The sequence below is a fragment of the Aquarana catesbeiana genome, linkage group LG06, assembly GCF_042186555.1.
Source record: "Aquarana catesbeiana isolate 2022-GZ linkage group LG06, ASM4218655v1, whole genome shotgun sequence".
Taxonomy (NCBI): Eukaryota; Metazoa; Chordata; class Amphibia; order Anura; family Ranidae; genus Aquarana; species Aquarana catesbeiana.
Window position 1 is genome coordinate 87,462,842 of NC_133329.1, and position 72,089 is coordinate 87,534,930.

Below are 72,089 nucleotides of genomic sequence, written 5' to 3' on the forward strand. Positions count from 1 at the left end.
CATCACTGCCGCCTATCTGTGCGCACCAGTGCCGCCTATCTGTGCCCAGTGCCGCCTATCAGTGCTCATCAGTGCCCATAAGTGTGGCATATTCGTGCCTCCTCATCAGTGCCACCTAATCAGTGCCCATAAGTGCCGCCTCATCAGTGCCCACCAGTGCCGCCTATCTGTGCCCACCAGTGCCGCCTATCTGTGCCCAGCAGTGCAACCCATCAGTGCTCATCAGTGCCGCATATCAGTGCCCATAAGTGCGGCATATTCGTGCCGCCTCATCAGTGCCACCTAATCAGTGCCCACCAGTGCCGCCTCATCAGTGCCCACCAGTGCCGCCTATCTGTGCCCACCAGTGCTGCCTATCTGTGCCCAGCAGTGCAACCCATCAGTGCTCATCAGTGCCACATATCAGTGCCCATAAGTGCGGCATATTCGTGCCTCCTCATCAGTGTCACCTAATCAGTGCGAATCAGTGACACCTCATCAGTGCCCATCGGTGAAGGAGAAAAATTACTTATTCACAAAATTTACTGACAGAAACTAAGAAAAACTTTTTTTTTTATTCAAAATTTTTGGTCTTTTTTTCCCAAAAAAAAAAAAAGATTAAATACCACCAAAAGAAAGCTCTATTTGTGTGAAGAAAATGATAACGATTTCATATGTTTACAGTGTAGCATGACCGCGCAATTGTCATTCAAAGTGTGACAGCGCTGAAAGCTGACAAACGACCTGGGCAGGCAGGGGGAGAAAGTGCCCGGTATTGAGGTGGTTAAATAATGATGCCTTTCTTCTCCGCTGGGCAATCATATCATGCACCCACCACACACACTGCTGCATCAGCGACGTCCGTCACTCGGTAGCGATACGCGGGGAGTGTGCGTGTGAGAGGAGCTTTTCGTTTTTTTTTCCGTGTGGCTGCAGGGCTGTGCGCCCTCATTGGCTGCCTGGCTCTCCCACCGCACAGGATAACTGAGATTCTCCTTGGTGTGCTCAGTCCTTGTCGTGATTGGAAGGGGCCGCCACATTCATTCAAAGAGCAGGCAGCATCATCCGCACACAAGATGAATTCTGAGCTTGAGTTTACTTTGCTGCGTCCTTTCATCAATAGAGGAGAAAGAGGATGTAGACGGGAGCAGCGCCTGGATGTCTCAGGTCTAAAATTTTCAGAGTCCTCTGCCTGCTAAGGATCAGATACTGAAATTCAATTTCATGTCCCTGTGCTAAAAAAAAAAAAAAAAAAAGCGCCCAGCTACGGTAAAGGTTTGGGAGCTGCGTGAAGATCGAAGGGGGATCTGGCTCTCCAGCAAACGGGGGGTTAAAGGCGATCGGATTCAGAGATTACTAATGAACGGCAAGAGCTGTGTTCATCAACAAAAAGAACGACTGAGGGACCGGAGGTAGGCTGTGGCTGTGGGTGACTGCAATCCTGTTTTTCGGGGATGCAAACTTCAACTGACTTGTACAGGTATTTATATAATAAAAATGATGCAGATCTAAATCAAATCACTAAAACTTCATGTTATCTTCATTTCAAAAGTTATTTTGCATTTTTTTTTTTTTTTTGTTTAAATATCTGCAGCTTTTATTAAAATAATCCCTGCCACAAGGTTCCTTGTTCAGGCACTTCCTGTTTCAGGGTGACAACGCTCTGTCCCCGTCTCCCAATTGTACTCCTGTGTTGTCAGCTTGTCACGCGCTCTCATGGGCATGGGCTAGGAAGCTGCCCCTGAGCAATGATATGCATAATCCAGCTGGTTTGTCCCATTTTTTTTTTTTGCTGTGGCTTGTATCTGTTGGACTTTTTCCAAATAAAGGCTATATTCCGGAGTGCGGCTGTCCAGAACTTCCTTTGTGCCCCCTGAGCAATGATGTACAGTGCATGAAGGCAGGAAGCTGTTGAAAAGAGGCTGCGAGAGATCAGCAGCACCGAGATGCAAAACAAAAACCTAGCTCCCAACTTTCCCTGATTTCAAGGGACTGTCCCTGATTTGGAGCAATGCCCCTCCTCATTTGTCCCTCATTTTGGTCTGATCTATATAGACAGGGGTGGACTGATAACTCATGGGGCCCCCGGACAATAGGAGATTATGGGGCCCCCAGGCAATCAGAGATTATGGGGCCACACAGTATACACACACACATTTATACAATCACACAGTATACACATACATGTACACACAGTATACACAGACAGATGTAAAAAAAACACAGATTTTTACATACTGTCCCTGGTTTTACTGACGCTGGCAACCCTGATGGGGCCCCCTAGTGGCCCAGGGCCCTTGGGCAGTGCCCGAGTGGCTCAATGGTCAGTCCGCCCCTGTATATAGATGTATATAAAATGCACTTTTTATCTATCAAAAAGTGTTGTTCAGCACTAAACCTTTCATCTGATGTTCTAAATTGCTGCGTTTGTAAATTCCAAAAGTCAGTGGTGTAGTGGGTAGCACTCTCACCTAGCAATAAAAAGGGTCGCTGATTCAAATCCCAACCACGACACTACCTGCCTGGAGTTTGCATGTTCTCCCTGTGCCTGTGTGGGTTTCCTCCGGGTACTCCGGTTTCCTCCCACATTCCAAAGACATGCTGGTAGGTTAATTGGCTTCTGTCTAAATTGGCCCTAATATGTATGAATGTGAGTTAGGGACCTTGGATTGTAAGCTCCTTGAGGGTAGGGACAAATGTACAATGTACAGTAAAACCTTGGTTTGCGAGCTTAATTCATTCCAGAAACATGCTTGTAATCCAAAGCACTTGTATATCAAAGCATTTTTTTTACAGGGTATAAAAGAGAAGAGAGGCACCTCTAAGGGTCCTTTCACACTGGGGCAGACGGCAGCGTCGGCGGTAAAGCGCCGCTATTGTAAGCGGCGCTTTACCGTCGGTATGCGGCCGCTAGCAGGGCGGTTTTACCCCCGGCTAGCGGCCGAGAAATGGTTAAAAAACACCGCAAAGCGCCTCTGCAGAGGCGCTTTGCCGGCGTTATAGCCGTCCCATTGATTTCAATGGGCAGGAGCAGTGAAGGAGCGGTATACACTCCGCTCCTTCACTGCTCCGAAGATGCTGCTAGCAGGACTTTTTTTACCGTCCTGCCAGCGCATCGCTCCAGTGTGAAAGCCCTCAGGGCTTTCACACTGGAATGAAAGCAGCGGCACTTTCGGGTCAGTTTGCAGGCGCTATTATTAGCGCAATAGCGCCTGCAAACCCCCCCCAGTGTGAAAGGACCCTTAGTGTAGCAATAAGTTGCTAAATGTTGTACCTTCATTGAATGTAACCATATTGCTACACTTAGAGGCTCCTCTCTTCTTTTTTATACTCAGCTGTGACATGACGCTACTCTTATATCAAGACATCGCTTGTATATCAAGGCAAAATTTATTAAAACATTTTGCTTGTCCTGCAAAACGCTCTCAAACCAAGCTTTTACTGTATATGTAAAGCGCTGTGTAAATTGACGGCGCTATAAAAGTACCTTAAATAATAATAATCTTGTTTTTTTGTACAAGTCTCCTTTAAGGGGGCGTGGTAAGGGGTGTGTCCTATGCCTGAATACTTTTGCTGATAGGTGTCCCTCGTTCCCATCTCAAAAAGTTCGGAGGTGTGCAAAAAGGATGGAGAAAGGTTAAAACAGTATTTTATTTAAAAAAAAAAAAAAAAAGACAATTGGTTTTTGACACAGTGCTTTAGTAAATAAATGTCATCTAGTTGGGCTTTAGATCTATCTATAAGCCCAGGTTCACACTGAGCTGCAGGAATGAAGCCGTGCGATTTCAGTGGAACTCGCACGATTTCACTCCCGCGTGGCAGTCCCGATTTCGGCGGCGATTTCACAGACATTAGTAAGGGGTTTCTTTCAATGGAAATTGCACCCCGAAATTCCAAAAAGTATTACAGAAATGACTTTTTAAATGCAAATGCAGCGTTGCACCGATTAGGACGGTGCCATTGCCGGCAATTTCCGCCAATTTGACATGTCAAAATGCACCAATGTAAACCAGGGCTCAAGCAGTGAATGTGACTTTCCCCAAAAGTTCCATGGTGGAGAACCAATCACTGTCATTTAAATCATAGGCAGCCTGAAGATACACCTGCAAAGATTGTTTGTTGAATTTCAGATTCGTTGCTTTATAAATATGCTTCGTAAGCCCCATACACACTATTAGATTTTCTTCAGATTTTTGTCTTCAGATTTACCAAAACCATGTAGTGCAAGCGCCTGCCTGATTGCATACAAATTGAAACTCTTAAGGTTTGACCTCATATTATATGGTTTTGGTAAATCTGAAGACAAAATTCTGCAGAAAATCTAATAGTGTGTATGGGGCTTAAGTGTCATTTCTCGGGATTGAGGGAGATTTACTAAAACTGGTGAACGCAGAATCTGGTGCAGCTGTGCATAGAAACCAATCAGCTTCCAGGTTTTTATTGTCAAAGCTTAATTGAATAAGCTGAAGTCAGAAGCTGATTGGTTCCTATGCACAGCTGCACCAGATTCTGTGTGAAGCAGTTTTAGTAAATCTCCCCCATACTGTGAAGCAGGGTGGTGAAATATTGAGCTCTGTAAATACTAGTTCACTTTATTTATTTAGCTTTAATATTAAACGTGTTCTGTATGAGATATATATATATATATATATATATATATATATATATATATATATATATATAGTTTATATAGTATGTGTATATATATATATATATATATATATATAATTAGGGCTGCAATGATTTTATCGGCGAGTACAAGTACTGATACTTTCCTTCAAGTACCCGCCGATACAGAGTACCACAAATTTGTGGTGCGATATGCGTCAATAAAAAAAAATTGGTGCAAATCGCACTGCAAAGAATCGCATGCAATTTCCGTGGGTGCATAGAAGCGCCATCTAGTGGGCAGTTTAGAACTCACAAAATTCAGCAGAGGGAACGCTGTTCTAGTAAGTAGGTAGAGACAGATTAGAAGTTCAAAGCAGCAATCATTTATTGGAAAACTGAACAGACTGATGACATTAGGTAAATCGATCATAAGCCCGTGCAGGGAGATGGTAGTGTGCCAGTGAGGCACTGTGACTCGCGGGTTTCGTAGTTGACTCTGCTGAGCCTGGTGGAATGAGTGGCTGCCTCTAACCCTGGAGTACCTGGGGGCGGGCGGTGAGCCAAATAGATACTGGATCGATGGACAGAGCTGGCAACAGCCGGCTCACCCGGGAAAGACAGCTGCCATCGGGGCTCGTCACCACCGGCCGGGGGAAATGCCAGGAGTGGGCGGAAGTGCTCCACTATGGAAACAGTACTGTGCGGGCAACCAATGAGGACGTCCATCGATCCGGAAGTATCTGTTTCGGTATCGGGAGCATTTGGGCGAGTACCGATACTTGCTCAAATGCCTGGTATTGGCACCGATACCAGTATCATTATCGTTGCATCCCTAAAATATATATTTATTATACAGTATACAGGATTTATATAGCGCAACAGTTTGTGCAGTGGTTTGCAGCAGGAGGGCAGGCAGTAGTTACAATACAGAAGGAATCGGAGGGCCCTGCTCCTTCAAGCTGTTATTTATATATATATATATATATATATATATATATATATATATATATATATATATATATATATATATATATATAGATATACCTCCCAACTTTTTGAGATGGGAATGAGGGACACCTATTAGCAAAAGTATGCAGGCATAGGACACACCCCTTGCCACGCCCCCTTAAAGGAGAATTGTACAAAAAAACAAGATTGGTTAAACCCACAAGTCCTTTTTTTACCACTACTATTCCTTTATATTGGCTTTTGGAATTTACAAATGCAGCAATTTAGAAATCAGATGAAAGGTTTAGTGCTGGAAAACACTTTTTGATAGATAAAAAGTGCATTTTATATACATCTATATAGATCAGATCAAAAATGAGGGACAAATGAGGAGGAAAGAGGGACAGAGGGACATTGCTCCAAATCAGGGACAGTCCCTCGAAATCAGGGACAGTTGGGAGCTATATCTATCTATCTATCTATCTATCTATCTATCTATCTATCTATCTATCTATCTATCTATCTATCTATCTATCTCATGACCTCATGAGCACGGCCCTCCGATATGCATACAGATTTTTTTCCTTATTGGGGTCCTCTTCTGAAAAGGTCAAACTGTGCTCGTTGCCATGTAGACATATAGAATGCTGTGTCTAAATCAACACTGCAATGTCAAACATAGAGAACTCAGCTGCGGGCAAGCAGCAAAGTACAAGGAAAATCTGAACCTTTCCCTCTGGTCATAATAGACATCCACAGATGTAGCACAGCAATCATTGTTACCCTCCGTTTTGTACTAGTTGAGTCACTGTAGTGTGTGTCTCAATGCTTCACTGGCTACATGCTTGCTTTAAATCGGTGATTCACCAACTAAAAAAAAAAGTCAATATCTAGAAGTCAGGCAAAGAAATTGGACCATGTAAAACAAGTCAGCAGTTGTGGCTCGTATACTTGTAGCACGTTAGGTTCAGCATAAGAAATGCAAGGTTTTTGATCAATGTTGCCAGAAAATGGAGAAAATGGAGAAGTGGAATTGTTCCACTATCTGGCAGTGCTTTGTGTGTATGGGGGGGGGGGGGGGGGTACCTAATCTTCTCAGTAAAGTTAGTAATTAGTATTTACGGAATAAGTGTTTGTGAAAAATTCAATACAAGGGGGAATTCAAAATTCAAATGCACCAATTTGCTAAGTCAATGATTAACTGCATTAAACATTTTGTGGCGCTTCTGATTTTTGGTGCATTGGCAGCCCATTGATTTGAAAGCACCATAACACACATGCATAAAAGTGGTTGTAAACCTCTTACATGAAATGTGAACAAAACATATCCCTCTATACTTGTCTCAATCCAATGTACTATGCATCATTTTTGTCTGCTGCCTCCTCTCTCTGCTATCTGTACGAGTCACTGTCAGTCACCGGCTCTCTGCTCTGCCCCCCCCCCCCTCGCTCACTGGAGTGCTGGATTATGGAGCGGCTGGCTCAGGCTCTCAGCGGCTTGCTGAGAGGCTGAGCCTGGTGACGGTTCAGACATGTAGGCGGATCCCGACTTCATCGTCATCATCTTGCCTGAACCTGGACCGGCTCTGTGACATCAGCCGACAGTGGGCTTCAGCCCGCTGTCTGTAGAACAGAGGTCACAGGAGTGCAGAACGATTCAAGCGCCCGGCCCCTTTTTCGGGCGTCAAGCGCTTGAATTACAGCAGCGGGGTATTTTTTTTAAGCATCTGATTAGAGCCATAGGTGTCAAAGAAGGTGAACAGCGAGCGCCATGGTGGGCGCTCATAGTTCACTCAACTGTGTGATGAATATTCGCTTTCCTAACACTGAACCGCCTCTCCGCCAATCAGGTGCTCGGGTCTGGTACCTGTCACCTGATTGGTTGAAATGACAGGTGCTGTGATTGGACGCCTATCAGACGCCCCATCATAGCAGAGGACGGGAAGAGGACGGGAGAAGACATCGAGGAGCGTGGAGGACACCGCCACCATGACCCGCTGCCCCACCGAGACAGGGTAAATGCCGGGGGCGGGGGCACACTGGCATTTGATGGGTACAGTGATGGCAATTGATGGGCACAGTGGCAGTGTTTGATGGGTACAGTGGCTGCGTTTGATGGCACAGTGGCAGTGTTTGATGGGCACAGTAGCTGAAACTGATGGGCACAGTGGCTGCGTTTGATGGCACAGTGGCAGCAATTGATGGGCACAGTAGCTGCTTTTGATGGGCACAGTGGCTGCACAGTGGCTGCATTTGATGGGCACAGTGGCTGCGTTTGATGGGCACAGTGGCTGCGTTTGATGGGCACAGTGGCAGCAATTGATAGGCAAAGTAGCTGCGTTTGATAGGTACAGTGGCTGCGTCTGGCACAGTGGCTACATTTGATGGCACAGTGGCAGCAATTAATGGGCACAGTAGCTGCGTTTGATGGCACAGTGGCTGCGTTTGATGGCACAGTGGCAGCAATTGATGTGCACAGTGGCTGTGTTTGATGGGCACAGTGGCTGCGTTTGAAGGGCACAGTGGCTGCGCTTGATGGGCACAGTGGTGGCAATTGATGGGTACAGTAGCTGCATTTGATGGCGCAGTGGCTGCATTTGATGGGCACAGTGGCGACAATTGATGGGTACAGTAGCTGCATTTGATGGGCACAGTGGCTGCAATTGATGTTTTTTTTTCAGAATTTTTCAGTTTGTTTGCGCCCCCCCCCCCCCCCCCAAAAGGTTTGAGCACCAGCCGCCACTGTGTTTTGTAGTCCAGCAAACAGGGCTGACAATGCTGCAGTGTCATCAGTTCACTACACAAAGATAGGAGCTCATTGGATTTCTGGCAGATCAACAGGAAGAAATCAGTTTTTTTTGCCAATATACTGTATTGTACTGTAAGAAAAAAATGGAAACCAACAAATCCAATTTCTTGCTGTAACTGATATGATGCTTATTACCAAATACAGTCTGGCCATACTAATATGGACATTTCTTTTCCGCCAGGGCTCCAAGAACATGGCAGAGATTGACAACAGGATGCGTTTGGGCCTCTGTGATTGTAATGACTCCAATCTGACTGGTACCGGGTCTCCTTCTGCAGGTACCTTGCAATAAAAACTTTGTTTAATTTCTTTATTTATTATAGTAAGGAATAAAATAACATCAAAAAGTAAAGTTTTTAGTTATTGAAATCTGAAATATAACATTTGACTATTTCACATTTTTATTCCAAGACAGCAGGTAAGACATTAACCTCATTTTTTCAACAACAAAAAAAATGGTTACAGAGTTCAATAGCTCAACAGACATTTACATACATTTGAATGAGTCAGAGCAGTAACTCTTCCCCCTTCCTTGCCTGCTCTGTTTAGGTGGTCTCGGGGGAGTTTCATTCAGAGAGAGAGAGAGAGAGAGAGAGAGGAACTGAAAGCAAACAAGCTTCTACTGTACTCTGTCCCGGAGGCAGTGGCCCTTTGCATCACCAGACAAATGTAGGCTCTAAAGAGAGACAAGGAACCCAAAAAGCTGCCCAGGATTTACCAGGATACATGCACTTTGCTGTGGACAACTCCAAGGTTACGACCTTCAAAAACACCTAGACTGGCAACATCTGACAGCAAAGTAATGAGATACAAAATCTAAACAAAAGATCTTGGTCTAGACAGGCAAGAGGTCTGGGCTGCCGGTAGTGACTCCTTCCCCTAACTGGCCATGCTCTGTTTAGGAAAGCTTACAGTGGGGGTTTAATAAAATAGAAAGAGTCTGAAAGCAGTTTTCTAAGTCAATTGTCCGGTTCAATAGAAACCGGCAGCCGGTGTGACAGAAGCCAGCCGAATGTCCGAAGGGGCATGACCAAAAAAGGTCTGCCGATCGGCATCCGGTGTGTTCTGGTGGCCCCTGTCAGAACACAATAGCTCAGCGGGGAGATCACTGTACTAACATCAGATTGTTAGTACAGGATCTCCTCCCAAGCTCTTCAGTTTTTTTTCATTCAGCCTTCTGAGTTGAATGAAAAAAAAAACTGATAGAGCGTACTAGGTTTAAATTGAACTTAGTAGGTGTTTGTGTGTACTGTATATGCATGTGAGATAGGCTGCCTAAATTGTAAGCTCCTTGAGGGCAGGGATCAAGGCGAATGTACAGTATGAAAAGTGCTTCATGAATTGTCAGCCCTATGTGACTGCTTGTAATAAATAAGATTGTTTTTTCCTAACAATAAAAGGTCTGTTTATGATATTATACTGTTGCATTTTAAGAGCTTATTTGGGGAGACTTGGCATGTTACTAACAGGCCACCTAAATTTTATTGCTGGGGCTTTATTTAAACAATAAGACTTTATTCATTTTCAAACAACTGACAGACAAGACAAGAAAAAAAGCCTAATCAAGGTGGTTCCAGAGAAAAATAAAAGAGTAGTACAATAGTTATTGTACGAATCCAGTCCAAAGTAGCCTGGGGACTTACATACAAAAGAGCCACCAAAGAAAAACAACTACAGGCAAAAAGTACATGTAACAATATATGTGAACCAAAATAATATAAAAAAAACAGGAAACATATTATAGCCATACAGTCTGCTTCATAATTGGAGGTCAGAAACCAAGTAGGATGGTAAGTGTTGTCAGTAGGAGGTCACGGAGGTCCCAGCAAGGGTCAGCAAGCAGCAGCCAGTATTGACTGTAGTCTGTAAATGAAAAAGACGGTTCTCCCGGAAAAAACAAAATACAAAAATAAAAAAACGAGAACCAAAAGGGAAATGTTACTTTGAGGCTTTGAGGCAGAGAGGTGATAAACCCTCAACACCCCCAGGAGGACAGTGGTAGGTGTTGTCAGTAGGTGTGTCACGGAGGTCTCAGCAAGGGTCAGCACTTGGCAAGCATCAGCTGGTATGGACTGTAAATGAAAAAGATAGTTCTGGAAAAAACAAAATCACAAAAATGAAAAAAGGAGAATTTAAAAAGGGAAAGGCTACTTCGAGGGGGAGAGGTGATAAACCCTCAAAACCCCCAGGAGGACAGTGGACCGCAAATTAAATAAGCACCTGTCCTCAAGAGGCTAAGGAGGAGAAAGGGAGAGAAGAGAGAGAGAGCAAAAGGAAGGGCAGAATAATGCCGCATACACACGAGTGGACTTTACGGCAGACTTTGCCCGGCGGACGGGATTTGGTCGGACAATTCGATCGTGTGTGGGCTCCAGCGGACTTTGTTTTCTCAAAAGTTGGACGGACTTAGATTTGAAACGTGTTTTAAATTAATCCGTCGAAATCGAGTCCGGTCGAAAAGTCCGCTCGTCTGTATGCTAGTTCGACGGACAAAAAGCCACGCTAGGGCAGCTATTGGCTACTGGCTATGAACTTCCTTGTTTTAGTCCGGTCGTACATCATCACGTACGAATTCGACAGACTTTGGTGGATTGTGTGTAGGCAAGTCCGTTCATTCAGAAAGTCCGTCGTGAAGTCCGTCGAAAAGTCTGCCGAGCAAAGTCTGCCGTAAAGTCCGCTCGTGTGTATGCGGCATAAGTTGTGAGAAAAGCAAAAAAAGTGATGGGGTGCGGGCAAGGGGATCACAATCACAGCCTCAAACCTAAAAGGTCCAGAATCAAGAGAAGACGGTATGAAAACGGGGAGAGTCTGAAAAGGAAATCCAGATAGATCACATGGCCATATAAGCAGAGTATTTATCTTGATGTTGTGCTACCAGTTCCGCCAAACATTGAATGTAAGTTCAGCCATCCATTCTACAGTCGTAGGAGCATCTACAGACTTCCATTGTCTGGCATTCAGATTCCTGGCTACAATGAGGAAGAAGTGCAGGACAGAGAACCGGGAAGTAGCGAGGGAAGAGCTAGGGAGATAGGAGTATGAGCATCCACCACAGCACCATAGATGCGAAAAATGCATTCCCAAAAACCTTGGTGCACATTCCCACCAGGTGTGGAGCATGGAGCCCAATGGGTGGTACAGGAACTTTGTTTGGCTTCCAGGAACGGTTCCTAGAAAGTTCTGTCCCTGAGTCAGTCTGTTTTCTATTTTTATTAAAGAGGATCTTCACCCTAGGAAGAAAAAAATAAAAGTAAAAAATGCTGACTTTTAAGAAAAGGGCACCTGTCCAAGGATCCAGCGCTGTCCTCACCCACTCTTCAGGTCCCAGGTGCCAGCATATATAGTGTGGGAAACCGGCTGTGACTTCTTGTGGTTTCACAGCTGGCTTCCCACTGTGCATGTGCAAGCTGCGCTATGGTTTGTGAATGGTCCTGCAGCGTTCTGGGACATATAACTGGTCCCAGAAGGCCGCCAGCAAAGAGGGTAGGCTGAACTTTCCCTCAGATCCGAGCAGAAGTGAGAGCGGGTACCTGTCAAAACCAATGGAAAAGATGTAGCAGCGCTGAAAACGTGAATGAATAAGACAAATATTGACTAAGTGTAAACCAGAATGGAAGTGGTATTGCTATTCAACCCAAAACCAAACAGTGATTATTGAATAGCGAATAATGATTATTAGGATAGCTAAAACATATTAGCGTATAGGATAGCACAAGTAAGTATGGGATATTGTTCATCCGTGGTATAACTGTCCATCAAAAACAGAACTGTACATAACACAAAATACATAAACCAAGGGTTCCACTTTAAGGCCTCATTCACAGAGTTTGAAAAAAACACATTTACAACCGGTTTTTATTTACAGATTTGAATGCAGCTGCATTGTTTTCAATGGAGAAATTCACACAGCTGCGTCAACATGCACCGCGTTCACATCAATAACACAAAATCCAAAAATCTGCATCTGAAGACATGCGTATACACATATACCATTGAGAAAAATACAAATAGGAATATTTTTACGCATTAAAAATGGATCTATTTACTGATCATTTATGCAGGAACTTTTGTCTCTTGCCTAATGACCAGTAACATTTTTATGACAGTGTTACGGCCATGCGAACGAGGCCTAAATTCCTCCTTTTATGAATTTAAGCTTCAATCTTTTATTTCCGGAGAGTTTTTTTAAAGTTAACATTGAAAGAAGAGAGACATTGTAAAGGAATAAAGACTTAATTCCAGTGACAAGATATAGTGGGGACTGCAGCTCTGGGAGTCTTTAAGGCAATTTCGTATCAGACTAGCTGAGACTTAGACCCCTTTCACACTGGGGCGGTTTGCAGGCGGTATTGCGCTAAAAATACCGCCTGCAAACCGCCCCTAAACAGCCTCCGCTGTTTGTTCAGTGTGAAAGCCCGAGGGCTTTCACACTGAAGCGGTGCGCAGGCAGGGCGGTGAAAAAAGTCCTGCAAACCGCTTTTTTGGAGCGGTGAAGGAGCGGTGTATTCACCGCTCCTTCACCGCTCCTGCCCATTGAAATCAATGTGACAGCGCGGCTATACTGCGGCAATACTGCGGCTATAGCCACGCTGTACGAGGGATTTTAACCCTTTTTCGGCCGCCATCGGGGGTTAAAACGCTAGCGGCCGAATACCGCTGCAAGAACGACGGTACAGCAGCGCTAAAAATAGCGCTGTTGTACCGCCGACGCCCCCACCGCCCCAGTGTGAAAGGGGCCTTACAGTGGGGCAAAAAAGTATTTAGTCAGCCACCAATTGTGCAAGTTTTCCCACTTAAAAAGATGAGAGAGGCCTGTAATTGTCATCATAGGTATACCTCAACTATGAGAGACAAAATGTGGAAACAAATCCAGACAATCACATTGTCTGATTTTTTGAAAGAATTTATTTGTAAATTATGGTGGAAAATAAGTATTTGGTCAATATCAAAAGATCATCTCAATACTTTGTTATATATCCTTTGTTGGCAATGACAGAGGTCAAACGTTTTCTGTAATGCCACGTACACACGAGCGGACTTTACGGCAGACTTTACCCGGCGGACTGGATTTCGTCAGACAATTCGATCCTGTGTGGGCTCCAGCGGACTTTGTTTTCTCAAAAGTTGGACGGACTTAGATTTGAAACATGTTTTAAATCAATCCGTCGAAATCGAGTCCGGTCAAAAAGTCCGCTCGTCTGTATGCTAGTTCGACGGACAAAAAGCCAGGCTAGGGCAGCTATTGGCTACTGGCTATGAACTTCCTTGTTTTAGTCCGGTCGTACGTCATCACGTACGAATTCGGCGGACTTTGGTGGATTGTGTGTAGGCAAGTCCGTTCATTCAGAAAGTCCGTCATAAAGTCCGTCAAAAAGTCCGCCGGGCAAAGTCTGCCGTAAAGTCCGCTCGTGTGTACGCGGCATTAGTCTTCACAAGGTTGTCACACACTGTTGCTGGTATGTTGGCCCATTCCTCCATGCAGATCTCCTCTAGAGCAGTAGATGTAGAAACTGCAGAACACCCAGAAAAGTAGATGATGGGGTATACTACGGGTAGGTTGTGATGGTATTTTATTTGGAAGTCATTCCCGTTGGTGGCAGCAGACATATTGGTTCATTAAGCACTGCTTGTTTTACCGTTTATATGTCTCCAGGCTCTTGTCCTCGGCCCCCATTGCAGTTTTGTAGCGTGCGTTTAGCATCTAGTATCCTGGGGAGATTAAAGCTCCTCATCCAGGCTTACGTGCAACTGCTGCCGCCATCTAATTTCAGTCTCTTCTCTTCTGACCGAACCCTTCCCAGTAATAACATCTGCAATTCTAATTAACAGTCTGATAATTAATTGGCATCGCTGCAGAATAGACGCAGAGAGTAATTCGACCTAAACACAGCAGTAATGGAAACGGCCCAGATGTGGGGTGACGGGACTGGCGAGGCTTGTAGAAGGAGATGTACAAATGCTGGAGAATTGTTTGTGGTAATAGTAAATGGCCAATTATAAGCTTAAAGCGGAGTTCCAACTGTATGCAATTTTTTTTTTCTAAGATTAATATCTTTGGATTAGAACTAATATATATAATATATATAACTCACGTTTTTATGATCTTTTGCGGCTCCATTGCCGATTTGCAATCAAAAGATATCTTTTATTATTGTCTCCTGGCATTTTCCATTTTGCTTGTGAGAATGTGAAGCCCACAAGCACTATCTTCCGGGATTGGGTGCAGCTGAGCGACCAGCATGCACCGAACGTTCTCGCACATGCGCAGGAGGTACGGCTGGCAGCGACCGTCCACTTCTGACATTGCCATCAAAACGGACGGCGGAAGTGCCGCCCCGTTGTGATGGCAACGAAGCCCTCGCCGCTGCCTACTGACTCCTGGGAAATGATGACAAGCATCTCCCAGGAGCACTAGCGAGCACAGGCGCCGAGGGAAATGATGTCAGGCGCCGTGGAGAAGAAGTGGCAGAATACAAACGACGCCATAGCAACAGTGATGAAGGGGTGAGTAAAAAAAAAAAACATTTCCAAATGTTTTTCCTGATGCATAATGCTGTTGATTTCTGCAAAGTTTATTTTTTGGGTGGAACTCCGCTTTAATATAAGGTTAGGGCTTGGCAAATACCTGGGAGGTTGGCAAGAAATAGGGAGGAATAGGGAAATAGGGAGAAAGCAAATCACAAAATACACTGCTTGCTTTTTAGTTTTTATGTTGTTTTTTTGTCTTCTTTGACCACCCGGGATTCACCTGGGATTCATGTGGGTTCATCAAGCATCAGAATAGAAGGTGTACAGACCTACATGACTATGTGAATGTACAATGTATATTTAAAGTGCTGCATTAATTGACGGTGCTATATACAGTAAGTACCTGATATAAATAATACAAATACTGAGGATTAAAAGAAGAAAAATGTCCATCCAATGCATTTGTTAAAATGTATCTGACATGAAAACAAAAGGACACATATGGGTGGAAAGAGACCGAAATCAATCAAACCATAAGATGAAAGTTAATACAAATTCAGGAGCAAGTTGGAATCTCAAGGGGTGCTGACTTTAGACGGATGCGGGCTCAGAAATAAGCTAGAAGGGGCTTTGTGAAGATGCAAAGAAAAAAAGGAGCAGCGCCATCTAAGTGCATCAATATAGTAGCATTTATTCCAGAAATGACAAGTAAACAGAGTGTGGGTTAATTGTTAGCGGTTACCATGGTAGCGTGTCGATATGTCTGGCCACTTAGACTCTCTACTTATACCTGTTCCAATATGGCCACTTCTATTGCCTGATAAAGAAGCATGCATGCTCCGAACGTGTGCACCTCCCCACTCCTCTCTCCATCTTTTTTGATTTCAGCTGGTGAAGGATAACTCACTATTGATATCATTTAGAAGATTTTCCAGCTCAGAAGAGTCACATTTGTTAGGACTTTGATTATCAAATCATTGTGATCTTCACATTGTTTTACCCAATTTTTTTTTTCAAGTCACCTTTATATTTATAGGGAAGAAAAGATATCACCGCTCCAGGAGGACAAACAAGTAGTAAGCCTCTTCACCAGCCTAGAAGCCACGGGTGCTGGCAATTGCAGGTAGCAATAAATAGGAAGTGGTTCTGGACAGCCGCACTCTGAAGAAAATGCCTTATTATTCAAAAAATTAAATCAAAGATACATGCCATAGCAGACAAAATAACTGACGTGTTTCGCACTAACAGTAGTGTTTACTCATGAGCTCATGAGTAAGCACTACTGTTAGTGCGAAACGCGTCAGCTATTTTGTCTGCTTGTTTCTGAGCCCGCATCCGTCTAAAGTCAGCACCCCTTGAGATTCCAACTTGCTCCTGAATTTGTATTAACTTTCATCTTATGGTTTGATTGAGCTATGAGTAAGCACTACTGTTAGTGCGAAAGGCGTCAGTTATTTTGTCTGCTGTGGCATGTATCTTTGATTTTGATTTCATTTTTGAATAAAAAGGCATTTTCTTCAGAGTGCGGCTGTCCAGAGCCACCACCTTTTATATTTATGCTGTAATGTCACTTTGCACTTTTACTATGAGTATCTAAGTGTGGTTTCTTAGGTACCTGTTTCACTTTATTGCACAGTTGAATTGTATTTGCTAGTTGAGCGCCCCCTACATTTATACTCATGATGAAGAAGCATGCATGCTCCAAACGTGTGCACCCCCCCCCCACACTCCTCTCTCCATCCAGATGTGACGTCAGCGACTGCAACCAAGCTTATCTGAGTTCCTGGAAGCGCTGAGAGTCACCAGCGCAGCCGGTGTTTCATCAGATTAGGCGACCCGACAGAATTTGTAACGGAAGTGGCGTTCTGTCGCCGCCATCTTGCTACACCCTGCACTTGTACACAGTAAGGATACAGTGAGAAGGCGGCAAGTGGACATCTTGTTACACCTACCAGAGTTTTGCATTTCACACTTATTTTTAACAGTAAAAGGAGCTTATAAGGTGAAATACAGTATTTAGAAATCCGACGGACTGAACCACCATACAAATGCTACTATATTGCTGCACTTAGATGGCGCTGCTCTCTTTTTGTCGTTAAAATGTATCTACAGACAATTTTTTTTTCAGATTAGAATAGAGTAAGGAATTGTAAGAACCACTGTCTGTTTTATTTTGGGCTGCCTTTGTCCTCACAGTAAAGTGGGCCATACATGGATTGAAATTCAACTGGTTCAGCAGTGACTGGCCCAGATTGGATCCATGTATGGGCAGGCTGATTGTACCCAAGTCAATCCATTGATCGACAACAAGCCTGTTAGATTTCTTACATTTGATTACTGCTGGTGGCTTGGCCCCGCCCCCTCCATCTTCTGATTGGGTAACTGGATGTAACTGAGAGCCCATGGCTCCCGCTGCTGCCAAAAGCCAATCCATAGTGCGAGTATCCGGAGAGGCAAAGCTTTCCTGAACTTCTCTGGATCGAGAGGGGGCTCAAATAAGTATTAGGGGGGGCTGATGCACACAGTAGGTTTTTTACCTTCATGCATAGAATGCATGAAGGTAAAAAAGCTTGTGCTTTTACAATCACTTAAGTAAGAGGACATATCCCCAAAGTGAGGGGAATTTTCTTCTTAAGCTGGCCAAAGATGGGTAGAATTTCGAATGGAAACTCTTGGGAAAAGAAGGTTCCAAGATTCCTTATCATTAGCGGGTGAAATCAATGTTCGTTTTCGACCGCAGTGACAGGAAAATTTCGAAGGAGCAGGAAGATCTTTCTGTCAAACTCTCTGAGAATTTTTGTATGAATTTACTTAAGGCTTTTCCTAAGAATTATTATTTGGAATTTTATCCATCTATGGCCAGTTTGATGGCTGGTACACATGGTAATATTTTTTTTTGTTCAACCCAGTGGGCTGAAAGAAAAAAACTGAGGAGCTCACAAGAAGCTTGCTGTACTAACTATGGGATGTTAGTACAGCAATCTCCCCACTGTACTATTGTGTTCTGACAAGGCCCCCCACCCCACCCCCCACCCCCACCCACCTGCTTGCCAGAATACACCAGTCAGTGTTCGTAGCCATTGGCTGCAAGCGCAAATAGTCTCTGTGGCTATTGGAGGGAAGGCCTTTGGAGTCAGCCATATACAAGACTTTTCTTTTTTTTAACTGCTTATAAGCTCATATTGCTTCATGTTCATCGATGTTTATTGTTGTCCTATAGTTATCCTTTACATAGACTATATAGGCTAATAATTACCCATTCTCCCTGGTGAAACTCCATGTGGTATTTTGATTGCTCCTACTACTGTGCATGGCTACACTACACTGATGTTGCATATCAGTGTATCGGTACCCCCCGTAGGGGCTGCTGAGTGTTGTGGTTCATCCGTCACCCTGCCCAGCCAGGCACACAATTCTCATTTACCCTCAGGCAAAAAAACAGTCCTTGAACTTTGTTTTTGTATTTTTATTGAGGGGATTTAACTTGGATAGGGATAGGATATTCATGAGATGCCCAACTGATTGCAGAAAGGTATGTGGGACAACTACATAAACCTCCGGTATATAAAACTTCTTTAGTTCCAACTCCAGCACTTCACTTGCTTCTACAGAACATCTTCTCCAGAAGCAGTTAGCACTGATATGCAGGCCTGACACTGACTCAGTCAGGCCTAAAGCCAATGCCCTTTGCAGGCAGGGACCGCAGGTCCCTATGGTGTAGCAAAAATATATTGATAGTCACAGTGCTAGCTTTCCACATGGCCACTGAGCCCAGTACCACATCTTCAGGCCCTCCTGGCTGCCGCTGCCTCTCTCTCTCCACTGTCCGTGCCACCACAGTCCACTCCACTGGCTCTGCACCCATGCCAGACTGCTTGCTCCCAGTCCTCTCAGGCGTGTCTCCCAGACCTCCTGAATGTATGACACTCACCAGTCCTCCTGCCTGCGACTTGTAGTTCCTTCTGGAGACTTGCCTGGCAGTGCTCTCCTGCTGTGCTCTCCTGTTCTCTCCTTGCTCCCATGTCTCCTCTCCTGGACCCCTCCACGTGTTCTTAGAGGGTCCCGTCCCAGGCCCAAGGTCACCCCCCCAGACTGGGGAGCTCCCTCAAAGGCCCTGACCGCCTAGCACTCCGTCTCCAGCTTCCACCCGATCACCAACTCCTCCCCAGCTGGGCTGACCCTGCGTATTTAAGGAGGCCTGCCCCCTGCCAATCTAAGTTGGGGATTGGTCAGGGCTCCTCAGAATACCCCAGGCAGCTCCACCTTTCCTCTCCTCCTTCCTTTCCAGAAGATACCAGAATATTCTGGAAAGAAATGGGAGGTCTTGGTGATGCTTCCTGTGAGTCACCAGCTCCGCCTGAGTCACTCAACCCTGACCCAGAAGAAAAACACACAGGTTTGGCTGCCAGGCAAGCCTTACAATTTACCTACACTACCAAAAAAATGCTATCTCTCTAGCACACTAACTTTAGTGTGCTACATTGGTAATGGACAGAAAACAAACTGCACTCCAATTTTAGGGGTCATTTACATTATTAGTTAGGAGGGGGAGGGGGGTCAGAGGTAAAAGGTTGTACTATGTACTGCCCCTCAACCACCCCCCTTTAGCTGGAAAGGCAGCAGACAGTGGTGTACACAGGCCATGGTCGCAGCAGGATATGTACCCCCTGTCGAGCTCAACGGGCACTACTGCCGACCAAGCGCAACCTATTCAATAGGGCAGCGCAATTGCCCCACACAACGCACATGGTTGTATTGCAGTAGCCTGGTCACTTAGGAGGTTAAAGAAGGAGGTGAGGAAGCAATATCTCACTCCTCACCAGCTCTCAAATGTTCTCTGAAGAGCAACCTAATTGCACAGCAAAGCAAGTATAAACAAAGCCTTAATCCCACACTCCAAAGACATGCTGGTAGGTTAATTGGATCCTGTCTAAATTGGCCCTAGTATGTATGAATGTGAGTTAGGGACCTTAGATTGTAAGCTCCTTGAGGGTGTAGGGACTGATGTGAATGTATAATGTATATGTAAAGCGCTGCGTAAACTGACGGCGCTATATAAGTACCTGAAATAAATAATGATGCCTGTGTTTCATTTTCCTATTCATTTTCCTATTCTTAAAGCAAAACTCCAAGCGAACAGCTAGATACACAAATGAAATACATCTATGGGGGCTGGTATACCTGCTAAAAGAACCTGAACTTATGTATATCCAGTTCTGACATTTACACAGCTCTGTCACACAGCACAGCAAACAGCCCTGCTTTTCTGCTGTAGTTACTTTACACTTGTAGATCTTATCCCTCTGCCAGTCTGTGATTTGGACAGTGAAAAGGGAAGCAGCGGGTAGGTGAGCTCATCCCTCTGTCACTCTGTTCTCTTCTCCTATCAGCATGCTCCTTGCACTTCACTCCTTGAGCTGCCCCTCCTTCTTCCAGTTTGATCTCTACTGTATATGGGACTGGAAGAGGCAGATATTATAGTCATATTCAAGTACTTACACTACTTGGGTTAAAAAGAAAAACATGTTATGATAAATAAAGCTCTGTATCTGCATTCATTTGTGACTTTTATATCTGCCTGGATTTCAGCTTTAACCTGCTTCTCAGTTTGGCACTATGAATAAGTAATTCACATTTCTTTAAAACTAATTATAAAACTAATTTTACACACACGATGGTTGGGTTCTATGATGAGGCTGGTGATTCACATCTATTCCATCAGAAATGACAGCAGACTTTGAATATTCTTTTTGTAAGGAACTATAATGGTCTTTGACTTTCAGAGGGAAAGAAAAAAAAAAAAATATATATATATATAAATTTCTATCGGTTCAAATCCCAACCACGACACTACCTGCCTGGAGTTTGCATGTTCTCCCTGTGCCTGCGTGGATTTCCTCCGGGTACTCCGGTTTCCTCCCACACTCCAAAGACATGGTAGGGTAATTGGCTCCTGTCTAAATTGGACCTAGTAAGTGCATTAGGTCGTTAACTAGTATCGGTATCGGTGCCAATACCAAGCATTTGCCCGAGTACTCGGGCAAATGCTCCAATGCTTAATCCGATACCTGGACAGTCAAGGATGGTCGGTGCGGCGCTGGGGAGGAGTTACAATCACTGATCTCCCTGTATACATTTCAATAAAGCAGCTGACAGACGCTTCTCCTCCTCTCCCTCCCGTGGCTTTCAGCTGCTTTATTGAAAGCTATACAGGGAAATCGGTGATTGTAACTCTTCCCTAGTGCCTCACCAATAACCCCTGACTGTCCCCCATATTCTCCTCCAGTCCCCCTTCATGTCCAGTGCCCCTCGTTCCCCTCCATGCTCCTCGGTCCCCCTCTGTCCTCAATCTGTCAGGATGGAGAGCGGAGGAAGGAGCCGGTAAATATGTAATTTACCAGCTCCTTCCTTTTCCGAATGCACAGAGTCAGTGATCGCTGACTCTGTTCTTTCATAACTGTCACTGAGCATCCTCAGTCTCTTTCCCTGTCTCAAAAGGGAGATGTCAGGGGTCTTTTAAGACCCCTGATATCTCACCAAAGCCACCCCCCCAACAGGGCTAATAAAAAAAAAAAAGAAATAAAAAAAAGAATTGTAATAAACCTTGTAATAAATAAATATTGAAAAGGTTAAATTGTAAAAATAATAAAAAATAAAACAAAAAACATACTGACACCGTTCCCACCCCCCCACCCCCCCAAAAAAAGAAAGCATTTAAAAAAATAAATAAATAAAACATTTTTTTAAATAATTAAAAAATATTATAAAAAATAAAATTGTAAAAAAAACAAAACACAAAAAATAAAAACTACTGACACAGTGTCATCAGTGCTGCATATTAGTGCCACTGTCACATGACATTAAAAAAAAAGTATCTGTAATCAGTATCGGCAAGTACTTGAAAAAAAAGTATCGATACTTGTATTCGGTCTTAAAAAAGTGGTATCTGGACAACCCTAATGTGTATGTATGATAGTCAGATAGGAACCTTAGTTTGTAAGCTCCTTGAGGGCAGGGACTGATGTGAATGTACAATATATATGTAAAGTGCTGTGTGAATAGATGGCACTATGTAAGTGTCTGTAATACATAAATACATTTTGAAATAGATCTGTTGCAGATCTATTCCAATATTGAATTGTACTGCCTCTGCAGTTTAAATGTAGTACTGCCATGGCCACTTGCGTTATACATAAATATGAATATATATAATATATATATATATATATATATATATATATATATATATATATATATATATATATATACACAGCGATACCTCGGTTCACGAACAGGTTAGTGAACAATAGAGTTTAGAAAAATTTGCTTCGGTACGCGAACTCCCTTTCAGTTCACGAACGCAAGCCGCGGCCACCTTCCCTGCTCTGACACGTTTATATTGAGAAGAGCAGTGCGAGATGAGAGTCTTAGGAGAACCTGTCCACTCAGACTACCATGAGGGTGGGCTCACTTGATTGGAAATCATACAAAAACAGTTCATATGAATTCCAAAACTTTATCATGCCCTCAGATGATCTTTTGCTGGATGCACAGTGCTGTTTTCTGGCCCCTAGGTTAGTCATTTAAATTGGGGTTTGGGATTGTTTCAAACAAGGATTAAAGTGATTGTAAACCCTAGGACAAAAAAAAACAAAAAAAAACCCCTGCGAGACAAAGGCATAATGAGCTAGTATGCTATGCATACTAGCTCATTATGAATTATCTGAGATCGAAGCTCCTGCAGCCGTCCTCGTACACCACTCCAGCGGCCGACATCGCTCCCAGAGTTACTTCCTGTTTTCGCAGGCTCCGGCACTGCGATTGGCCGGAGCCACGATGATGTCACTCCCGAGCATTTGCGTGGGAGCCGCCGGTAACGGCACTATCACATACGTGCCGTTGCTTCGGTTTGCTTCAGTGCGCATGTGCCGATGACGTCGGCACATGCAAATACAGGGGATATCTCCTAAACCCTTCAGGTTTAGGAGATATCCAGGGTAGCTACAGATAAGCCTAATTATAGGCTTTCCTGTAGCAAAAAGTGTGTTTGTAAGGGTATACAACCACTTTAAAGAGGAGCTATAGTTTTTTATTTTTCTTTGTAGATGTACACATGAAAGAGGTCAGCTTAATGTAAAAGACTGTATGTAATATATGTTTAAAATCCTTTTTTTTTTACTGTACATACATTTCATAATTTTATATATAAGCAAAAAAAAGTTCAGAAGGGATTAACCTGATTTACATGGAACCCTATGGGAAAATTTGCCTCGGTTCGCAACCAATTCGGTTTGCGACCAGAGTCGTTCCGCAAATTAGGTTCGTGAACCGAGATATCACTGTATATATCTCCTCCATGCATATATATATATCTGCCCCCCATGTCTGCTCTGTTTCTCTCTCTATCTACATATCCCCTCTCACATACAGGGCAGGGCAGGACTTAGGGTGGTGGGGGCCCCTGGGCTTGAGTCACTTTCGGGCCCTACCTTCTATACATTACTTACTTACTTTAAACCTTTAGTTTTCTTTTAAGCGCGCCACTCTGATACCGTTTGTCCGCCATTACATCACTGTCTAATGCAGACAGGTTTTCTCAACGGCAGTAAACGAGGCACTACGTAACTGCCAATAACCAATCAGCAAACCTCAAGATAAGACTTTAAGGAATTTTAAGGAAAAAACTATTTAAGGAAAAAAACTTACATTTAAATGCTCATCAATGCAGCCTTGCACAGCGTCCCTCTGCATGCTTGTCCAGTGTCATTTGCAGCCTTGTCAGTATCATTTGCAGCCTTGCAGCCTCCATCTGCAGCCTTGTCCGTGTCATTTGCAGCCTTGCCCAGGCTGCAGTTAAGCTGCAGTGACTTGTCAGTGTCACTGCAGTTTAAATATGGCCCCGCCGAGATACACAGAGCCGGTCCTGTGTATCTCGGCTCCTGTCAGCTTTTTGTGGCTCCTCTCGCAGTCCCGCCCATGATGGACATAACACAGGTCCAATGGCGGGACTAGGCGTGACTGTGAGCGGAGCCGAGCGCCGCCGATATACATACATAGCCGAGTGTACGCGGCTAGCTCCGCTCACAGTCACGCCCAGTCCCTGTGTTATGTCCATCATAGGGCGGGACTAGGCGTGTGACTGTGAGCAGAACTAGCCAAGTACAGTTGGGCTTGTCCGATATATATATATATATATATATATATATATATATATATATATATATACAGGGGTGTTGCTAGGTCTACAAAAGATCTGGGGCTAGAGTCCATAGCAGCGTAGTAAAGAAAGTCATATGCTTGGGCGGGCATACACATGTATATAATATACGTGTGTGTGTATCCCCAGAGAGCCCCCCCTTACATCAGGGTCCCCAGAGAGCCCCCCCCCACTTACATCAGGGTTCCCAGAGAGCCCCCCCTTACATTAGGGTCGACAGAGAGCCCCCCTTACATTAGGGTCCCCAGAGAGCCTCCCTCTTAAATCAGGGTCCCCAGAGAGCCTCTCCCTTAAATCAGGGTCCCGAAAGAGCCTCCCCCTTAAATTAGGGTCCCCAGAAAGCCTCCCCTCTGCATCAGGGTCCCCAGAGAGCACCCCACTTACATCAGGGTCCCCAGAGAGCTTCCCCTCCCCTTGGGGACCCCTGCAGAGACTCTGGGCTATGATCCCCAGATTCGGGGCTATAGCCCCAAAACTGTATATATATATATATACCTGTGTGTGTGTGTATATATAGTAACAGGAGAAAACCGTGTTGGTGTCGCTTTAACAAATCCGCCTGTCTCCTGACTCTTGCAAGAAACAGGGATTACTAATTCATCTCACTATCATAAGCCTTCTTGACTTTTTCTTGCTGTAGCAATATAGAATTCTGTGACTGGTGTTTTGGAGTGCGTTTCGAAGACTGGCTGGAGGGGCTGATGGCTTCAGAAGTATATGTGTTCAAAAGAGAGCCACCACACTGTGTGCCCTCCTGCAGAGTCAGGGCTATCCATAGCGCTGTATGTAAAGCATATGGTGGCTGTACACACAAGTCGTGTCATTGCTATGCATCCAGAGGGAACGGTGTGGGAACTATGTCACTGAACAGAAAAATGTCTGTGAATACCAAGGTGGTTGATTTGTTATAATGGTTTTAAAGATCAGATTACCCAACGTGATATTTCAGTTTTTGGAAAGGTCAGAGACCCACCACCTGACCACCTGACATTGTATTCTGATTGGGGGGACAGATATATAAAAGCATGGAGGAGGTTGAGAGTGAGAGGGGATATGTAGATAGAGAGAGAAACAGAGCAGACATGGGGGGCAGATATATATGCATGGAGGAGATGATGAGAAGAAAGGAGAAAAGAGACTGAGAGGGAGAGGGTAGACATAGAGATAAAGAGTGAAAGATAAGGAGATAGGGGAGACAGGTATGTATGTATATGTGTGTGTGTGTGTGTGTATATATATATATATATATATATATATATATATATATATATATATATATGTGTGTGTGTGTGTGTGTGTGTGTGTGTGTGTGTGTGTATGTATGTATGAACAGGGAGATGAGAGGGGACACATGGGGGTATATAGTCAAAGTTAGGGGGATGGATATACAAGGGGAAAAGGGGCTGAGATGGTGAGGGGACACATAGAAATATTGAGTAAAAAGTGGGGGAGAGATCTACAATATATGAGAAGAGGGGACTGACTGAGAAGGAGAGCGCACTGTCAGTCACACGCTGTCTACATTCGGATGTCTAATTGGGAGCAGCCGCTGTGTCCCAACTGAAATGAATAGGACTGCCTGCACATCAAGGGGCGGATATACATGGGAAGAGTGGGCTGAGAGAGAGAAGGAACAGGTGAAGATATAGAGTAAAAGGTGGGGAAAGAGAGATAGGGGCAGGGTTGCCAACCTCCTGCAGCATTTTTTACTGACAAAACATTGGAAATTTACTGACGGAGCTTTTTTTTTTTTTTTTTTTACTGACAACCTGAAAAATTACAGAACTCCTATTGAAAACTAACACAGTGAATATTTGAACAGTATAAACATGATATGGAAACACTGACAGTACCTATAGCAAAGTAATTTGCCTGATTACACTTAAAAAGTCAACACAGCATGAAATTATCAGCCCCTGATATTTACTGACAGTTGTAAAAAAAAATCACAGATTTTTACAATCTGTCAGTAAATTTACTGGCGGTTGGCAACCCTGGATAGGGGACACAAGAAAATATAGAGTAAAAGGTTGGGGGTGGATATATAAGGGAAGAGGGGGGCTGAGATATAGAGGGTACACTTGGAGATAAAGATTGAAAGGGGGGGGGGACAGATATCTATAGGAACAGGGGGTTGAGAGGAGATGCATGGAGGTACAGAGTGAAAAGTACAGGGATGGAAATACAGTATATGGGAAGTGAGGGATGAGAGGGAGCGGGTACACATGGAGGTATAGAGTGAAAAGTACGGGAAAGGAAATATGTGGGAAGACGGGATTGAGACCCTTGGGTATATTGAGTGAGAGGTGTGGGGACAGATATATATGAGAAGAGGGGGTGGAGAGGGGACACATGGAGAAATAGAGTCAAAGGTGGGAGGATGGCTACATATGGGAACAGGGGGTTAATAGGGGACATATGGAGAAACAGAATGAAATGATAGGGAAACAGATACAGTATATTGGGAAGAGGGGGTTGAGAGGGGACACATGGAGGTATGTGGAGTGAAAAGTGCAGGGATGGATATTTATATATGGGAAGACAGAGCTGAGACATAGAGGGAACACATGGCGATATAGAGCGAAAGGTGGGATGATAGATATTTTGGGAAGTGGGGGCTGAGAGGGAGAGGGGACACATGAAACGCGTAGGGATGGTACTATATGGCAAAATGGATCTGAGACATAAAAGGAACACATGGAGATATTGAGTGAAAGGAGGTAGGATGGATATATATGGGAACTAGGGGTTGAGAGGGGACACATGGAGGTATAGAGTGAAAGGTTGGGGGGGGGGGGACAGGTATATATGGGAAGAAGGGGGTGAGAAGGGACACATGGAGCTATAGAGTGAAACGTGTGAGGTTGGATATATGTATGGGAAAAAAGAGCTAAGACATCGAGGGAACATGTGGAGATCTAGAGTGAAAGGTGGGGGGGGGGTTGATGGATATGGGGAGCAGAGGCTGAAGGGGATAGGGGACACATGGAGGTATGGAGTGAAAAGTGTAGGGAAGGAGATATATGGGAAGGTGAGGCTGAGACATAGAAGGGGCTGGGAGCGAGAGGGGACACATGGAGATATAGAGTAAAGGGCAAGAGGATGGATATACAGTATAAGGAAAGTGTGGACTGAAACATAGAGTGAAAGGTGGGACGATGGGGATATATATATATATATATATATATATATATATATATATATATAGGAAGTGGGAGCTGAGAGGGGACACATAGAGACATAGCGTTAAAGGTAGGGGAACAGATATGTATGGAAAGAAGGGGCTAAGAGGGGGAGGGGACACACAGAGAAATAGTGTGAATGGTGGGAGGACGGATATAATGTACATGCATTGAGGTAGCTGAGAGAGAGGTAAAACACTTAAACAAAATAAAATGAAATACGAACAGGCAGATGGAAGACTTAGTTAGAGAGTTAACTATAAATACATTTTTTGAAAGCCTTTCATCTAGTAAGAGTCTTTATGTAATCTCTAGACTTGCATTGATGAATTATTAATCATAACATAAGGGAATCTAAAGCGGAATCTCCCACAGGACTCATTGGAAGCCAATGGGGGGCTTTGACTGGGGAAGCCACAGCTTGGAAATGAGATTAGCACAGCAAAGAAAGAGATTTCCATTCATTTTCCTCCATATGCATCCAGGCAACAGATAAAAGTGTTTCCAGACCGCGTAATCACATTTCATGCATAGCGTTATGTTCTACATGATTACAGCCAGTTGTCACAATCAGACAGGAATACTCTACAGAACTGGTTTTACTTTTTATATTTCTTTTTAAACTTTTAATGTTACTAAACTATGAAGCCGAAAAAATTGAGTTTGAATGAAAAAAAAAAGAAAGGCAGAATGCCGGCGTGGAGCCTTTTCTGCCGGCAGAACATAATGATCACTGCTGGTGGCTATAGATGCTGGCAGTGATTGCATGAAAAAAATCCAGCAGACTGGTTGTACTGAAGTCAACCGATAGATCGACTTCAGTGCAACCAGCCCACCCATATATAGATAAGCATGGACCGGCCGAGATTTAATCCATCTATGGCTGGCTTTAAGCAGGAACTGGCACAATTTAAAACAATAGGATTTTTAATACTGAGTGTTTTGAAACTTCAAGCTACAAAACGCTCAGGTGTGAATGGGGCCTATGGTTACTTTTTCTTTTTTTTTAATGCTTTCTTTTAAAATGATTTTTCCCTGTTTGTTTTAATATTTAAATTCATTTTTTTAATTTTTTTTGATAAACATTTAATACAGAGCATGCTTTTGACACAGAACAGAAGAAGCTTGTTTTCATACTCTCTCTCTTTAATTGAAAGACTGAACAGAGAATAAAAAGGGCAAGGAGAATTTGAAAGTCAAGAACAATTGTACAGTATTTAGGCTCAGTTCACACTAGCCGACTGATTTTTTTTTGCAACTTTGGAGACCGACTTTAATCGATTGCGTTCCAGTGCACGACAATATATGTCAGCACAATGGCAAAAAGTAAAAAAATATAGCTTTTTTTTTTTTTTTTTAATTGTCGCTCTTGTTTTGTTTATAGCGCAAAAAATTAAAACCTCAGAGGCGATCAAATACCATCAAAAGAAATCTCTATTTGTGGGAAAAAAGGACGTCAATTTTGTTTGGGTGCAACGTCACACGACCACACAGTGCCGTATCAAAAAAAAATGGTCTGGTCAGGAAGGGGGTAAATCCTTTTCGGGGCTGAAGTGGTTAATACGACTTTGAATTGTGTCAAAGTTGAATCAAAGTAGTGCAGGAACCTTTTCTGAAGTTACAGCAACTTCAGTAATGTCAATTGGAATGGCTCTCATAGAGATACATGGCATTTCACATGGCTTGTGACATTTGGGTCTCACAAGTCAGATCCTAAGTCGCCTGAGTGTGAACCAAGCCTTAAGGATCTCGGGCAGAATCCCCTGCTCCTGATACTTTTTGGGGTGACAAGCTTCACACAATGCAGTTTACTGCGATTGCCACGTGATTTATGGCTCGATAGTCGTGGCAAATCCACACCACATTTAAGGAAGCATTAAAAATCAATGGCACCCAAACATGCGTAGTGCGTTTTGCCACTATTGCAGTGCAATTTAGAATCACGGTGATTCGGCCCAAGTTCCCAAAACGCCAGATGTGAACGGAGCCTAATACACACCCAGTCATGTTTGGTATGGGTCTGCTCATACCAGCTGCTTTTAGGGTTGCCACTTTTTCTTTCAAGCCAAACCCAAACACTTTAGCAACACACAGTCATTTTTTTGTTTGTTTTAGTATACACTATAGGATTGTAACAGACCTGGGACACCTTTGGGCACTCTAAAGAGAATAGTAATGCGGCGCACATCGTGCCCCCTCACCCTCCGGTCAAGCCCTGTTCCGAGCCACATTCCTGTCTGAATAATGTGTCCGGGTTTAAGGTGGACTTAAACCTAGACACATGATTCAAAACCCGAACTGTCCGGGTGAATCCCGGACGGGTGGCAACCCTGGCTGCTTTGTGTCATGTGCCCACACAGCATAAAGTATGACAGCTGGTGTGCCTAGTGAAAGGACAGTATGATGCGTAGTTACAAAGCATTTAAAGTGGAACAAAAACCTTCCTATCATTTATAACCAAGGAAGCTGCCATCTTAGCCTCTGTTTGATCAGCAGTTACCATGGTGCTACACATGTGATCAGTTATGTCAGCAGCCATTTAATGATTTGACAGTTTGGGTGAGAGTATAAGCAACTATGACAATTGTCATTCACAGCATACCTTGTTTTTGGAAACCGTTGAATCACTCGGTTTAGTTGCACCAGAGAGTATTGCGACAAGGTAGGGTGAGGTGGGTCGCGTTGCGCTAGAATAATGACATGCTGAATTTGTATATTTAGTGCACTGCGTCGTGTATGGTGTGATCAGGGCACGTAGAAAAGTGCCACATAACAGGCGCTGAACCTGCATTGAGCAATACAGCTGTACACACTTGGTGTAAACAATTTCCAAGGACTCTAACATAGCTCCCAACTGTCCCTGATTTTGAGGGACTGTCCCTGATTTGGAGCAACGTCCCTCTGTCCCTCATTCCTCCTCATTTGTCCCTCATTTTGGTCTGATCTATATAGATTTAACCTGTACCCCTTTGAGATCTTTTGATGAAAAGGGCATTATAAATAAAATGTATTATTATTATTATTATTATTATTAATGTATATAAAATGAACTTTTTATCTACCAAGTGTTTTCTAACACTAAACCTTTCATCTGATTTCTAAATTGCTGCATTTGTAAATTCCAAAAGCCGATATAAATTAAGTAGTAGTAGTAGTAAAAAAAAAGCACTTGTGGGTTTAACCAATCTTGGTTTTTTTTTTACAATTCTCCTTTAAGGGGGCGTGGCAAGGGGTGTGTCCTATGCCTGCATACTTTTGCTGATAGGTGTCCCTCATTCCCATCTCAAAAAGTTGGGAGGTATGCTCTAAAAAAGTAGCCAATTAAAAATCACTTTGCTGAAGCCAGATGAGCTCTTATTGGATGGTCCTTATTAAATGAGGCCGCTCTTCAGTACCGTTCTCCTTTAAAGAAATAACAAAGTGCACATCTAGTTTTGTTACATAACATAGATCCTGGCTGTCTTCAGCGCTGAACATTGTCAAAATAAGACATGTCACGCTTAGATGACCTGCCGTCGTTTTGTACAAACTTCAGCAGTACAGTTACAGTTAATTACAGTTATTTGCATTCACAATCAGCAGCCCCCGGATTTTTTGTTCTCTTCTATGGACTGAACAATAACACAAACTTCCGTGCTAATGGAGCTTCTTTGCTGGAACAGTGACATGAATGACATGACGCCTCAATGAGCTGATTTTTTTGGAGAAGTACTGGGTCCGGGTCATGAATGTCACCATATCCAGATTTATATTAGAATAAACTCTGACCATGATTGGTTTCCATTTTGTCTGCTGTGAAAGTGGTGTCAACAACATTTTGTGCTGTGTTGCAGTACAGGGACAAATGTACTCAAAATTATTTGTTTTTATATATTTTATATATAAATAAAGTATATTTAAAAAAAAAATGTGCATTCTAAACACTTTTTGATAACAATAAAATAAAAAAAATAAAATAAAAACTTGCAATCTAGAGTAGGGGTCTCCAAACTTTCTAAACAAAGGCCAGTTTACTGTCCTCCGGATTGTAGCCAGTGAGTAGAAAATGCCCCAGCGTGGGAATAAACAATAGACTTGTGCACGGTGGAAAATGTTGTTTTTCAGAGGCGGCTCTCTAATTAGGCGGTCGCCTAAGGCCTCGCACTCACAGGGGCCTCGTGGCCGCCTAATTTGCCTGTTCTCAATCACTGAAGTTGACGCCGGTGGCTCGGCCTACCCCCACTGTGATTCTGTGGCTTAGGAGCTGACGGACAAATCAGATACTGCCCGCAGCCTGAGGAATAACGGCCTCATCACGGAGCGTCCCAGTCCATGGGGCCTCATGTGTAATGCCGCGTACACACGAGCGGACTTTCTATCCTACTTGGTCCGGCACACTTTCCGACGGACTTTGTCCGCCAGGTGCGCCGGACTTTAAAACGGACGGACTTGCCCACACACGCCGGGACTTTCCGGCGGGCTAAGTCCGCCCGTCTTTCCGACGGACTTTCGCCGGAGTTCCGGCGGACTTTCAGAATGAACGGACTTGCCCACACACGGACAAGTCCGTTCATTTTGAACGTGACTCAGGTGCGACGGGACTAGAAAAGGATGTCAATCTTGCCGCTTTTATCGGCGAGATTGACACCTTGCTAGCCCCGTCGCGGGGCATACCAGGCCCTTAGGTCTGGTATGGATTATAAAGGGGAACCCCGCTACGCCGAAAAAACGGCGTGGGGTCCCCCTAAAATCCATACCAGACCCCGATCCGAGCACGCAGCCTGGCCGGTCAGGAAAGGGGGTGGGGACGAGCGAGCGCCCCCCCCCCCTCCTGAACCGTACCAGGCCGCATGCCCTCAACATGGGGGGTGGGTGCTTTGGGGGAGGGGGGCGCCCTGCGCCCCCCCCCCCAAAGCACCTTGTCCCCATGTTGATGAGGACAAGGGCCTCTTCCCGACAACCCTGGCCGTTGGTTGTCGGGGTCTGCGGGGGCTTATCGGAATCTGGGAGCCCCCTTTAATAAGGGGGCCCCCAGATCCCGGCCCCCCACCCTATGTAAATGAGTATGGGGTACATGGTACCCCTACCCATTTACCTAGGAAAAAAGTGTAAGTAATAAAACACACTACACAGGTTTTTAAAATATTTTATTAAACAGCTCCGGGGGGGGGATCTTCCTCCGGCTTCGGGGGTCTTCTTCCGGCTTCGGGGGTCCCTCCGCTTCATCTTCTCCCGGCGTCCGGTTGGTTCTTCTCCGCTCTCCGGCCTCTTCTCCCGGTGTCGCAGGTCTTCGGCCGGCCCCTCCGCTCTCTTCATGTAGCTCTATTGCGAGCGGAGGTCCGGACTTCTGGGCTTCTTGGCTTCTTGGCTTCTCTTCTCTTCTCTTCCCCCAGATGTTGACACGACGCTCTCTCCGGCTGGACTGGTCTCTGAGGGCTGCGTTGTGACTTATATAGGCGGAGACCCCGCCCCCATATGATGTCACAGTCCCTGGGCATGCTGGGACTGTGACGTTTTAGGGGGCGTGGTCGACCACGCCCCCTAAAACGTCACAGTCCCAGCATGCCCAGGGACTGTGACATCATATGGGGGCGGGGTCTCCGCCTATATAAGTCACAACGCAGCCCTCAGAGACCAGTCCAGCCGGAGAGAGCGTCGTGTCAACATCTGGGGGAAGAGAAGAGAAGAGAAGAGAAGAGAAGCCAAGAAGCCAAGAAGCCCAGAAGCCCAGAAGTCCGGACCTCCGCTCGCAATAGAGCTACATGAAGAGAGCGGAGGGGCCGGCCGAAGACCTGCGACACCGGGAGAAGAGGCCGGAGAGCGGAGAAGAACCAACCGGACGCCGGGAGAAGATGAAGCGGAGGGACCCCCGAAGCCGGAAGAAGACCCCCGAAGCCGGAGGAAGATCCCCCCCCCGGAGCTGTTTAATAAAATATTTTAAAAACCTGTGTAGTGTGTTTTATTACTTACACTTTTTTCCTAGGTAAATGGGTAGGGGTACCATGTACCCCATACTCATTTACATAGGGTGGGGGGCCGGGATCTGGGGGCCCCCTTATTAAAGGGGGCTCCCAGATTCCGATAAGCCCCCGCCCGCAGACCCCGACAACCAACGGCCAGGGTTGTCGGGAAGAGGCCCTTGTCCTCATCAACATGGGGACAAGGTGCTTTGGGGGGGGGCGCAGGGCGCCCCCCTTCCCCAAAGCACCCACCCCCCATGTTGAGGGCATGCGGCCTGGTACGGTTCAGGAGGGGGGGGCGCTCGCTCGTCCCCACCCCCTTTCCTGACCGGCCAGGCTGCGTGCTCGGATCGGGGTCTGGTATGGATTTTAGGGGGACCCCACGCCGTTTTTTCGGCGTAGCGGGGTTCCCCTTTATAATCCATACCAGACCTAAGGGCCTGGTATGCCCCGCGCTCGCCGCAATAGGAAGATTTGTTTTTCCTATTGCAGCGAGCGCGAGATGCAATACCATCCCCTCGTGTCGTATTTGGTCTGTCGGACCAGCCTACACACGAGCGGGCTTTCCGTCGGACCAGCACACACACGAGCGGACTTTCCGCCCGAAACTGAGTCCGACGGAAAGATTTCAAACATGTTTAAAATCTAGGTCCGGCGGGCTTTTGGGAAGAAGTCCGCCGGAAAAGTCCGCCGCCGCCCACACACGGGCGGATTGTCCGGCACACTCTGGTCCGCCGGACCAAGTATGCCGGAAAGTCCGACCGTGTGTACGCGGCATAAGTTTTGCCTAAGGCCTCACAAAGCCTAGAGCCGCCTCCTTGTTTTTGTTTTGTTTTCATTCATAAAATACATCAAATTATATTCGTTATGTTACGATAATTCGTTTTCATTTATGTATATATATTTGTGATAACGAATCGTAATTCGGAAAGTTATTTGTTAATTGAATCCATTAACACACACACACAATGACAATGTCTCTTCTGCTGCTTCTCAAAACTTATAAACTCTGCTCAAATGCAATACAACACCCTTCTCAGGAATTGTCAGAAACCATGAAATTAGACTGAGGCAGAAGTACAGTTAGGCTCGGTTCACACTAGGGGTGGCACGACTTGCAGGTCGCCTCACCGAGGCAACCTGCACACGACTGCCACGGCGACTTGCAAAACGACTTCTGTTTAAAAGTCTATGCAAGTCGCCCCAAGTCGCCCCCAAAGTAGTACAGGAACCTTTTTCTAAGTCGGAGCGACTTGTGTCGCTCCGATTAGAACGGTTCCATTGTACAGAACGGGAGGCGACTTGTCAGGCGGCTAGGTCGCCTTACAAGTCGCCCCTGTGTGAACCGGCTCTTAAATCACACTTGTTTAATAATAAAAGTAAAAAGAACAAACGTAGTCAAAACATAGCCAAAGTTCAGTAACCGGAAGGGATAGTCAGTCAAGCCAGAAATCAGGAATCAAAGAAGTGGAACAGCAAGCAGGATCTGGAGCCAGAAGGGATGTCAGCAAAGCCAGTCTTTAAACAGGAATGCAGGAGATCGTTTCTTGTGATGTGACCAAGGCAAAGGCAGAGCTCCTCTGGACTGGACGGCTTAGTGCCGGTTCACACAGGGGCGACTTGTCAGGTGACCTAGCCGCCTGTGTGAACCGGCACTTAAGTAGGCAGGACTGACGAGCAGGATCATCAACAGCTGAGTAACTGTGGAGAGAGATGGGAGCTGGCAATTAGCCGACAGCTGAGCGGCCAGCTCAGAGAAGAAAGGGCTGACCTCAGCCCTGACAGGAATGGACTTTGCCAGTGCTTGTGCTTTGTCACTGCTTGTGCTTTGTCACTGCTGCTGGTGCCAGGATGAACATGAAGTTTATAGCTTGAATCCATTAACACACAATGACAATATCTCTTCTGCTGCTGCTCAAAACTCATCTCCTCTCCTCAAATACATTACCCTTATTACTCAGTTCTCAGGAATGCACTTTGCCAGTATTAGTAATCCAACCTCCAGCACAAAATAAATCAGCTGATTGGGCTGTAAGATTTACTCCGAGTCAACCTGCTTTTTCATTAGACCCTTAACAAATTAACAAATCATGCTGAATTCAATCATTATTTCAGTTATAATTTCTTTTGTATTAGTTGAAATTTGTTGTTTTTTTCTTCGGACTTTCGGCTGCAAATTTCGGACGAATTTCGATTTGCTACGAAACGCATTGCACATGTCTAATAAACAATGGTCCATCATTGGTATCAGTGGGAGGAATAGTGTCCCATCATTGGTGTCAGTGGGAGGGATAGTGCCTCGTCATTGGTGTCGGTGGGAGGAATAGTGCCCCATCATTGGTCTCAGTGAGAATAATATTGCCCCATTGTTGGTATCAGGGGAAAATATAGTGCCCCATCATTGGTGTCAGTGGGAGGAATGTTGCCCCATTGTTGATGTCAGTGGGAGAAATAGTGACTCATGGACAGTATCAGTTGGAAGAATAGTACCCCTTCATTAGTGTCAGTGGGAGGAATAGTGCCATGCCATTGGTGTCAGTGGGAGATATAGTGTGACATAGTTGGTATCCGGAAAAGGAATAGTGCCCCATCATTTGTATCAGGAAAAGTAATAGTGCCCCGTCATTGGTGTCAGTGGGAGGAATAGTGACCCAACATTGGTGTCAGTAGGAAGAATAGTGCCCTGCCGTTGGTGTCAGTGGGAGGTATAGTGCCCCAAGGGTTGGATAAAGGCAAACAAAGAGCCACATCTAGCCCCAGGGCCACAGTTTGGAGAACTCTGAACTAGATGTAGAAGCTTTGCCCCCCACAATGTTCCATATTTTCAGGGGATTTCTTATCTTCATAGGAGACAAACCCTAACTGTCATCCTAAATCTTAAAGAGACCCTGACTCCAACCTAAAAAAAGATGCAAAGTAAAAACTCAGAAAAAAAATCTAGCATTTTAAATGCTTACTTGCAGTGATTTTCCTTTCCATAAATTATTTTTTATTACACTTGCAATATGCTTTTGAACTTGCTGATTTGACTATTCCAGGAAGAGTCAATTTACTAACACAGCCCCTCCCCTCCTTACATGTCATAGCCCTTCCCTGTTCTGGGAGTGTTCAGTTATTTTCTGTGCTGGCCCAGCTCCTCCACCCCACCCTTCAGCTTTCTACATACGTAACCTTTTGTGAGGAGCGAAGGGGAATAGTTTAATGACAGCTCTGAGTCTGCTGGGTCTGCTGACATCACATCCAAGATGGTAGTGCCCAGCAGCAGTCTCAGGGCTTTTGAATGTCTTCACAATGGATACTTTTACAGGTAAGTAACATGCATAAAGTATGTTAAATGCACATATAATCTTGAAAATTTTTGCTGAAATGAATGGTCCAGAGATAGGGTCTCTTTAACCTAACTGTTAAAGTAGCCAAATTTTTAATGAGGTTTAGTCAGTGGCCGCTGGTGTATTTTTGTTTGGGGGGGGGCGGCAAACAACCGAACCCCCCCCCCACCCCCTGCTGTCTGCTGGTCAGTCCACCAGCACTTACCCCATCTAGGCGGCAGGGATCGGGCATCCATGGAGCGGCGGTGGGGATCAGGCATCCATGGAGCAGCGGCGGGGATCGGACATCCAGGCATCAGCCTATAGGATCGCCTGCCCTTTCAGCCAGTTGGGTGACGGGTATCAGACCTGCTTCCCGATTGGCAGGGAGGAGGATCAGCTGGGTGGGCTCCGGACGCATCCTCAGCATTCCGAGGCCACCGTATTTAGAAGCCTTTTAGAGCCTATGGCTCTAATCAGGTGCTTCAAAAACAAAAACATGGCCGCTGTAATTCATGCACCCGTGCCCTGAAAGGGGCCAGATGCATGAATAGAGGGCGGCCGCAGTGGCCATTGATAGATTCATGCTATGCATGAACCTATTCATTGCTGTTAAATAGCAACATGGTCTAATGTCATATTTTTGGTATTATCCAGAGTTTGAATTGGATCTGTCATAAATCCGTTACATATCTGGGGTTGTCTATTTACTGACATGCCCATGTGGGTGCTTTTATGTGGGCAAAACAAAACTTGAACTCCACCTGCAGATGGGTAGACATTTAACAAGCATGCGTACCTGCAACCCTGACCTACCCCTGGGGCGACACGCCCGGGAGGTACATCAGGGAAAATTTCCAAAAATTAAATTTTTGGTACTGGACCGGGTACACCCTAGTAGTAGGGGGGGTGACTGGGACAAAATTCTACTACAAAAGGAGACCAGGTGGATAGTGGCCTTGCAAGCCACATCACCACCGGGCCTAAACGATTGCATTAGTTATCGACCGTTTCTGGAGGGGTTTACATCAGGAGTTTGGGTGGGTCAGGGGATAATTTTATTTTTCCCCCTCCCCTCCCTTCCCTCGGTAACTGTTCTAGTTTTTTAGTCTGCACCCTGGTAGGTTTTCATTTGTAAAATCATAGCATTTCTCAATGTGTAGGTTCGACAACTCAGAGCTGAACAGGATTGTAACGATAATGCAACGGCCCCATGAACATGCCCATTCCAGAACCCATATGTACCTACAGTTGTATTCTCGCAGGATGTACGATTGTTTAATATTATGACCAGTTAAGTGTATTACAGTTATACATGAGTTATTACCAATAACAAATGTACACTGACCTTCATCACCTATTCCTGTCTACGATATAATTGTGCTAGTATCTGCATTTCAGGAAACGGATCCAGCCTATGGGTGTTTCCATATAAATGTATTTGCAGCTACGCAGCTAATTGTCCACTAGATGGCACTCTACCACTCGCGCACTCTTTTGTTGCATAATCATATTGGCATCTGCATTCTTGGTAATTTTGATATTCCAATGCCTTTTTTCTTTTCTAGTTACTTTATTTGTTTTTCATATTTCATGTCATATGTTTTTCTCTTTTTTGCTTTTCAGTGGCATTCACACTGATTGTCCATGCTTCAGTTTTCTCCCTAGTAGCTGCTTTTTTCTCTTTCCCTCTAGTAGGGTTTACTTGACACACCCCCTATTGACGCCGCGGCTTAGTTACGACGGCCCCAAAGGGGGTGGAGACGTGATAACATAGGTCTCTATGGAAACACAAGGGAAGTGACGTAGGCACGTACCGGCGGAGATCCCTTGTGTACCTTAATCACCGCTGGATTGCCTTGGACGCATGCGCCGGCGTCATACGCCGGCACTATATATGTATAGCCAGCTGATCTGCCATTTCTGTCCAGGCACTCATCCAGGCACCACGCGCTATACGGCGAACAGCTTAAGCCACAGGTAGGCTCTATTCACTTGGGGTACACACGCTTTCTTATCTTGCTTCATTAGATTTATTGCTTATCCCTTACATTTGTGCACATATAGGACCCGTCTGTAGTGGGACATTCATTCCTGGGCTATTTAGCCTATGCCAATGGTTTCAGCAAACTGGCTGTCCCACTTTTCCAGACGTTAAGTATATGGACATATGCCATACAATAGGTATATGTTTTCTTTTATTCCTTCCCACTAGTGAATGTTAAGGATCACTCTTCACTTTTGTGTGGGGCTTATACCCCAGAGGGGATCTTCATTCACTGATAGTTTCCTCCCCTCTTGTTCATCACGTGGTTTTTCTTTCTCTTGTGTACTCTTAGTTTCCTCGGTGATCTCTTGCATACCCAATGCACTTATTTCACTCTGCTTTACCCACAGCCTTTTTTGCATTTGTTTCTTTTGTTTTGTGGTTTCCGGTTGGGCTACAGAAATACATCCATTTAGTCCTTCTCTACACGATATAACAATCTGGTTGGATAGAGATCTTGAATTTTCCAATTTTTCTTATTATGCAGATGTCGCAGATATTATGCACCTTAAGATTGTGCCCCACACATATAATATTCTCAACCTGTGCATTCTATAATACCATTTTGGACTTTTCGGTCCTGAGTGCCGGCTCACATGGAATCATCACACTGGGTATGTTCATGGGCCGTTTTTGCATTTTCTGTTTATTTCCTTGCTGATTAATACCCTTCACATATAGGCCTATGTACCTTTATGCTTGTATATTTTTGATCCAACTACAGCCCTCTGGACCACTCCTTTTTGTTCTCTTTGTATGTATTGTTTGACATATTTACGCTCTGCATGTATGTGCTCTCTGACATATCTTTTTGTAATTCTAGAATATATTTGAATGCTAAAAATTGTTTGAACCCCTGACCCCTGATGAAGGTATTTGAACATCTCATACCGGAAACGCGTCGGGCATCTGGGCATTCATACTTCATACTACTATGTATATAGCATTTTAATGACATTCCATGTAATTTATGTTGTGCATCTTTGTCATTTGTGGATTTTATATGTTTTTCATCATTAAAGTTTCTATTTTATGGATTTCTTTGAGTGGGTGGTCTATTCAAAGTCCCAATTGAGGGGGTTTCCACTTTTTTGTTCTCATATCTGTTTCCTATTCCCAAAGATCACCCAGGCTAATCCTTGCAATTCCATGGTTTTAAAAGGGTTTCTGTCTGGTTGATACAACCAAGCGTTTGCTTTCCTGGGGGTGGTCTGGAATGTCGTTTCTCAGCTCTTGGCTCCGGACCGTCTATTGCTATAAGGACAAAGATCAAAGGATCAACAGGCACTTAAAGATTTATGGACAAACGCTGCCCCCTAGTGGACAATACAGCATGCTTCCTGAAGAATGGACAGATATTAGAAGGACTACCTCTTGGCAATACCTCATTGGATAGGAGGAAGGTGGGGGTGGTTACGAATGGGTGTGAATGTTTGAGTAAAAAGGGCACACAGAAGGGTAATAGTCCCTTTTCCCTTTGGATCCTTGCTGGGGCCTAAACATCATGGCTTATGGCCCTCTCTTGGTCATCTGAGCTCAGCTGGAAGAAACAAGTCTCGTGGAGAGCCTTGTGATAAGTATCTTTGATTCTTGTATTTGATATCCTGATATGATGTGTATTGTTGGTATATATGTTTGTAATATCTATTTAGTATTTTGTGTTAGCGTTTTCCTATTCTCTTGGGAAACAAATAAGATTTTGTTTTATTGAGCCGTGTGCTTGGTTTTCAAAGCTAACCTTGTATTATTGTGATATTAACAGTAACATGTGCTCAGAGTTTTAATAGACTAGCTAACTAGGGGAATAGACAAGTTAATACATAGGTACAATAATATTTATTGTACCAATTATTTCAATTGCATATAGGGGGTGGCGAGGAGAGAGGGGGCGATGGACTGCTAATGGACTGCCCCTGGGTTTAGCATTTTTCCCAGATTTTAAATGTTAACTTTGTTCCAGTTGAGATGATATTTCCCCCATAGGGGAGATTTCCTGTCCTGTATGACACCCATCACCTGGTCAGGAAGTAAAGTTCCTCAAGTAAAACGCTATACTCTCCTTTCCTGAAATCTTTCCTGGTCTTCTTCTGGGTTTAGATCCTGATCTAGCCATCAGCTCCTGTGTGCATGCATGTTTATTCATTCCAGCACCAGGTATGCTGAGACTGTACGCAGGATTGCGAACAGGTAGATAAGTTTGTCTCATTGCAGAATATAGTATTCCTGCCTGCTCACAATTTTTTGCTTTTTCAGTATACTTCCTCTTTAATTTTCCTCATTGTATAGAAATTCTATATCCAAAAAAATAATGTTTAAACAGCAAACATCCACTTTCCCTCAGTTCTCATGAATCTGTTAAAATAAAAAGGTCATACACCTTCACCTGCTGCTATTAAGTGAACCAGAAAGTAAAAAATATGTCTACACACCCTAAGGAGATATAAGCATCAGCAGCGCTAAACTCTTGTATCAATCCCAGAAAGATATTAATTTTAAACACATAATAATATATAAATCCAGCACAATGTCCTCATTATAAACAAGAATAAAAAAGTAGGAAAAAAAGAATAAAAAAGTAGAAAAAAGTCCCTGTAGAGTAATCAGCTGTAACAAAATAACCATACCTCCCAACTGTCCCTGATTTCGAGGGACAGTCCCTGATTTGGAGCAATGTCCCCCTGTCCCTCTTTCCTCCTCATTTGTCCCTCATTTTGGTCTGATCTATATAGTTGTATATAAAATGCACCTTTTATCTTTCAAAAAGTGTTTCCCAGTGTTAAACCTTTCATCCAATGTCTAAATTGCTGCATTTGTACATTTTAAAAGCCAATATAAAGGAATAGTAGTGGTAAAAAAAGTCCTTTTGGATTTAATTACCGTAACCTTTTTTTTTTGTTAACTCTCCTTTAAGGGGGTGTGGCAGGGGCGTGTCCTATGCCTACATATATTTGTTAGTAGGTGTCCCTCATTCCCATCTCAAAATGTTGGGAGGTATGAAATAACCAACAGTGCGTAGGGGAGTGTTGAAAAAATTGTAATTATAATTAATTCCTACTAGTCCCACTGCTCTGAGAGGTAATAAATACCCGGAATTGTTACAATGACACATTACATAGCATGCTGAACTTAACTTGGAGAAATACATTAAATGACTGGTCCACTTTAACACGTATGCACGACAATGGACAAGTGACAACCCTTAAATTTCACATCACATTCCAATATGCTGATAAACTGTAATATAGAGCATACAGTGGAATCCTCGCCAAGATCTTTCTGTTCATAGATATTTGCAATACAATAAAAGTCACGCTCCGCTACCAGAAATGGCGCACAAACAAGCTGTTTATTGATTTTCCTCCCAGATCAGGATCAATATCCCAGACACAAGACTAATTCAGGGCCAGAATGAAGACGAATGGGGCTTCTAACTTCGAATGCAAATAAATTGTTCAATCATTTCAACATTATTGAATTTAGCCTCCGGCGTATCTGAGGAACGCTGCCTACCGCCAGAGATGAAAGTGAACCTGCTGATGACTCAACTGAGCTTGTACAGTCTTTGCAGCACTTGCCACAGGGCACTTTTGAGAAAATTAACCTCTATTATGAGCACCGATGCAGTAAACATTACCAAGCATTGCAGCATTTAAAACTGAAATAAACACCAATTAATGCAGTTATCTATTAATTAAAAAATGAAGTGTATTTTTTTTTAATTAACTAGTGTAAGTACCTAATATTCTGTATAGGGAGGGGCAGCATTAGGGGCCAATGAGGTATGCTGAATGCACATACTGGCAAGAACCACGCTGGTAAGAGAAGAGAGGAGAATTAAAAGATGGATGTGCTCATTAATCTGCTGTTTCCTTTTCTGTTTATGAAAAAATAGGTTTTTAGATAACCAGTACAAAAAGTTAAATATCAAACATATGGGAGTACATATCCTGACACAGAAAAGAGTAAAAATCCAGCACAAGGATGTCTCGGCATTAATAATTTATATCTTTATTTAATCCATCAAACCATAAAAAAGGAATCTATTCCTAAAAAGTTTCAGCCTTCTACATAGGCCTTAGCCTTAGTCTTAATCATTAATAATTTATGACTAAGGCCTATATAGGAGGCTGAAACATGTCAATTTAAAGGAATTGATTATTTTTTATGGTTTGATTGATTAAATAAAGATCTCTATTTTTAATGCCAAGACACCCTGGTGCCGAACTTCGGACATCCAGTACTACGTGAGTCCGGGCACAGATGTCTTGATTTCCTCTCTATCCTTATGGGATTTTGGGGTTGTTGCACTTCCTTTGTTGCTCTGCATATTCTGACATAGGGTACAAAATAGAAATCAGGGTGCAAGTGCATTGAGGTGTCACCATGATTAGAAGTGTAAGGCCCCTGTCACAAAATAAGTGTTGGATAAAGCTATCAGGAAGGTGGGGTTCAATGTAGTTTTCACCTAGGATAGAGCAATCCTTTTAAAACTTTTAGTACTATAGCTGGTTTAGCCCCTATCACCAAAGTGCTACTCGAGCCTTTTTTAAGGCAAAAAAAATGTGTACTGCAAAGAGGAGCTGAGGAAAGAAAGTTTGCAGAGGAGAGTTGGGGAGAAGGAGGCAAGGAAGGAATGGGATTAGGATAAAGGGTTGAAGTGCAGACACCTACACGCGAGGTGACACTTTAACCCTTGGTCCAAGGAGGGTTAAATCATCCATAGGGAATTGCTGAAATCTCCTCCAGAATATTGAGAGATCCACAGCTTCCAGAACTTTTAAAAATGTTTGATTCTATCATTAGAATGGCTGACAGATACCATGACATCTTTTGTTTCACTTGTGTAATGGTTTGGGTTCCAGACCACCAAGCTCTAGCTAAGATCTGTTTGGCAGCAGTGAAGATAAAATTCAAAAGCCTAAATTGCATTTAGATGCTTAAAGATTCAGTAGAATACCGAAAGACATGGGCCTGTTGGTTACATTTCAAAGACTCCTCGAAATATCAGGAACTTCTCCACAACTCATAACCACACCACACAATAACTGTGTAGTAACGCATCTCTTATGTTAACCTTTTCATGCTGTAGGTACTCTACCCACCATACCTACCCACACACTTTCTTCATCATTCCATCTTCATCTCCCCCCTTTCATAATCCTGAAGAAGAGCTACCTGATTACCCACTAGCTGCTAACACATGTTTGCTATCTGACAAATGCTTGGTCCTCACCTATGGGGCCAAATTCTAGACTCTCTACAATCGCATCCTCCCCTTAAATCCACATGAAAATTCCAGCGCCTAAATGGAAATAAGATATACAAAACCATATACTAGGCATAGAGGGCAAGTATCTACCTCAGAGTAGATCAACACTGTTGACTCAACATGAGACGATCACGCGGCCACCTCCCTCGCACAGTATGATCCCGTTAGGGATGCCTGGGATGAAGGCAGGCTCATCTTGATCTACTTGCTCAAAATGAATAGACCCTCCAAAAGTGAACCTACGGATTCTCAAAACTGTTTAGATTCTTTTATATGACATTTTATAACCACTTAGTCTGTTACATCCATTCAATGATTACTACGTTTAATAATTGGCTAATGTTATGTAATAACATGATTTTGAGCTTATATGACTTCATGTTCCGATTGCATCGGTTTTCATTTCTGTCATGATTTACTGTTACTATTTCAAATATATCAATAAAACTATATGAAACAAAAAAAAATAAACGGGCCAGTAGCCAATAAAAAAAAAAAAAAGATTTAGTAGAGCGTTATAAGGATTCTTTGGAATACTAGAGCCTAGAACAGTATAAAGTAGCTGATGGACCCTGGTCCAGAAATTTTTTTCTAGGACATTCCCACCAGATATGTAAAAAGTTGCCAGCTGCTTCACAACCCCGAAAACAATTGCCTAAGGTGCCCTGGACAAGTTTGGCCAGTCTATATGGTAACATGTACTACCTAAACAATATTTTATAATTGGCCCTGTTAAATGGCGAGTTCCACAATCCATACACAATTGACTCCCAAATCGGGGCCCACTCTTGCGGCTCCAGGGAACCACCCAGATCTTTTTCCCATTAGGAAACATAAGGCACAGGGCACACCAGGTTGCTTTCATAAAGAAAGCTACAGATTTAAGATGTTATACCTTTAGAAAGAGGATCTTGCAAACATACAGTATGTGTTAGAAGGAAGTTCGAGTTGGAGGCGAATGTGTGTGTGTGTTTCTTTTTTAACTGTCCAATCACGTGCTGGGGGTGGGTAAGTGACCAGCAGTAGTACTTAACTGCAGATGATAAAAGTGAGGTCTCCAAACTAACAGGGCTTTGTAAATCTCAGGAATGGATGGACAGAAATACAAATCCATATGGCAAGTAAAATTGTACTATCATAGGACCAGGTGTAGCATAGCATTAACCCCTTCTTGGTCAGCTTGGGTGATCCATGTAGAACACTGTGGTTCGTTTTCATGGGCAGCTCAGAGCTCCTGTCACTGGCAGGGTGGAACACCAAGACATCGCTCCTTCTGGGACACCATGGGCCAGGACCTCCCTTGCCCACCTGGAATCTGGGCCCTCCATCCAGCTATGCTTGCCAGCTATAGTCTCCACTTATCTCTGAGCACAAGTTCCTACTCAGACGTAGTCCCATAGTGGTACAGAACAAGAATCTACACCAGGCTCCTTTAGAAAGGGTGACAACTTTTTTGAAGAACAGTGACAAAACAGTCTTTCATACAGGATAATTACAGCACATTACAAAGGTTAAAAGGTACTTAGCGAGTGGGGTGAGAGACTTGTGCCCATGCATAAGGTATAACCATGTCCTGGCATTCTTTAATGCAAAGGGGGGTGCATGCTAAGCTGGCACTCAGCTACAAATGTTTGTTCTTTTTTCTTGTATATAGTGAAAAATAAAAAAAGCCCAGTGCTTAATTAAATAACACCACGAGAAAGCTCTATTTGTTTCCAAAAAAATATATATAAAATTCATTTGGGTACAGTGTTGCATGACAAGGTATTTGTCAATCAAACTTTCACAGCACTGAAAATTTAAAATGGCCTGGTAAGGAAGGGGTAATACCTGCTTCTTTGTCCTAGAGGAGCACACCACAAAGATACTGAAAAAGAAACCTTTCCCAGGAGAAATATTCACTTTAATACTGAGCCTTTAAAAATGTTTATTGGCACTGGTCCAAAATGGTGTACACTGATCTATTTGCTATTAGAACAACTGATTAAATTTGGGTTTACCTTTGCTGTACTGCTGCTGTCTGTCTAATTTTATTACGCAGTTTTCCTGTGTACAGTATAAAAGTAAATAGTTTTGTTGACCAAGCCACTTAAATTCCTCTGTAGATGTATGACCTTTAATGAAAACTAATAAAGTAAGGTCTCGGTTAAATACGCCACATCCTCTAAAGCTGCCTTCATTAGCTTCCTTTGAACCATCACTGCGAAGTGCAAGCACGTTATTTAAAAAGCTATAAACTAGGAAATGCGTTTGAAGTACTTGAGCGCTGCTATGTGTATAAATAAAAAATTCCCACTATTCTTAATTGTGAACAGCTGCGACCATTGATTAGTGATCTCACACTAAATTATAAATGATAATAGTAAATAAATGGTGCGATCATTCTAATTATTTTGTCCTCTGTTAAAACCAACAAAAAAACAACAAAAAATATCATGAATAAGGAACAGTAACAAATTCCGCCAAACGTCCTTCTTATGCACCTATATACTTTTTGACCATAATCATTACTAAACATAAACTACTAAACAAAATGTATTAATATTAAAAAAAATAATTAAATAATAAATATCCATATAGTGATTAATAACACTCCAATTGTGTAAACAGGTGTTTCATCCGCATACAGTTTACCCCTGTTCCAATCCGTGCCCAACATTGTGATCTGTTCGTGGAAATATATATAAACCTCCACCAGCCACCTTGATGTGAATTGGCCGCTCACCTTGGGGAATGACCAGATTTGGTCAAATAGTGCCTTTTTTGTTGTTATAAATTATGCTCTGATCCTGTATCTGTCCATCTCATGTAATCCGTCTCACCACCAATCTCCTGGTAAGGTACTAGCTAGATGCACTCCTAGCATTTCCCATTTTCTTAAAGAAGAACTTCATAAAAACCAGCAACCCCTACATCAGATGACACGACGTAGACTCCCTGCAGCTACAACATGTCATCCTCTCTGAGGTCTCACTCTGCTCTTCTGGTAACAACTTGTTTAACCTTAGGTCCTTGACAAGGACACATGACAACAATTTAAAGCGGAACTCCAGGCTCCTTCATAAAAAATAAAAAATCAGCAGCTACAAATTCTGTAACTGCTGACTTTTAATATTAGGTCACTTACCTGTCCAGGGATCCCGCGATGTCAGAACCCCAGCCGATTTTTCCATCGGCTCTCGGGTGCAGCCACCGCCATTTCTTGTAAGGTAAACCAGTAGTAAAGCCTTGTGGCTTCACAGCCGGTTCCCTATTGTGCATGCACAAAGCGGCGGCGGGGGAAGGAGGAGGGGGCCGAACTTCCAGGTGATCTCTTCCACAGCGAGATCACCCGGAAGTGGGAGCGGGTTCCTGTCAAAATCAGGTACCCACTCCCTCCTCCCTCCCGAAAGGTGCCAAATGTGGCACCGGAGGGGAGGATGAGGCAAATAAGCAGAGCTTCCCCTTTTGGGTGGAGCTCAGCTTTAAGGTTGGAGGAAAAGAGGTCTAAACTGAATTTACGGACAGATAAGTATCAAGCTGTGTGTTTCACGAGATGCCTTCCTTTCCAAATATTTTTCAGAGACAACAGGTCTCCTTAAGGTATCTATTTTGCACTATTTTGATCTACTTCTATAGTAAATGAATTTGGTTGTTTTTTTCCTCTGAAGTGTGGTTATTTCATTAGAGATATGTTCTCATTAAATTAATATTCCTATTTCTCTCTCCAGTGTTCAGTAGAAGACAAGAACACAGCAGCATTGTCCTTCCCGTCATCTTTGGCATCATATGTTTAGTGGGCATCATTGGTAACTGCATTGTAATCTACACCATCCACAAAAAGCCAAAAGGGAATCACAACATTGCAGATATCTTCATAGTTAGCCTGTCGGTAACTGATCTCCTCTTCCTCCTTGGCATGCCCTTCTTAATCCACCAGTTGTTGGGAAATGGAGTCTGGCATTTCGGTGGCACCATGTGCACCATGATCACTGCTCTTGATGCCAACAGCCAGTTTGCAAGCACCTACATCCTCACTGCCATGTCCGTTGACCGCTATCTGGCCACGGTGCACCCTATACGCTCTTCCTATGTGAGGACCACTTGCGCAGCGGCCATGGTTATCCTGCTGTTGTGTCTGTGTTCCCTTATTACTATCATCCCAGTCTTCATGTACACTCAACTCATCGAGCTACCTGACGGCAATGCTGGATGTGGCATAATCTTGCCCAACTTATCTATCGACATATATTGGTACACCCTCTACCAGTTCTTTTTGGCGTTCGTCATCCCACTGCTCATTATCTGTGTGGTCTATATCAAGATCCAGAAGCACATCTCTTGCATGGTGGTCCCTCTGCCACAAAGGAACTTCCGTGTGAGGTCCAAGAAGATTACCAGAACATCTGTAACAATCTGTTCGGCCTTCTTCATTTGCTGGGCACCTTATTACATTCTTCAGCTGGTGCACCTCAAAGTTGAGCATCCAACGGTGGTGTTCCTCTATGCCTACAATGTGGCCATAAGCCTTGGGTATGCCAACAGCTGCATAAACCCTTTCATTTACATTGTGTTGAGTGACACATTCAAAAGACATTTGATCAAGGCTGTGTGCCCAGGACAACAGTTAAGAAGGAACGAACGGAATGCCACTAGTGAGGTCAGCCCATCTGTTAGAATATGCTCCGTTCCAACTCAGGAGACTTCCTTAAGTATGATGTACTCTCACAACATAGACAATTTTATCTCTCTCTCTGTTTCAGTTCCATGAATGTAAAGCAGCTGCTGAAAGATCATGATGAGATATCATATCTTAAAAACAGCATATGCTGCTTCTATATCTGGACCTCAGGTGGAGCACTTTTAATTTAAAAAGATATGAAATTCATCCTGTTGGAATCTGGAAGCTACATTTTTACTGGGTTCTAAGAATGAGTGGCACAGCAACAAGATTAATAGAAGTTAAAAAGGCTACCTGAGCTGCGGCAATGGGATGGCAAGCCAGCTTTCACTTTGATCTAAGGATAATTGTCACTTTCTCCTTTCATGGCACAGATAAAACCATCATTCTGACATCTTTGTCATGCTAACATGGTACTCTGCCCTGACTTAGTATGAATACTTGTGATTATTCATAATATGGAGGTATTACAGGTTGCAGGCCCAAAGGAGCTCAACTGTACCCTGGCACAGTACAGTCAACAAAGTTCTGCAAAGCTAGCACACCAACACCTATTAATTAAATATAAAAATGTCAAGCATCTGCGGCCTAAAGGACCAAAGAATAACTAATGCATTGCTTAATTTTTATACTGGCTGGTAATTTACTTGTTGTTTTCATTTGCTACAGTGTCAACGCTCAAGCTCATTTGATGGTCAACTGATTGGATATATGGATTATCAAGTTCAGTTTCTGACGTCGCCAAAGGGCCACACATTGCACTTTGTGTATGTAATACTATAAAAAAAACTCAAAGACTTCAAACTTAGTACCAGAGATGGTAAAAGATACAGGAATGATTGGAGACGGGACTACCTGCAGGACACAGTCAGAGACTATGAACATTATACAAGAGATTGCTAGAAATCACTGCCATTACAGCCCATTTAGAAGTCAACACTCTCACATTTCTGCTCCCTACAGCCCCCAGAAATATAACGTCCACACATTTGATGTTCCCCATACAAAAATCTGAGAAAAAGAGAGAAAAGGGAATTGATAGCACAAAAGAAAGAGAATGTAAAAGAACTGAACCCAACAATGAAACTAGCAGGAAACCAGTTGAATGAATAATCTTCAGATTCACTTGCAGTTCTGGTTCTGGCTGTACCATGCTAAAGTGCATCAGTTTTGGTGGTTCAGGTGCTGTGGTCTCTTGCAGCAGTCCTTGTAATACACATATAGTGCTACAGAAAGGACTTTCCCTGATTTCCTATTTAGCGTTGCAAGATGTTCCTTATGTCATGGGTCAGAAGACAGAGAACCACACATACCCAGGAACAGTCCAGTTCAGTTTTGCTCCTATTGTTGCAGGTCACATGCTGATCAGGTCTGAGTAGACATTTCGGCAGGGGACAAGGACTGCACAACAAATAGCAAAAGACCGCAGGTTGTGCATCGAGGTTCTACATGTATAGAATGGTAAATCTATGTGATCATTCTACAGATAACTGCACAAAATGTAGACAGCTCTACTCAGACTGTTATGACAACGAAACATTTCCATTATTAACTGTCCTTCAAATGTCTGTACAGGCACAATGGAAAAAGATAAGAAGTAAATAATATTCCACAAAGCTTGATTTATTCTTTGAATTGCCTTCAATGTGTCAGCTAGATACAAAGTATAATTATATTATACAGTATACTATTTTTATTACTTAAACTGTCACTAAAACCACGTCTTAAACAAACGATCAATAAATGGTATATTACATGCTGTACATACTCACTCAGTCAATATAAGATTCATTTTCTGTATTCTGCAAAAAAAACAGGTTGATCCTGATGCTCTCTATCTCCCCCTTCTGTTCATGTCCTCAATTAAGCTAGGGATTTTGCAGCTGTGGTGGCAACTCTGCACATACTCAGTTTTCAGTGAGTTTGTATGCTGAGCATTTCCTCCCTTTCAGATTTGAGGATCCCATGTGACTATAGAGTCACACATGTGGGCGTATACAAAGTGGTAAATGAAAGGCTAGTCCATCCCTCCTCCTCCATGACCACTAACCAGCTAAACACAATGGGGGCGGGATATTACATGTAGATTAATGGTGGCTTCACCTCCCTGTTATTCTAAGACACAGGCTGGAGGGGCGTGACACAGCCTGTGACTGGCGGAAATCAGCTCACACCATGTTATTTCCACAAAAATAATAAAGATTTGACTTCAAATACTTATTTGTATGACAATTTAAAACAGTTTATTGATTTTATTTATTTAATTTTACTCTGTATTCCAAAGGCTGTTTTTTTTATTTTGAACATGTGACCAGCAGAGGACTAGAAGATCCTTCTGCCTAGGTTTCCTTGCAGGCAGGCTGGGAAAGATCTGGGTCATGTGACAGCTGTATATTGATTAAGAAAAAGGTACTTAGATAAAGGTACATAGATATTTAATTTTTTATTTTTATTTCTTAAAATAATTACAGTGCCATCATCCATATACAGAAATAGAAGGGGCAATGTAAATTAAACAGTGTGTATTTAGTATCACTTTAAGTAATTAAACAAATAAAATCGGAATGGCTGGTGGGGGTGGTCAGCATGTAGCTCACCTGCTTTGCTGATACCAGACCACATACCCTTTTAGCAAAGTGTGATACTTTGAGAGGGGTTTGCCCCCCCCCCCCAAAAAGGGGGGCCTTTTGCCTAAAACACTGGTGTCCAGTGATTACTGTACTTTTCTTGGACCCTCCCGAATTCACCTATCATCTATTTGCGGGCTCAAGGGGCAGCTGCTTTGGTCCCCACAACAATGACTGGCCCCTTTTGCCCTGTGTTAAAGACGGCCCTGACTGTACTACCCCCTTTAACAATAAAGCATGACACAGGCACACTTAATGGCAAAGATAATGCTATTGAAATATAATTAAAATGCATACATTGCACTTATAAAGCATCCTGAGCCCACAGACACGAACTGTCACTTACACCCGGCCAGAAAAAGTGTACAAGATGATAGAAGAACCTTATCTGAGGCAAAAGTTAGCAATTCAGTTTGGAAATTTGTGACCTAATTTGTGTCTAAACTACGTGGCATTTTCACCAATGAATGATGTACAAGTGAATGTGAGAGATGACATCAATAAGGGAGCTAGGGAGGAGGTGGAATCCTCTTGGGTAGAGCTCCAAAGGGATAATGCTAAGGGGAAAATAATACTGGGAGTATGCTATAGGCCCCCTAACCTGAGGGAGGAGGGGGAGACAGACCTCTTATCACAATTTGGATTAGCAGCAAGGATGGGAAGTGTTATCATAATGGGGGATTTTAATTATCCAGACATAGACTGGGTGGAGGGAACCACGCATTCATCTAAGGCTCGCCAGTTCCTAAATGTCTTGCAGGACAATTTCATGGGTCGGATGGTAGACGCACCAACTAGAAACAAGGCGTTACTAGATCTACTGATTACCAACAATACAGACCTGATCACAGATGTGGAAATACGGGGCAATTTAGGAAACAGCAATCACAGGTCAATTGGCTTTAGTATAAATCGCACAAATAGGAAACACAAGGGGAACACAAAGACACTGAACTTCAAAAGAGCCAACTTCCCTAAACTATGAACCTTGCTAAAAGATATAAATTGGGATAAAATCTTAGAAACAAAGAACGTGGAGTAGAGATGGGTTCACTTTAAGAGCATATTAAATAAGGGCATTAGCCAGTGCATCCCATTGGGAAATAAACTTAAAAGAGCAAACAAAAGTCCTGGATGGCTTAACTCTAAAGTAAAAATGCATATAAAAGCAAAGGAGAAGGCTTCAAAAAATACAAGGTTGATGGATCATCATCAGCATTCAGACTTTACAAAGAATGCAACAAGATATATAAGGGTGCAATTAGGGCAGCTAAGATAGAACACGAAAGACACATAGCAGAGGAGAGCAAAAAAAAATCCCAAGAAATTCTTTAAGTATATAAACAGTAAAAAGACTGACCATATTGACCCCATAAAGAATAAAGTAGGACATCTGGTTACAAAGGATGGGGAGATGGCAAAGGTATTGAATTTATTCTTCTCCTCAGTCTTCACAAGGGAATTGGTGGCTTCAGTAACCAAAACTGCAGTGTTTGTCCTTATGACACATCACAGGAAGCACCCTCATGGCTAACAGAGGACAGAATTAGAAATAGACTTGGGAAACTTAACATTAATAAATCACCGGGACCAGATGGCTTGCACCCGAGGGTACTTAGGGAACCCAGTCAAGTAATTGCCAAACCATTGTTCCTAATTTTTACTGACAGTCTGCTGACTGGAATGGTACCAGCTGATTGGAGAAAAGCCAATGTAGCACCAATATTTAAAAAAGGGCCAAAATACATCCCTGGGAATTACAGACCAGTTAGCCTAACATCAATAGTATGCAAGCTCTTGGAGGGGATGATAAGGGACTATATGCAGCATTTTAGTAATGAAAACGTTATCATTAGCAGTAATCAGCATGGATTCTTGAAGAATCGTTCTTGCCAAACTAATCTGTTAACCTTCTATGCAGAGGTGAGCTGCCATCTAGATAAAGGAAGGCCCGTAGATGTGGTGTATCTGGATTTTGCAAAAGCATTTGACACAGTTCCCCATAAACGTTTCCTGTAAGGTCCGTTGGCATGGACCATAGGGTGAGTACATGGATTGAAAACTGGCTACAAGGGCGAGTTCAGAGGGTGGCGATAAATGGGGAATACTCGGAATGGTCAGGGGTGGGAAGTGGGGTCCTCCAGGGTTCTGTGCTGGGACCAATCCTTTTTAATTTGTCCATAGATGAACCTGGAGGATGGGTTAAACAGCTCAATCTCTGTATTTGCAGACAACACTAAGCTAAGCAGGGCAATAACTTCTCCGCAGGATGTGGAAACCTTGTACGAAGCTCTGAACAAATTAATGGGGTGGGCAACTACATGGCAAATGAGGTTTAAAGTAGAAAAATGTAAAATAATGCATTTGGGTGACAAAAATATGAATGCAATCTACTCACTAGGGTGAATCTAGGATGGAAAAGGACATGGGGGTCCTAGTAGATGATAGGCTCAGCAACCACATGCAATGCCAAGCTGCTGCTAACAAAGCAAACAGAATATTGGCATGCAATAAAAAGGGGACTAACTCCAGGGATAAAGCGATAATTCTCCCACTCTACAAGACTCTGGTCCGGCCTCACCTGGAGTATGCCTTCCAGTTCTGGGCACCAGTCCTCAGGAAGGATGTACTAGAAATGGAGCGAGTACAAAGAAGGGTAACAAAGCTAATAAAGGATCTGGAGGATATTAGTTATGAAGAAAGGTTGCAAGCACTGAACTTATTCTCTCTGGAGAAGAGACGCTTGAGAGGGGATATGATTTCAATTTACAAATACCATACTGGTGACCCCACAATAGGGTTAAAACTTTTTCCCGGAAGGGAGTTTAATAAGACACGTGGCCACTCACTAAAATTAGAAGAAAAGAGGTTTAACCTTAAACTGAGAAGAGAGTTCTTTACTGTAAGAGCGGCAAGGATGTGGAATTCCCTTCCACAGGCGGTGGTTTCAGCGGGGAGCATCGATAGCTTCAAGAAACTATTAGATAAGCACCTCAACAACCACAACATACAGGGATATACAATGTAACACCGACATATAATCACACACATAGGTTGGACTTGATGGACTTGTGTCTTTTTTCGGCCTCACCTACTATGTAACTATGTAACTACTATGAAAGGAGCACTTTCAACATACCTCCTATGATCATCATGTCTCTGTGCAGGTCCACACCACCACTGATGCATTTCAGGGCTAGAAGCAGGGCCTTTAGACAATGCAGATTCAGAGCTCACTATAGACAAACATCACATTTTCATTAGTGATTAAAAGGATTAGGCAGCTTAAGTCCATCGAATTTGGATAAATATAGGTTGATGGAATGTAATTTTAATTGGGTGATTTTTGGGTAACTATTGTGTGAATATCCACTAATTTGGCATAGAGTGAATGCTCATCATCAGATTTTGGGAGAATCTTGGGCAAATATTAGGCAGTCTTTAATTAAGGTACTCCTATTAGTTAATATATTTTCTCAACAAAATTTCACATTAGATCCCCATTACAGCTGATAGGGGCCTCATTAACGGACTTCTAATAGATTGGGGGTAAAATGGAATATGTAATACCTTCCAGTCTTCATGTTGAACATTTGAACTAAAGGCAAATTTATTTATTTTTTGGATAATGTAAGGGAGGGTTACAATCTATGTCAGATTTTTTTGCCATCTGTGTTCCACTGGAGAGATTTCCTTTCACTTCCTGTCCCATAGTCAAAAGAGGAAGTGAGTTGATCCCTGAAGATCCCTGGCTACCACCATGGCTCACCAGAACTAGTGCCCCCAATGAAAGATTTCCTCTGTATTACTGTTCTGGGGACAACCCAAAATGTGGGATTTTCTTTCACTTTCACTGTCGCTGATAATGGAAAACAGGACAAACAGAGTGAGTGAAAGTCTCTAACAGGGGCACAGACAGCAATGAACAATAAAAAAAAAACATAACAGAGGTTCTAATCCCTCTCCATTCTATTCTAACTACTTTTTAGGCTCCATTCCCACCTATGCAATTTGCTTCGGAGCGTTTCTGCAGTGCTTTTTTTTTTACATTGATTTTAGTGCGTTTTTGCGGCAATTTGCGTTTTGTGTTTTTATGCTTTTTTGTTTTCTGGCAAATTTGTTGTTGGGCAGATTAAAAAACGCAAAATAGCAGTAAAAACGTACTGCATGCTTTTCTGCAGCTTCTCTATTGAAGTCTATTGAACCAAAAAAGCAAAAAAAGCACCTTTAATAGCATTCAAAAAAGTCCCTGATCCTTTCCAAAAACACAGAGGCACAAGAATGCATTGATGTGAACGTGTTCCATTAGGAACCCATGTTAAAAATAATGTCCTGCGTTTCTGGAAAAAAAAGCAAAAACCATGAAAAAATGCACTGGTGTGAATTGAACCTAATGCCTGCATGGCAAAAAAAAAAAATCACGGGGTGCTGCAGCTTGCATTGGAATGCTTAGACGAGAGGGCACTGATTTAAAATGTATTATATTGTATCAATTATTATATTGTGTCAATATGAATTTTATCTTTTGCAGTTATATTGCATCGTGTACACTGAAACCACCTCTGCATATGTTGTGGCATTTGAGCATTGTCAATGCAGGTGTCATGGAGTTGCTTGTGTCACGGAGATCCGAATCACTTAATGTAACATACCAACAGTCCATAGAAAGCCATTTGTACACTGTGAGAGGTTCTACTGTCCAAAAATGTATGTTAATATTTGAATTGTTAAACTTTTTTTTATATGAATAAAAAGAGATTGTTGGTGAGTTACACCGTGGAAAAATATTTTTTGTGTAAGTTTATTAATGTTACTGTATTACTATATAATACTACTACTATTACTATGCAGGTTTGGACAATACTATCTATAATAAAATATACACAGTACGATGGTCTGGTTATCAGGACCCTACCCACCTACTAAATGAAAAATATAAAGAAAGACAAAAAAAACTGAAAAATTTAAGAAAATTCTTATGTTATACTTTTCCCATGTCTTTTTTTTTTAAATAGCTCTTTTACTTTAATTCATAACAGCAGTAGTATCTCCTATTCCTAACTGACGTTTCCATCTTATCAAGCCAGGATCAACCTATATCTAGTTGTAGTTAGTCAGACATTCAACAGGACGCTTCCAAGCCACTTCTTTAGATCTTATGAGTGTCAGGTAGATACCCCAACATTTCCACACAGGTAGAACAGATACCTTACCCCAATTACCTTGGAAAGGCAGATGTTATTGTCCAAGAACAGAATAGACATGTGCACACTGAAATATTTTGTTTGGGAATTTCGGTTGTGTCCGAAAAATACATTTATTTAGTTACTCCCGAAATTTGTTTTTATTTAATTTAGTTAAAAAATGCATTAGTCCGAAAAGCCAAATTAATTAAGGTCAAAATCTGTCAATTGAAGGCTTATGGTGTCTGTCGGATGTTCTAAGAAGATTTGACACAGCAGCTAAACTGTACAACGCCGCGATCGTACATTTCCGGTCGAATGCTCCGCCCACAAGCTATAGTAGAATTCTAATGTTGTTTGACTAGTAATAATTATGAATTATTATTACTAGTCAAACATTAGAATTCTTCTATAGACTATGGGCGGAGCATTTGACCTTAAATGTCCACTTGCGGCGATCGTATGTTTTTAGCTGCTTAGTCAGATCTTCAAGTCTCTATAATATCAAATCTTTTCTCTCTATGTCGAATAATCTTGGACTAATAGAGTTAGGTTAGGCACATTCAACCGCAGGTTCGATAGACACAGACCGCTATTGTCACCGTCATGTTGAATCTACTATCTATCTATATCGAACTGTTGTCGCAATGATGCGAAAATATAATGGATACGAAAATAAAGCATTTTTTTATTTTGGATCTTCTTTCGGATTCTTCGCGTTCCTTATCGTTTGTTAAAAGGAACACGAAAATCCCAGAAATCTGAACGAAAATGCATTTGGACGAAAACGAATGCACATGTCTAGAACAGAATGGTAGGTTTGAAAATTTTGGAACCCCCTTGAGGAAGGCTTCGTACTTTAGGTGTTAATCCTTTGATTTAAATGGTTAAAGGTGTGAATTGTTGTCATCTTGAGCTTGGACAATAATATCTGCCTTTCCTGACACTCATTGGAACCAAAGAAGTGGCTTGGTTACACTATGAAACCCGTTTAACTTTACAGAGCAAGTCTTGTTGAATGTGACTAACTAATTTTAGATATACCTTGACCTGAATAAATGAGAACCTTCACAGGCATAGGATCAACCTAGCTATTTAAAAAAAAAAAAAAAGACCAGGGTGTGGATGTGGAATATTGTTTTTGAGTTTTGGGATCCTCTGAATTGCCGAAGGAAGTCTATATCTTTACACCAGTCATTTCTCAAGATTTGCCATCCAAAACTACAAGTATCTAATAGTGATTCTAAAGGATTATTAATTTTTTACCTAAAATAAGAAACATGTTATACTTACCTGCTCTATGCAATGGCTTTGCATAGAGCAACCCCAATCCTTCTCTTTGGGTCCCCCGCCAGCTGTCCTGGCTCCTTTCCCTGCGGAATGCTCCAATAGCAAGCCTCTTACTATAGGGACACTCCGGAGCCACGCTCCTGTGAACCCACACACAGAGTGCAGCTCAGCCCCACCCCCCGCACTCTCCTCATTGGCTCACTGGCTGTAATTGACAGCAGCAGAAGCCAATGGCTCCCGCTGCCATGTGAGCCAATGAGGAAAGAGAGAACTAGGAGAGCTGCTGCTCTCATGCACAATGATTGATGTGGCTCAGGTAAGTATAAGGGGGGCTGGGGAGGGGCCTCTGCCTTTAAAACCACTTTAACCTACACCCTTCCTGTTGGTGTTAGTGACATCCCTGGGCTTCACATCAAGATCCTAGAAAAGCTGAGGATCCCAAATCTCATGATAAGGTGTTCCACGATGTGTAGGAGCACTTGCTCACCAGATTTGGGGTTGTCACCTTTCCCAGGATCCCAAGAGAATGTCCACTGACATCACCCTCGCCTAGTCGAGGCCTCCAGAAACTGGGATGTACTGTAAGTATTTTCTGCTTTTTTGTTTAGAGTTTAACATTTTTTAGGCAAGGGGAGGGAACTGCAAGGTAAGCAGGCCTTGCATCCTCATGCAGTGCCCACTTTAAAGGAACCTCTTCTGAAGCTCATATAGGGAATGCAAAACCAATCTCTGATTCTGAAAAACAAAACAACGCTAGTTGCCTATCTGTTATGCTAACCCCATGGCTTTGCTACTTTCTGAGTCGCTAAGCCTGAAAAAGGAAGTAGATTAGTAATTCAGACTTCAGTCATTGTATTCATAACTCAAACTATGCGCTATACTTTTCCATTAAATTAAACTTCTACGGAGAGAAATACACTTTTCAAAAAAATGTGGACACTCCTCCAAATGATTGAGATCAGGTGTTGCCAGTGAAGAGTACTGTACTACTACAGCACACAAAGGCACCTCAGACAATTGTGAGCTTCCAACCTTGGGACAACAGTTTAGCGAAGGCCCTTTCTGTTTCTGAATGACTGTCCCCCTGTGTACAAAGCCAGCTACATAAAGACACGGTACGGTTTGATAAGTTTTGTGTGGAGAACTCAAGTAGCTTGCACATAGCCCTGACCTCAACCCTACTGAACACAACACTTTTGGGACGAATTGGAATGTCGATTGTGAGGCAGGTCCTTTCATCCAAGATCAGTATCTAACCCCACAAGAGCTCTTTTGGCTGAATGGACAAAAATTGCACCGGACACACGCCATAATTTAGTGAAAAGCCATCCTAGAAGAGTGGAGTTTTTATTGCTGCAAAGAGGTAGCCAATTCTATATCAATAGCCAAGGTTTTGTAATAGAATGTGCAACAAATTCATGTAAACGTGATGGTTCTGTGGCCATATGCATCGTTTATGTAGGCAGCCATTGTTGTCTGATTTTTCCATCCAAGCTTTGAAGCACGTATGGATGATCTCCCCCCCCCCCCCCCCCCCGGTGGCTATTGTATTCTGACAGCCAGACCCAACAGTTGTTTACCCACATGGTGCCTGTAGATCTGATTGGATACAACTGCTGTTTGACCACAATTTTTCCCAGCAAGATCCTTCTACAAAAGACTTCTGTCAAATTCAGTGCGGCCAACAGGGCCACCCACTGAGCAAATTTCATCCGGTACCTCAGGAACTTACTAAAATTCACACAGTGCATGGTGTCACATCTCAGAAACGTACAGGATTCAATGGGCCTGCATGATGCCGCAGAAATAGCGTTAAAGATCACTAATGGCAGCCCACATATTTGCTTAGTGCAAGTTTCTTTTAATCTTTGTGGCTATTGTTGGACTGTAGAAGAAAAGCAGTCTAGGTAGGCAAAGCCTACAGTATTATTCCAGTTATGAGTCCAACTCCAAAACAGCAAGTCATGGGTGCTAATTGTAAGCTATAGAAACAGATCAATAAAATCTCTTATGATCTGGCAATTCACACTCCTATGGAAGTAGAAACCTTTTATCTATGGAGAACACAAATTCACCTTTGGCTTTATAATGACAAAACACGCAACTACAGCCTTGGCCAGATGATTTCATGTTATTTTTAAAAAGCCAGTTAAGTCAGACTGCCGCTTCACAGAATTGTATATAGTTTTCTTTATAATTAGGTGTTTCTTTCGTGTATGTTTGCATTGCTGCTGCTGGAAAATTATCAGTTGGACACATGCACATATTACCAAGTACAAAAGACAGCACGCATTTGTACCGCATATTGTTGGCATCTATCATGAGAGGCTTAACACGCTGCTATAATGGCTGTGAATGAAATTGCCGAAAACACTCAGATAAAAGAGCAATGTGAGGTGTTATACAACCATTATCATCTAAAATCGGACAGCATCCTTTTTTCATTTAAAGGGAAACATCCAGAGCATACATATTTTTCTCCCTTTTACAGAAAAGCTTTAGAACATTGCATCACACTTTTGACTATAAAAAAGAAAAAATATATATATTTAAAATATATATTTCAAAGAAACAAGCACATCACAATGAATTATTCGTAGATGCATAGAAGTACCATTCCCTAGATGTGGCCATACTTTTCCCATATCACTCCTTTCTAAATACACAGCATATAATGACTATATACAGTGGCTTGCGAAAGTATTCGGCCCCCTTGAACTTTTCAACCTTTTGCCACATTTCAGGCTTCAAACATAAAGATATAAAATTTTTATTTTTTGTGAAGAATCACCAACAAGTGGGACACAATTGTGAAGTGGAACGAAATCTTTTGGATTTTTGAAACTATTTTAACTAATAAAAAAATGAAAAGTGGGGCGTGCAAAATTATAAGGCCCCCTTGCGTTAATACTTTGTAGAGCCACCTTTTGCTGCTATTACAGCTGCAAGTCGCTTGGGGTATGTCTCTATCAGTTTTGCACATCGAGAGACTGAAATTCTTGCCCATTCTTCCTTGCAAAACAGCTCGAGCTCAGTGAGGTTGGATGGAGAGCGTTTGTGAACAGCAGTTTTCAGCCCTTTCCACAGATTCTCGATTGGATTCAGGTCTGGACTTTGACTTGGCCATTCTAACACCTGGATACGTTTATTTGTGAACCATTCCTTTGTAGATTTTGCTGTATGTTTGGGATCATTGTCTTGTTGGAAGATAAATCTCTGTCCCAGTTTCAGGTCTTTTGCAGACTCCAACAGGTTTTCATCCAGAATGGTCCTGTATTTGGCTGCATCCATCTTCCCCTCAATTTTAACCATCTTCCCTGTCCCTGCTGAAGAAAAGCAGGCCCAAACCATGATGCTGCCACCACCATGTTTGACAGTGGGGATGGTGTGTTGAGTGTGATGAGCTGTGTTGCTTTTACGCCAAACATATAGTTTTGCATTGTGGCCAAAAAGTTTGATTTTGGTTTCATCGGACCAGAGCACCTTCTCCACATGTTTGGTGTGTCTCCCAGGTGGCTTGTGGCAAACTTTAGACGAGACTTTTTATGGATATCTTTGAGAAATGGCTTTCTTCTTGCCACTCTTCCATAAAGGCCAGATTTGTGCAGTGTACGACTGATTGTTGTCCTGTGGACAGACTCTCCCACCTCAGCTGTAGTTCTCTGCAGTTCATCCAGAGTGATCATGGGCCTCTTGGCTGCATCTCTGATCAGTCTTCTCCTTGTCTGAGCTGAAAGTTTAGGAGGGACAGCCAGGTCTTGGTAGATTTGCAGTGGTCTGATACTCCTTCCATTTCAAAATGATCGCTTGCACAGTGCTCCTTGGGATGTTTAAAGCTTGGGAAATCTTTTTGTATCCAAATCCGGCTTTAAACTTCTCCACAACAGTATTACGGACCTGCCTGGTGTGTTCCTTGGTCTTCATGATGCTCTCTGCGCTTTCAACAGAACCCTGAGACTATCACAGAGCAGGTGCATTTATACAGAGACTTGATTACACACAGGTGGATTCTATTTATCACCATCAATCATTTAGGACAACATTGGATCATTCAGAGATCCTCGCTGAACTTCTGGAGTGAGTTTGCTGCACTGAAAGTAAAGGGGCCGAATAATTTTGCACGCACCACTTTTCAGTTTTTTAATTGCTAAAAAAGTTTAAAATATCCAATAGATTTCGTTCCACTTCACAATTGTGTCCCACTTGTTGGTGATTCTTCACAAAAAATTAAAATGTTATATCTTTATGTTTGAAGCCTGAAATGTGGCAAAAGGTTGAAAAGTTCAAGGGGGCCGAATACTTTCGCAAGCCACTGTATGTATATATATATATATATATATATATATATTATTATATATATATATTATCTCACAAAATTGAGTACACCCCTTACATTTTTGTAAATATTTTATTCCATCTTTTAATGTGACAACACTGAAGAAATTACATTTTGCTACAATGTAAAGTAGTGAGTGTACAGCTTGTATAACAGTGTAAATTTGCTGTCCCCTCAAAATATCTCAACACACAGCCATTAATGTCTAAACCTCTGGCAACAAATGTGAGTACTCCCCATAAGTGAAAATGTCCAAATTGGACCCAATTAGCCATTTTCCCTCCCCGGTGTCATGTGACTCGTTAGTGTTATAAGGCCTCAGGTGTGAATGGGGAGCAGGCGTGTTAAATTTGGTGTTATCGCTCTCACTCTCTCATACTGGTCACTGGAAGTTCAGCATGGCACCTCATGGCAAAGAACTCTCTGAGGATCTGAAAAAAAGAATTGTTGCTCTACATAAAGTTGGCCTAGGCTATAAGAAGATTGCCAAGACCCTAAAACTGAGCTGCAGCACAGTGGCCAAGACCATACAGCAGTTTAACAGGACAGGTTCCACTCAGAACAGGCCTCACCATGGTCGACCAAAGAAGTTGAGTGCGCGTGCTCAACGTCATATCCAGAGGTTGTCTTTGGGAAATAGACGTATGAGTGCTTTCAGCATTGCTGCAAAGGTTGAAGGGGTTGGGGGTCAGCCTGTCAGTGCTCAGACCATATGCCGCATACTGCATCAAATTGGTCTGCATAGATGTTGTCCCAAAAGGAAGCCTCTTCTAAAGATGATGCACAAGAAAACCCCCAAACAGTTTGCTGAAGACAAGCAGACTAAGGACATGGATTACTGGAACCATGTCCTGTGGTCTGATGAGACCAAGATAAAATTATTTGGTTCAGATGGTGTCAAGCGTGTGTGGCGGCAACCAGGTGAGGAGTACAAAGACAAGTGTGTCTTGTCTACAGTCAAGCATGGTGGTGGGAGTGTCATGGTCTGGGGCTGCATGAGTGCTGCCGGCACTGGGGAGCTACAGTTCATTGAGGGAACCATGAATGCCAACATGTACTGTGACATACTGAAGCAGAGCATGATCCCCTCCCTTCGGAGACTGGGCTGCAGGGCAGTATTCCAACATGATAACGACCCCAAACACACCTCCAAGACGACCACTGCCTTGCTAAAGAAGCTGAGGCTAAAGGTGATGGACTGGCCAAGCATGTCACCAGACCTAAACCCTCTTCAGCATCTGTGGGATATCCTCAAATGGAAGGTGGAGGAGCGCAAGTTCTCTAACATCCACCAGCTCCGTGATGTCGTCATGGAGGAGTGGAAGAGGACTCCAGTGGCAACCTGTGAAGCTCTGGTAAACTCCATGCCCAAGAGGGTTAAGGCAGTGCTGGAAAATAATGGTGGCCACAACTATTGACACTTTGGGCCCAATTTGGACATTTTCCCTTAGGGGTGTACTCACTTTTGTTGCCAGTAATTTAAACATTAATGGCTGTGTGTTGAGTTATTTTGAGGGACAGCAAATTTACACTGTTATACAAGCTGTACATTCACTACTCTACATTGTAGAAAAATGCCATTTCTTCAGTGTTGTCACATGAAAAGATATAATAAAATATTTACAAAAGTGTTAGGGGTGTACTCATTTTTGTGATATAATGTATATATATCTATATATATGGGTCGTTTTTTAAGCAGGTGTGAAAAAATGCTATAAATGAAGAATACTTTCAGAAATAGGGTTTAAAATGTTTATTTTTATCAATTAACAAGATGGAATGTAAATGATTAGAAGAGAAATCCAAATCAAATCAATATTTGATGTGACCACTCTTTGCCTTTAAGACACCATCAATTCTTCTAGGTACACTTGCACATAGTTATTGAAGGAACTGGGCAGGTAGGTTGTTCCAAACATCTTGGAGAACTAATCACATTCTGTGGATGTAGGCTGCCTCAAATCCTTCTGGCTCTGTAAATATCAGGTTATTTTTTTGGAGACAGTGGAAGAAAAGGAGGATCAGAGAAGACAGGATCAAACAGCCTTTATACACAATGCAAAGAATTAACCCCTTAGGTTCCACAGTGAGTATAACAAGCATGCTTTACTGCATATACAGACTGATTATACTGTTGTGGGTTTAGTAACACTTTAATGCATTCTATGCATTACAAAAAAAAGCCTTCTGTGTGCAGCAGCCCCCCTCAGCCTATCTAATACTTACCTGAGCCCCATCTCTATCCAGCGATGTGCACGAGTGCCTTGGCTGTCTGGGACTCTCCTTCATCATTGGCTGAGACACAGCAGCGGTGCCATTGGTTCCCGCTGCTGTCAATCAAAACCAGTTAGCCAATCAGGAGAGAGGGGCAGGGCAGGGCTGGGCGGGGCTGAACCGTGGCTCCATTTCTGAATGAACACACAAAGCTGCGGCTTGGCTCGAGTGCCCCCATAGCAAGCTTGCTGTGGGGGCACTCGGCAGGAGGGAGGGGCCAGGAGCACCGAAGAGGGACCCGAGAAGAGGAGGATCTGGGCTGCTCTGTGCAAATCCACAGCACAGAGCAGGTAACTATAAAGTTTGTTACTTTTAAAGAAAAAAAATGAGACTTTAGTATTACTTTAATGACATTGGCTGTATGTTTGGGGTCATTGTCCTGCCGCAGAATAAATCTGGGGCCAATCACACACCTTCCTGATGGTATGGCATGATGGATAAGTATTTGCCTCTACTTCTCAGCATTGAGGACACCATTGATCCTGATGAAATCTCCAACTCCATTTGCAGAAATACAGCCCCAAATTTGCAAGGAACCTCCACCATGCTTTACTATTGCCTGCAGACGCTCATTATTGAACCGCTCTCCAGCCCTTCACCAACAAACTGCCTTCTACTACAGCCAAATATTTCACATTTGACTTATCAGTCCAGAGCACCTGCTGCCATTTTTCTGCACCCCTGTTCCTATGTTTTTGTGCATAGTTAAGTCTCATAGCCTTGTTTCCAAGTCAGAGGTATGGCTTTTTGGCCACAATTCTTTCATGAAGACCTCTTCTGGCCAGACTTCTCCAGACAGTAGATGAATGTACCTGAGTCCCACTGGTTTCCGCCAGTTCTGTGCTGATGGCACTGCTGGACATCTTCTGATATCAAAGGGAATTAAGCATGGTGTGTCTTTCATCTACTGCATTAAGTTTCCTTGGCTGACTAATGTATCTACGGTCCTCATTGTTGCCAGAGCAATGGTGGCCTCAATGCTCAACTCTTCTGTAAAATAAAAATAAAAATAAAACATTATATCATGACACTTCCTCATCTGTTTAATCCGATAAAAAAGTTTCATTCTCTATTTGCCTAATGCAGCAAAATCTCTTATTCCATGCTTTTGGAAACAAGCCAACTGTCCCTCTTTATTAGACTGGAAGAGATAGGAGGAAAAAATCATGGAAGCAGAATGTTGGGTACACTTGGTCAGGAACCAACAGGATATATTTAACGATACTTGGGCATGTTGGATGTATTACTCCACTGAGATACCTGAGACATAGATGTTTGTTGATACGGTGCCACTCCACGCCTAGTACCCCCAGGGACCATTATTGAAGATCACTAGTAAGATAAGACACCCATGATTATACAGTATACGTGGAAAAAAAAAATTGTCTAGCAGTTATTAAAATATGTACACTAAAGAACAAAAATGTAATATATTGCAGCTTACCAGTCCTTAAAGTGGTTGTAACTCTAAAAAAAACAAAAACAAAGATCCTGTTCCTTTAAGGCAGGGATATGCAATTAGTGGACCTCCAACTGTTGCAAAACTACAAGTCCCATCATGCCTCTGCCTCTGCATGTCATGCTTGTGGCTGTCAGAGTCTTACCATGCATCATGGGTCTTGTAGTTCTGCAACAGCTGGTGGTCCACTAATTGCATATCCCTGCCTTAAGGCATGATCTATAGCACAGTGCTTGTGCTGTGTAATTTGTCCCTCCCTATCTTGTAATATACCTGGCTTTTCCTGCCTGTTCCTGTGTCGCCCTGTCTGTGCTGGTCACGGTGATAATGGCTTCTGAGCCACGATTAACGTGGTCAGGTTATGTGACTTTGTCAGCCAGCTGCTCTGCTGTGATTCTCTCCCCCATCCTCCCTGCCTGTCAGCATGAGAGGCTCTCCTCCCCGCCCCTCCCACCACTATTCAGCTGCAATATGCAGCAAACATACATGTACCCCTCCAGTTTAGGCTGCCATTAACTGCAGTGTGGGTGTTTAAAATGAAAAGGCCAAATATACAATTCCCCACACCGCTGCTGTGCAGTCACGTGATCCCCTTGTGCTGGCCGGCTAACGTCACAGGGGAATCTCAGCCCCTACCGCTTCTCTCCATAGATCGGGGAAGATGAGCGGAGGGGGATCATGTGACCACACAGCTGCTGTGTGAGAAAAGGTATTTAGCCTTTTCATTTAAAATAAACACATACGCCATAAATAATGGCGGCACAATCCAGAGAGGATTTATGTAAAGTCACATAGTAACTTCACAAACACTTTAAATGTGGTGGTTGCGATAGTTTTCTTTTTTTAGGCTAAGGACATTTGCTTCAAAATGCTTTTTATCCAGTTCTCTTATGTGAAGCACACAGTACCTCCCCCCGTATGTAATGGAGATGAGGAGAGGGAGAGGTGTTCTGCAGTACTGTATTAGGGTGACAATGTTGCTCTTCCATGGATGCATTCAGTAAGTGAGTGTTGTCACCCTAGGATAGGAAGTATGTTACAGCAAAATCCCAAGTTGAAAGTAATAGAAAAAAAGTCTGCAAAAAGAAAGAAAACTAATGCAGCCACTACATCTAAAGATGGATAAAATATGTTACTTTTTTTTTTGTTTTGTTTAGATATGATTTTAAACGAAAAAAGTCAAATAGGGATTTGCTGCAATGCATTTTCTGCATCTACAGTCTGTGTAATCACTCTGGGAGAGCTGGGAGAAGTGAATGAGGAAATGCTTACTTCTGATGCAGCAGACTGTCGGCATCATTTCAGCCTGGGCAAATTCAATGGACTGCAACTTAAAGTAACAATAAATGATATCCTTATTTTAAAAAATTATCCATACACATCCACTACTTAAGGTGGCTCTAAAGCCAAGACATGTTTCACCTTGAGGCTGGGTTTACACTGCAGCACGGAGCAGCTTACAGCAGGAGTACGGTGTGTCCCTGTTCCCTGTTTCATGTCCGATTTCAGTCTAAATTTTTGCCTGCATTCGGACCTGAAACGGACCAGAAGACGCACAGGACTCGTGTGCAATTCGCTCTGGAGCCGCTCCGGAGATTTGTGAACCAGTTTCTTAGAGAGCCGGTCACAATCTCCTGACAGGAAACATCCAATTCGTAATAGTGTGAATCCACTGAAGAAACCCGGGTGACGGGTGAAATGCGTCAGCATGACGCCATCACGCTCCCCATAGCATACCCACATATCCACCCACACGCCAAGGGGATACCTCTGTCATCTCCACAAGTGCCCTAGGAGAGCCCCGGAACTTTGTGACTGCTGTGCCATCTGTGTTACTACACTGCTCTACTCAATATCTCTCTACCTGACCGGCACTATTTGGATTGGATTAGATTATTGATGATACCCTGCAAAAGAAAGGAAGTCATCCTGATTAGCTGCCGGGAGAATGAACAAGCAGGAACTGCTCATCCATCCGTTTGGGGAAGTGTTCCGGTGTCTACATAGCGGTGAGATCTTACCTTTAACACCTCCCAAATGGGATGGCACTATATACATAATAATACCGCTCTTCCTAAGACACTTACTTACCTGCCGATACAAGTTTCTTTGAGCCTGCTGTAGCTCCCAAGCAATTACAGCTTTATTACAGGAACTTCCTCCCAGCGTATCTTTCTCAATTGGTCCTGCACTGTTACAGTGAGCTCTGCATTTAAAGTGGTGTTCCGGCCGAAATTATGCTTTTTAAATAAAAATACCCCTATAATACACAAGCTTAATGTATTCTAGTAAAGTTAGTCTGTAAACTAAGGTCTGTTTTGTTAGTTTATAGCAGTAGTTTGTTATTTTATAAACTTACAGCAGGCCGTGGCCATCTTAAGTGTGGGCATCTGAAGCCAGACTGTATTTCTTCCTGGATCTCATCCTTGCACATGCTCAGTGCAGCACAAGCAGTGTAGTAGGTTTCAGGTCAGGTTTCCATAGCAACAGCAGTGTCAGAGAAAGTTGCCACCCCTTCCCAGAAGGCATTGAAAACAGGAAATGATGCGATGGGCCACGGCCAGGGAGGAGGAAGTGAAAAATGAATACAGGAGATACACAGTAGGTGCTGAGAAAAAAAATGTACAAATATCCAATTCGTTTACAGTGCACAGTTTAGTGAGGGATGCTGAAGAGTTGTAAAAGTAGGTGGAACTCCACTTTAAGGTCTATGTTTTATCTGCACCATCAGTCAGTCGGTTGCACTTACTGACACTCACTGGTTTTCATATGGTGGATAAGAGGTATATATGATCGAACGGCTATCCACACTCCCCTCTGATCCATTTTTTCTACGTTGGTGCTATTTGAAGGACAATTATCTTTTCCCCTTAGATGATCCATTAGTCACCATCATCCTTATTAGTCAATACTTGGGGGGTCTGTATGGATTAGTGTGCGGTGGCCATCTGTATGTGTGTAGACAACGTTGTCTATTTTAATGAATTGTTGGTGGTACCTTTTTTAATCAAGTTTTTTGATTGGTGTTTAAGTGAATTGCTCAATAAACTTTACATATATATTTCTTGTTAATTGCCTGTTCCTCCCTGATGAATTGCTTTCTTTGGAATTACCTCTTTAATTCCACTTCTTTTTTCAATAGTGTGAACCCAGCCTAAAGTGGTTGTAAAGGCACAAGGTTTTTTTATCTTCATGCATTCTAAGCATGAAGGTAAAATTCCTTCTGTGTGCAGCAGCCCCCAGTCCCCAGCCCCCCTCCCCCCCAATATTTACCTGAGCTCTTAATCCAGTGATGTCCACGAGAGCCTTGCCTCTCCAGGGACTTGATTGGCTTTTGACAGCAGCGGGAGCCATTGGCTCCCGCTGCTGTCAATCATAGCCAGTGAGCCAATCAGGAGATGGAGGGGTGGGGCCGAAAGACACACAGAGCCACACACAGAGCCACAGCTCAGAGGAGCACCTGCTTGGGTGCCCCCACAGCAAGTTGATTGCTGTGGGGGCACCCGGCAGGAAGTTGGGAGCAAAGGAGCACCAGCATGGGACCCAAGAAGAGGAGGATCCAAGCTGCTTTGGGCAAAACCATTACACAGAGCAGGTAAGTATAACATGTTTTTTTTTTTTTTTTTTAAACAAGGCTTTAATATACTCTCTGTAATAAGGTAAAAAATGTTGGAGTAGTTGTATCACGCCCTCACCTCTCTATATACCTAATTGATTCCTATCTTGATCCAGCACTGTGCCCATCAGCAGCTGTGCTGGTCTGTGGTCCTCTCCTCACAGAACACAGAGGCAACCATTGGCTCCTGCGGCTGTCAATCAAATCCTATGAGGAGGGAGTGGGGGAGGGGGTGAGTCACGATGTGTATGTCTATGGACACACACAGCACAGCTCGGAAGTGCGCCCACAAAAGTACCCCCATAGCAAGCGGTTAGCTTTACAGACACACAGAAGCAATAGTATACCCCCTCCCCCTATCTAAGATATATGCCTTACTCATCTCCCCTCCAGACTACTTTGTCATGCCGAGTCTTAGCAAATGGGAAAGGGATCTAGATAGGACCTTCATAGTCGCCCAGCGTCAAAACATCACCCACCTTTCCCTGAAGTCATCCATCTGCACGAGCACACAGGAATCCAACTATAAAATATTGACGCAATGGTATCTTACCCCATCAGCTTTGAGTAAATATATATTTTCCAGAGGCTTTGGAGCGTTGCTGGAGATGTGGTGACAAGAAGGTAACTTTACTTCACGTCTTCTGGTCCTGTTCGAAGCTCCAACAGTTTTGGTCGGAGGTACAGAGGATCTCCCAACAATTTAAGGACTTCCCTATTCTGAGGGATCCTGCCTTCTTCCTGCTCCACTGCTCACAAATGCTGATTCAGACATACAAAAAATCAATCCTTCGTCACTTGACTAACACCGCCAAAGCTTGTGTCAGCCATGTGGCTCAATAGATTTAGGCGTGTCAAGACCCTGGAAGATTTGATACTTACCGCTCAAAATAACAGAGAACGATATTCGAAAACATGGGCATACTGTAACATGTTCGTGTATTTGGAGGAAGGGAAGTCCCTCCTGAAGAGTTGCTCTGAGGATTGAGGTCCTCATGTCATTCATACTGTTGCATCTACGTGACATGGAATTTTATAGATAGGCAACTCCTATCCTCATATTGATTAGTGGTTCCAAATTAATAATAACTACTGCAGTAGGGAACAGACACAAAAGATACACTCCGCATCTTTCCAAATAACTGTTCTGCTTTATTATGATGCAATTGAAGGTTTTTATACATATGATTATGTAGGTATCACATTAATATTACAATTGTACGTTTATGGTAACAAGGGGCGTAACATAGGCAGGCTAATTCTAATCAGGACTCGAAAGAATGCAAACATGTAATAAAAACATTATTAGTGCTATGTGCACAGTGAGGGCAGTGTGCAATACATACAAAATAGAATACAAATATATACCAAACTCACACATTTCCTTTACACACGTGTTCCATCGCCCTGGCTCCCCCCCCTCCTCCTCTTTTTCTTTTCTCTTCTCCCCCTCTTCATCACTTCTTGTTTCGGCACCCTCTTGGGTGACCCTATGGGGGTTATTTACGAAAGGCAAATCCACTTTGCACTATAAGTGCAAACTACAAGTGCAAAGTGCACTTGAAATTGCACTGAAAGTGCACTTGGAAGTGCAGTCGCTGTAAATCTGAGGGGTAGATCTGAAATGAGGGGAAGCTCTGCTGATTTTATTATCCAATCATGTGCAAGCTAAAATGCTGTTTTTTTATTTTCCTTGTATGACCCCCCTCGGATCTACAGCAACTGCACTTCCAAGTGCACTTTCAGTGCAATTTCAAGTGCACTTTGCACTTGTAGTGCAAAGTGGATTTGCCTTTTAGTAAATAACCCCCTATAATCTAGTTTTTGTTCAAAACTGAAGTATCCGCTAGTGCAACGCAAGCAAAATGTACATGGTTACCACCTGAACTGCAAGGGTAGTGTATAATTCCCAGAGTTGGGCTTTAACTCAATATCAAAAAAAGTAAAAAGTGAAAGTCCCATAACACAATTACCACCTGCAAAGATTATTTTTTGTATTTTACAAATTAATTGGGTATTATATTCTGTTTGTGTGCACTAAAATTCATTAAAGTGTATTTATTTTTCAAAAAAGTGCATTTGAAAAACCACTGTGCAAATACAGTGTCACATAGAAATTGCGACATCCACCATTTTATTCTCTATGGCTTCTGCTTAAAAAAATGTATAATGTTTGGGGTTTTAAGTAATTTTTTAGCAAACATATGCTTGCATGTATGAAAGAAATGTCAGAATTGGCCTGGTGGTCAAGTAGTTAAAGTGTGGGAAATAAAAAAGAAAAGAAAACATACATACTAACCTATATGGCTGCAACATCGATCCAACGCTGCAGTTGTCCCCTGACGACTCTTAGACCAAGAACTGAGCAACCACATGACCTCTGATCGCTCAGTTCTGGGTCTTCAGTGAGCAGAGAGCGGTGACTGTCCATCACCATACCTTCCTTTTAATTACTCACTGCTTCGAAGCACATGAACTTAATCTTTTTAACACTAATTCTTTACAATTTAAATTTTTTCATTTGGTGATATTTACCCTCTGGATGGCACCAGGATTTTTAATAGTTACCGTAATTTAAATCCATGCTTGATGTGATCCCAGCTTCTCCAGGTGTGAGATGTTGTCTCATTGCAAGAGCTAGACTTGATCAAAGAGATGTTTCTTTTCACATTTGTGGAGGACATAATCAATACTGGCACATTATCCTTGTAAAACATCAAAGGAAAACACCATAGTGCTCTGATCAGACAGGTTGCTGCGCTCAGCTGTGGAACTCCTGGGGCTCAAGTATACTAATAATGAAGCCGAATGAGCAGGGGGGTTAGTACGCCTACACGGCTGTGTGCAAGAGCCTCTACTGGTGTAGC

At 43.0% G+C, this 72,089-nt stretch overlaps 1 protein-coding gene across 3 annotated transcripts; it reads left to right on the top strand.

Moving 5' to 3' along the window:
* The first annotated feature begins 797 nt into the window (after window positions 1-797).
* LOC141148722 (melanin-concentrating hormone receptor 1-like) lies at window positions 798-55,775 on the top strand. Of its 3 annotated transcripts, none has more exons than XM_073636406.1 (3): window positions 798-1,459; window positions 8,529-8,625; window positions 47,488-55,775. In XM_073636406.1, the coding sequence occupies exons 2-3, from the start codon at window positions 8,541-8,543 to the stop codon at window positions 48,525-48,527; spliced, it is 1,125 nt and encodes a 374-aa protein (XP_073492507.1). In that variant the 5' UTR covers window positions 798-1,459; window positions 8,529-8,540; the 3' UTR covers window positions 48,528-55,775. The 3 variants fall into 3 exon arrangements, 2 of the variants coding, with proteins under 2 accessions (XP_073492507.1, XP_073492508.1); XM_073636407.1 differs by having other exon boundaries at window positions 798-1,391; XR_012245246.1 differs by lacking the exon at window positions 47,488-55,775 and adding an exon at window positions 8,897-11,369 and having other exon boundaries at window positions 800-1,459.
* The last annotated feature ends 16,314 nt before the right edge of the window (window positions 55,776-72,089 follow it).

Bases quoted from the DNA above. Each gene is read 5' to 3' on its own strand.
- LOC141148722 (XM_073636406.1), top strand. From the start codon at position 8,541: ATGGCAGAGATTGACAACAGGATGCGTTTGGGCCTCTGTGATTGTAAT. The intron at 8,626-47,487 runs GTACCTTGCAAT...TTCTCTCTCCAG, and splicing joins TACCGGGTCTCCTTCTGCAG to TGTTCAGTAGAAGACAAGAA.